Source organism: Pinus tabuliformis, chromosome 8 (genome assembly GCF_031772625.1).
Source record: "Pinus tabuliformis cultivar Carrire ecotype Pingquan chromosome 8, CPIR1, whole genome shotgun sequence".
NCBI lineage: Eukaryota > Viridiplantae > Streptophyta > Pinopsida > Pinales > Pinaceae > Pinus > Pinus tabuliformis.
Genome location: NC_142294.1, coordinates 708,480,348 through 708,552,436, shown reverse-complemented (window position 1 = coordinate 708,552,436; position 72,089 = coordinate 708,480,348). Strand labels below are relative to the sequence as shown.

At 39.9% G+C, this 72,089-nt stretch overlaps 3 pseudogenes; 2 read left to right on the top strand and 1 right to left on the bottom strand.

Moving 5' to 3' along the window:
• Nucleotides 1-33,180: 33,180 nt before the first annotated feature.
• On the bottom strand, nucleotides 33,181-34,389 carry LOC149237577 (uncharacterized; annotated as a pseudogene).
• Nucleotides 34,390-40,181: 5,792 nt separating this feature from the next.
• On the top strand, nucleotides 40,182-41,941 carry LOC149237576 (3-phosphoinositide-dependent protein kinase 2 pseudogene; annotated as a pseudogene).
• Nucleotides 41,942-45,961: 4,020 nt separating this feature from the next.
• Nucleotides 45,962-47,746, top strand: LOC149237575 (3-phosphoinositide-dependent protein kinase 2 pseudogene; annotated as a pseudogene).
• Nucleotides 47,747-72,089: the final 24,343 nt, after the last annotated feature.

Below are 72,089 nucleotides of genomic sequence, written 5' to 3'. Positions count from 1 at the left end.
TGAAGAACCTATGCAACAACAATGAAATTGTGTTGAGGACATCTAATTGAAGATATCTTGCATTGTTGAATATATATTTGTAGAAGCTAATCTTGAAGACCATGATGAATTAGCTATCATCAAGTAACTTGTAGAATTTTCTTAAATATGATGAAGAGTAGTGGTGACACCTTCTAAGAGATCAAGGTTTTCATTGATGATGTGGCATGGAGACTAAAGTGAAAACTAAATGAATATTTAAAGGACTCGTTGAAGAAGACATTGGGAGCCTTGAAGTATAACCAAATACATCTTGATGAAGTGAAGTTGGGGTTGAAACCCAAGAGGTTGGAGGCTTGAAAAGACAAGGTTGGTGCCTTGAAGGATAAGGTTGGAGCCCTAGAGGATCAAAGTCCTCAAGAAACCAAGTTGGAGCCTGAACCTGATATAGGGCTAGATCCCTTGAGGTTGGTGCCTCAAAATTGACCAGGTTGGAGCCTTGGAAGTCCAATTCAGTGCTTGGAAATTACAGGTTGGAACTTGGGAGATTGAAGATTGGTGTCTTCATCTAGGGTTGGATCCCTACACATATTATTGTACTTGATTTATTGTAAAGAAGAAATTAACAAAAGTATTCATTCTATCATTGGTCATTTTGTGTTCTAAATATAAGTGATCTAACTGGTAAAAATAACACCCCCCCTCAGTATTTCCAACAGTTCTTGCATCATCCTACCCATGTAGTTTGGGACACATGGGAAGTACCTCTCATCTAGCCAATGATTTGGAAAAGTGGATAGGGGCCATAGTATTACCGATGGACGCATTTTGTACGGTCGTACTCCCTATGTCTAGGATGCATGGTGTTGAACAACTTGATTTGTGATTAATTGAGGTTCTAACTTGAGACTGACTTTTGTCAATGGAGAGTGGTAAGTTCTTGTGACTCACTCTCAACCAATTATTCTTCATTATTTCATCATGGTTCAGCAGATCAGAACAGAGATGACAGAGAGGATACATGGTGACAGGATGGAATGATGATCGATTATTATAGATGGATTAGCAGGTGGAATTATCCCTAGTTGAGAGGGAGTGTTAAATTTGGCAACTAGGGCCAAATTCTACCTTGTGACAACTCATTTTATGGATATGATGATTGCATTAATGTCCACTTTTATAGAGGACCAAAATCGATATAAATATCATCTCATTTGGACAAGCGGAAGTGTGATTTTGAATTTTTGTTTTCTCACATGCAAATTATTAAGGTCGAGCTCTCCTATATGTCATCTCATCAAGCCCAATAGTCACATCTCTTGACCCCAACGAATAATATATATAGAGGTGATCCCACACATTATAACACACACTTCTCTCTCTAAAATCGTCGTAGAAAGAAATTTAGATCCAACGAAGAACAAGGCGATTGTTTGACATTTTGTTTGGGCTACATATTGAGTTGGGTTCCTCAGGCTAGAGGGTGAATCTACTAAAGGAATGTTTGGGCTTAAGTTGATTATTGTTATGGGCTCCTTTATCTCCTGTCATATATCGGATCCATCCTAGAGGATTACCACATGCATTAGGAGGGTTTTGTGGTGTGAAAACCCTCTCCTTTGTAGGTCGCATTCTCAAGGAGCCTACTTCATGCTAGCTACAAGCTTCTCAAAGGGGAAAAAGGATGATCATAAACCCAGGACTGCACCTACAGCGAGAAGAAGTGAAGTATTTTGAGATTATTCTAATGTGTTCACTGTTGTGAGTTAGGGCTAATATGTTCCCTAACCATGACTGTAATAATGCCTTGATTCCAATTGTTTTGGGTGTTCCATATTCAGCTCAGAATGTCACATTTATTGATCTAGGATCTGGTTCCATTTGAAGTCAATTTTGCAGCTGATTTGACCATCGTCGATATCTTATTAGGGCTGAAGAATGAAGTTCATACTTGTCTAGGTTATCTCCTTAGAATTTGAAAAGTGGTATTGGAAAGTCAATATTGACTCTTTATTGTACTCTCTCTCTCTCTTTTTGTTGAATATTTTATTATAATAATAATAATAATAAGAATTGATCACAAATCTCCTTAGAATTTGGACAGTTGTATTGGCAAGTCAATCTTGACTCTTTATTGTACTCTCTCTCTCTCTATTAAACATTTGATTATAATAATAATAAGAATTGATCAAGGGTTTTCCCTATCATGGGGATTTTCCCTGGCTTGAGCTGTATTCATGTGTCCTCTTGTATTGGCTTATCCTCTACATTATTTACTTATGTTCATTCCTCAGTTATTGTTAGCATAATTGATGTGATTGACACTAAAAGAAATGGATTGATAATTGAGCTATATGAAAATAGAAGTAAATTCCCTATGAAAAGAACATGTTAATCAAATTTTAACATAAACATAAGGCCATATTTTTGGCCAAGGGGTTCTCTCAGGTTGATGGAATTTACTATCATGAGACCTTTCCTCCAATGGCAAGGTACTTATCCATCACATCAATTCTAGAATTGTCAGAGCAGATGGTGTGGAAGATCCACAAGATGGATGTGAAGACAACATTCCTCAATGGAGTTATTGAGGAGGAGGTGTATATTGAGAATCTAAAGGGATTTTATACCTTTGATATAGAGTCGCATGTGTGTAGGCTCAACTGATCATTGTATGGACTCAATCAAGCACCTTGTGCTTGGTATACCAAGATCAATAATTATCTCATCGGTCTGGGATTCACCAAAAGTGAAGCAAATGAAAACCTTTATCATATTGTGGTAGAAGGTAAATTATTGATTATTGTTTTATATGTCGATGAATTCATCCTTACTATTGATGAGCATCTGATCATATCTTGCAAGGAGGACCTTGCAAGAGAGTTCAAGATGAAGTGCATGGGCCACATGCACTATTTCCTTAGTTTGGAAGTGTGGAAAGGAGATGGAGAATTGTTTTTCTCTCAGGGAAAGTATGCCAACAAGATACTTCGGAGGTTTTGCATGGACAAGTGAAAACCCATGGAAACTCCTCTAACAGGAAACTAGAGGAAAGAGGGTGCTACTTCAGGTGAAGTAGTGGAGACTACCATTTACAAGCAGCGTGTTCACTTATGTATTTTGTGAACACATGACCAGACATGTGTTATGCAGTTAACCATATTAGTCAAGTAATGGTTAAGCCAACCAAACTGTATTGGAAGGCAACAAAGCATGTGTTGATATACCTCAGAGGCACTACTCATTTTGGCCTTTGGTACAGATGGATAGAGGGAGTGAAGTTGAAAGGCTTCACAGATGCAGATTGGGCAAGAAGTCCATCAGACAGGAAGAGCACATCAAGCATCAATGTTGGGTCAACATCGGTTTCTTGGTATAGCAAGAAGCAAATATCTGTGGCAAGAAGCTTAGTAGAAGAAGAGAACATGGCTGCAAGTCAAGGATAATGTGAGGCTATCTAGATGAGAAAGATTCTTGTTAAGTTATTTAGTTAGAAGATGGATCCCACTGTGATTTTCCTTGACAACCAGAGTTTATCAAACTCTCTGATAATCCAGTATTTCATGATCAATCCAAGCATATCAAAACCCAGTATCATCATCTACGAGATTGTGTGTAGAGGCGGATTATGTTGTTGCAATACATTCTAACAGAGGAACAAGATGCAGATATTTTGGAAAATGCCTTGTCAAGAGGAAAATTTGAGTTCCATAGAAGCAGGATTGGGGTATCTGATAATCCCTTTCTTGCTGAGCGAGAGTGTTGAAAATGCAGCAAGAAAATCTAGTTTTGACTTTTCCCTTGTCAAGCTAGATTAAATTTTAATTTCTATTTCAGCAGAATACTTGGAGGTAGTTAATTGAGGTGACATGTCTCTTGTCACTCAGTTAACTCAATAAATTCGAGTTGGAGACTCTCGAGTTTAGTTCTACCTGATTGATTTCTAATTTGTAGCAATCTATTTCAGTTAATTTGATTTATTCAATTTAACTAGTTCTAACAGTTAGAATAACTAATGGAGATCAAGTTGTGGATGTGTAAATTCAACCACACTCAGTGATCAACCAGTTAATTGATCAATTAGCCCAAAATAATTGTTGCATGCAAATAATTTGAGTTACCCAGTTGAGATGGAGATTCCAAGGCAGTGTACTATCAGTTGTAGCATATTCCCATGTGTATAGGTGGTGCATGCAGTCAGAGATTGACCTAAGGCTATTGCACAATTCCTTGGTGTGAAATTCCTAAAAAATAGGGGCAATTTCCCAAGGGAACAGCGCAAGGAAATAGGAGCTTGGGAAGGCTTGAAATTGGCTAAGTGTTGGGCCAGGTTTAGTCAGTCAGGCAGAGGGATAGACTATACACTTGCAAGGTGTGCTCAGGCTTGAGCAAGCATTGTATTTCTTCTCTATTATCTGATTAATGAAATACAGATAGTAAGGGGTTTTGAGAAGTTTATTTCCCGTATATAAATCTATGTGCATGTGTAATGTTTCTTTTTTCATGTCAATGATTCTTGTTATAGACGATGAATTAACTTTCGGATATCAGTAGAGTAGTTTCAAGACTTGTGATTTAGAAAATTTCATGAGAATGATTGAATATACACATTAATTTCTACAAGGTCACCAACTTGAAAATTTTTATTACCAACTAAACCACTATTGAACCAATCTTTGAAAAAAATTGATGTTTAGCATAGGTCTGATTTGCTTTCTCCCTTTCTTCCTCTAGTTTAAATATTTGGGATAATCTATGTTGCATGGATGAACAAGGTTGTTCTTCAATTGACTATACTAAAGCTAGGGAAGGAAAAGAAAAATTTGTTGCAAGAATTGCCTCTTTCCCATAAACTAGGAAGTAAGGTGAGGTGCCTAATGATGCCTTATAAGTTATTTTATCAACCCAAAGAACAAAATTCAAGGTATTATTACAATTTCTTTTATTGTCATCAATGGTTTGTTGGATAATTTTTGGGCATGGAATCCCCCCACAGCATGTTTTGGGACTCAAAGCCCAAGTTTTGAGTGATATTATTGTAAAGCTCCACAAATTGCGGAAGCGAAGTGTATGTTAAAGTCATAGGGTTTTCCACCCTAATTGTTGAATGTAATGTCGACCTACCTGTTGAGTGCTAAAAGGTGTCTGACGGATGCATTTATAAAACTCAAATTGCAACCGTTAACGGAAATATTACATCTAAGCATCAAGACTTAATCCTCAACTGAAATCGTAATCAAATCTCAAACAAGCAATTCAATTCACAATAGCATCAACCGAGAGTGTAGTAGCATTAACCAATCTCTTCTAGTTGATTCTATCTAAATTGCACTCAATCTCAATTAAGCAATTCAAATGGAAATGATGTCAACCAAGAGTTCAGTAGCATTAACCAATCTCTTTCAGCTGATTCTATAATAACCACACTCTTATTGTAATAAAAAAAGATTCAATGCCTTAACTGATAATCAATTTAATCTACAGTAAGCATAAATGGAATCAAATGACAAAGCTGCGAAGTAGATAAGATCAAAATAAAGGAAAGTAAACTAACTACAATACAGGAAATCAGAAAATAGCAAACAAGATAAACTAGTAGAGAATGGAAAAACATCAAACCAATTAAACTTGTGTGAATTATAAAGATATAACACAAAGGATGGCAGTTTGATCCACCAAAGGTCGGGCCCTTAGCCACCAGCGAATACTGCTGAGCTACTTTAGAGAATACTAATGAACAGCAACATAAATTATGTATTAACCATTGAACTCAATCCTCATTACAATATGGTTGTGTTCCTCAAAAGCACGAGTTTGTAAATTAAGATTACAATTTGAAATAGATAGAGATCGATCCCCTTTCCTCCTATAGTTTTCACTTTTATAGTCAAAAAGATAAAAGATAAATGTGATCCCTCAAGATCGGGAGATCCTGAGGGATTCACAACTAAATGCTATCTTCTGACATTCTTCTTATTTAGCGTTGATCCTCCTGATTCGTCCTCCGGCCTGACCGCAACCAACGCGCCTCATTCCTCCTTTGTTGGTTTATGTTGTTCCATCTCTAGGGAACAACAACTATTCCTTTCATCATTTTTCTGCATAAAAAGGAATAAGATTTAGTTACGGTGGCTAAATCTTAATCGAGAGTAGTTCATTCATTTCTTATCATAATCCATCAATATGTTAGTGTATCAAGGTACGAAAGAGATAAGAAAAGAGGAAAAAGGCAATGTAATTGAGAGTAAATACATACCCATTGCATAACTCAACATACTCCCCTACTTACCCTATTTCATGGCCTCATGAAAAAGGAATAGTTCTTATGCAATGTAGTTAAAGAGTAGGCTGGAGAGAAGGCTTCAAAAATTGGCCTAAAGCCATGATGTTGAACCAAGAGCGCAAAGGCGGCCTTTTCTTTCCCTTCAGGCAACTCATAGTCAGCCTGATACCCTTCAGGAGGATACCAAATAATGGGACTCCGAAACCAGCATCCCAACCAATGAGGTCCTTCTCTCAAAATAAGATTGCTGTAGGTGATCATCCAGGCTGCAGCAACTTTAAAATTCCTATAATTAAATGGTTCCCTTTCTTTCACACTATTAGTGGAGATCGTCCATCTGAGCTTAGATGTAGTCAGGGATCTTTCTTGAATGGAGAGGAAATATGATATTCCTTTCTGCACAATCTCCCTATGTATGGGCCCTAAAGTTTTAATCACCCCCTCTCGTTTCATCAGCTTTTTATGGTTGGCAAACATTTGTAAAGGGTGTTTAGGTTCACTCCTCACCCAAAGATCCAATCCATGTTCCTGTTTTTGGAATGCATTATAAGCTTTAAACCATTTGAGTTGGTTAACCACAAAAGAGATAAAAACTTGGAATTGAATGTCTCCAGCAAAAGGATCAGGGCTCTTTTCCACCTCCTTTTCTAATATGAAATTGTGCAAATAGAACTCACAAAGAAGCCTCTAGACCTTTGCACCATGTTCCTTGCAAAAATTTATAAAATCTTCAATTGTCCCTAATTCAATTGGTTTACTAGCTCTTACGGCTTTGATTTTTAATAACAGGTACCATTCTAATAAGAACAAGGCATAATTGGTGGCGGGAGACCTACATGTCAGGACATCTGAATACAACAAGTAGATGGTGTTTGTCTGACTCATGACTCTATCTAGCTTGAGTTTCACCTTCTCCAGCTTTTCTTCCCCCTTTCTACACCTGTCAAAGGTCTCGTTCTCCGTTATAGTTAGTTCCCTAAGTTGTTTCTGCAGCTCTTGATATCTCTGCAGGGGAACTATCTCTTGTTCATATCGTTCTAAAGCAAGTCGGGCTTGTGTCAATTCCTCTTGAAGATTTAGTAAAATAGGGTCATGGTGCGTCAAGATGTCTTTGGCTTGTATGTCCGTCTGAGTGCCTATGCTACAAGAGGGGATATCCTCAATTTGAGTACCTATGCTACAAGAGGGGATATCCTCTGTATGCACTTCTTTATTGTGGGAGGTCCAATCCTCCATCTGAGCAGCTACATCTACTAAATCTGCATGCAATCCCACTTGAGTGGCGATTGTTCGAGTAGGTATGAGCTCAGTTTGAGTCCCTGTAGCCCTACCTTCACATAATTCTGTTTGCACGGCCACATTGGCTACCTCAAGGGTATTGTTTGGAGTTTTTCCCATTGTAATTTCCTTTATTTTTCGTCAGAGCCTCTTGACCATCTTACGAAGCTTTTGGTGTTCTTTTCTTAGCTTCCTCAATTTCGTTCTGGCTCTATGCCTCTTCTGAGGAGTAACTGATATGCTAATGGTCTCGTTAATAGCCTCTATCTCTAAAGAGCCTAGTTGTTCACCCTGGCTTTGCTCCAATAAGACCGTGTCTCTAGATTGATTATCGGACTCCCGAATAACCTCTGTGTCTGCTTCCTCTTCTTGGCCTGTGACCTCTGTGTCTAGACCTTCTTGCTGTTGATCATGACTGTTTTCCAATGGGAGCGTGTCACCAGATTGGTTCTCTGATTCCTGAATAGCCTCTATATCTGCTTCCTCTTCTTGGTTTATATCTTTTGGGGAAGGCAAAATTTTAGTATGGCCAAAATTCCCTAGAGATTGGGCTTCTCCTATGTTAGGATTAAGCAGTTCTTTAGGCTACATGTAGACATTCATATTGGCTAGGACCTAGGCCATCCCTGCCTCAAAATCCTACAAAAGATCGTCTTGAGAACTCATATTTGGTGTTGGAGGAGGCCCTACTTCATTTTCTTGTTCATCGTCGGAATGCCCTGCTCCTTCCTGCACTGAGTTGGGTCTGTCTCCTCCCTTAGGTTCTGATTCAGGATTATCTTGTCCCTCTGACTCTAGTTGCAAGTCCTGTACATTTACCAAGCTGGATGATTCTATTGGTTAACTAATGTTGCCTCGAGGATTTTCAGACGTTCCCTAGTCTGAATTCAACCTTGTAGATCGTCTACGCTTGTGAGGTATGCTTCATGAAGGGGCGATCCTTTTTCTTTTTGGAACAGGGTTAGGTGTTGGCAGGTTTTCACCTCTTTTGAGGGCCGATATGAGATCATCCCATATTAATTGTTGTTGGGAAAGGTTGTGACTAACTATTAACCTGATCAGACAATGGTGGCTAACTACTATCTCTAGGTGTTGAGCCCATCTCAGCCTCTTGGTCATTTCATGCAATAATGAATTCAACAGTGTAGGCAAATTAACAGAGATTTTTTGTTTTAATACTGCTAAAAGTTTGAGTTTCCGCGGCCTTACCACGTCTCGACACCCATCGCAAGTAATATAGTTCTGGACAATTCGTGCCAATTCTCCCCATGGCTCTCCAAGAGAATATGGCTAAATTCCTTTTCCCTTCTTGATTAGCTCTTGTCCTTCGTCCCTAAAAATCTCCATAGTGTCATGCAACTTTAGTCGCTTGTCAGCCCATACTGGTCCTTCTGCCAGCAACCCAGACACCTCTGCTATCACAGCATCTGATACGGTGATTTGTCTACCTCTCACCAAGTATTGTCCATTCTGTAGATTCTGTAGAAATTCAATAGTGATTTCCTCATTGGGGGGTTGAAATCTTGTAAAATATGCTATCCATCCTACACAAGCTAGAATTTCCCTGGCTCCATCATAGACAACCAGTATTAAAGGTTCTCAGCGTAATTTTTTACCTCCCATGATGCTTGAGTTCTTCCTACTCCTGCAAATGATTAGTGCAGTGGATAAAACACAGCAACGAGCAGTAGCCGAGAGATGGAACAACGAGCAGTTGTAACAGTGCTGTCAGGTGATGTTTTATGAAAATAAATATTTTTAAATCGAGAACTGTTATAATGCCACACGCTCTGTGATTATGGGATATCGTATTATCCTACAAAAACCAGTAAAATGATGACAGTGCATGCATGAATATACTGGAGGTCCCCGCCCCCTCTCGAAATTAAAGGTTGCCTACGACCGAATGGACGGAAAGATGACGTTCTGGCAGCGAAGTACAAGGGTGATGGATTGGGCAGTAAAGGCGACAGAGTACGTATATTAATGAAAGGATCGTAAAAGGATATTGGAGTAATGAAAACGAGGTGTGTAATGAGAATTATTAATAAGTGATAAGATGTCGTGAGGTGATGCAATAAGTAAAAAGGACAGCATACGTAAGAGATGATACCTTATCGTCGTTATTCCACTTGAAAATGATGTGATTGATTTAGAAAAGATTAACTCATGCATAAAGGTTCAAGGTAAGGTAAGTTAGGGAAATAATCTCTCCGTAGAAAAAATAGAAAAATAAGAAGAGGGCATTGTAATAATTATTGATGTAGGAAATAAAACTTCAATACCATAAGCAGAGCTTCTGCTGCCTGTAGGCGTCCATAGCCTCGACAGAGTTTCTTTCTAACCCTTAGGAGCCAGGATCCTCTATGTATAGTTGGGGAAGTGCATTATGATGTCCACAGTAGAGATCAATGTGTTGGCATGGTAACCAGATGAACACATTGCCATTCACTGGGAAGTAGCGAAAGTGGTCAGGTCGGCTCGTGATGAGACCTCCTGTTCCAAGGATTTTGTTTCTTGAGGCATCCATTGGATCATATCCCTGGTGTGGTGGCCATAGTGGGAATGCCACTTTGCCACATCCCTATGAACATGGTAGGTTGGCTCGTGATGAGACCCCCTATCCTCCATTTGTAGATCAAAAAAATAAAATTGTTAGTGAATTTTATTTTATATATATTTTACACTCCCCATTTTACATATAGAGGGTCGCTCATTACTCCTTAAGAGTAGGGATGGCGGAAGAAGTTTGAACATATCAATAGAAAAAAAGTATACCCATAGTCTTATTGATAATAAGCAAAGAGAATTATACTAGAGGGAGTAGAACCAGAATGGTCAAGATAATCAATCAGTGCCATTTATAGCAGAAATGAGGACAATAGAGTGAGATAGATAATTGTGTCCTTTCTTTTTCGATCATCACAAAGAAGTCTTGTTAAAGATAATAATGTTAATGATATTCACCTGCTTCAATAGACTCCATACTTTTTTTCCTCATATATGTATTGTACTTTATGCCATCAAGAGGATTAAAGAAAATGAGTTGGGATGGGCTAGGAATGATCATGCAGGGGGAAGAAAGGGTTGTTCTAAAAAATACTCCCAAAGTGTTGTTCCCTTGAGGGAACAGCAAAAGCACTCAAAAAAGTGTTGTTACATTTAGGGAACAGTAGTTGTTCCCTGTAGGGAACAACAAAAACACTCGAAAAAATGATGTTCCCTTTAGGGAACAGCAAAAAAAACACTCGGAAAAAGTGTTGTTCCCTTTAGGGAACAACAGTTGTTCTCTGGAGGGAACAACAAAATCATACTCAGAAAAATGTGTTGTTCCCTAGAGGGAACAACAGTTGTTCCCTGTAGAGAACAGCAAAGGAAAACATACAAAAACAACAAAAAATACTCACAGAAAGTGTTGTTCCTTGGAGGGAACAACAGTTGTTCCCTGTAGGGAACAACAGTTGTTCCCTGTAGGGAACAACAGTTGTTCCCTGTAGGGAACAACAGTTGTTCCCTGTAGGGAACAACAGTTGTTCCCTGTAGGGAACAACAGTTGTTCCCTGTAGGGAACATCAGTTGTTCCCTGTAGGGAACAACAGTTGTTCCCTGTAGGGAACAACAGTTGTTCCCTGTAGGGAACAACAGTTGTTCCCTGTAGGGAACAACAAAAACACACGGAAAAAGTGTTGTTCCCTTTAGGGAACAGTAGTTGTTCCCTGTAGGGAACAGCAAATCAACACACACGAAAAAGTGTTGTTCCCTTTAGGGAACAGTAGCTGTTCCCTGTAGGGAACAACAAATCAACACACACAAAAAAGTGTTGTTCCCTTTAGGGAACAACAACTGTTCCCTGTAGGGAACAACAAATCAACACACACGAAAAAGTGTTGTTCCCTTTAGGGAATAGCAGTTGTTCCCTGTAGGGAACAATAAATCAACACACGTGAAAAAATGTTGTTCCCTTTAGGGAACAGTAGCTGTTCCCTGTAGGGAACAACAAAAGAACAAGGAGAGAAAAAAAACACAGGCAAGCAATCATCCCTACTGCTCTAAACAATAGAATGCCAATCATACAAAAGAAAGAAAAACAATAGAAAAAGAAGAAAATTAAAAATATATATATAAATTAATTAATTAATTAAAATTAAAATTAAAAAATAAAATTAAAATTAAAAAAAAATAAAAATAAAATATAATAATAATAATAATAAATAAATAAATAAAATTGTATTTACAAGTCTTCAAAAATAACTTTTTACAGAATTGGTGCTGTCGAAGAGTTGCCTTTTACAGTAAGAATTTGTATCATAGAATCTTCACGTATCTGTTGGCAAAAGCATTCCCTTGTAAGAGGTTTGTGGTAAAGGTGTACCCAATGCCCATTTTCATTAAAGGAATAGCCAGACCCATCAATGGTGGCTAATGTAAGGGTGCCATTATTGATCCAGGTGGATCTTCAGATACAATGGCATGGAAAAGTTCCGAAATCAATGTGCTCATAATGAAGTCAACTCAGGATTAGAGCTTAGGTCTCGTCATCCTAATTCCAATGGCACGAACGGTACTTCAATCCGAGTCTGGATGATGAAGTTATCGCGAAGAGAAGGTTACATTGTTCCTCAAGGAAATGAGGCCTTTTTCCTTAAAAAATGGGTTTTTAGCCTTAAGAGGCAAAATTGCAATCGGAGGTCTTGGAAAGGAAGACTTAACAAGAGGCATTGGAACCCCCGATTACCGATCTCCGATAAAATCGGATCGACAATTAGAGGGCAGTCGGGTCGGTGAAATAGATATCGGTGATAAGGCACATCGGCGATCGAAGGGGTCATATATTTGTTTATCGGCAAGAAGGCATAGCGATCAGCGATAAACCGATCAGCAAGATTGTTAGCGGAACACCGATGTGATCGGTCGATGCCGATGTTGGCGATCGGCGATCAGCAGACGACACTTCCCTGGTATCGGGACAGTACACCCCCGATATGCTAATGGTGATAAATGGGCTGGACCCAATAACAAAATAAGCCCGATTTGATGTTTTTTGAAGTTCGATAAACGGTTTTGGATCGGATTTTCAGTGATTTTTTGGGTTTTTCTTGTATTATTGGTGCAACGATAAAAGGACCATTTTAAGAGGCAGTTACATTAGCCGATCCTTCCATGACACCAGCCTCTCTTATTAACCAGACAGGCCCGATTTGAATGGGATTTTGTCCAAAGAACCCATTATAAAACACAATCGATGGAAAAAGCACGAGGGAGGAGGCATCTAATGGTGGCAGTGCACTGTTTTTCAGGAGGCCGAGAGCACATATTGGTCTTTTTTTTTAACAGTTTACATACTCCAGCCCCTTTTATTACTATGGGAAGCTTTGGTGCTGCATACCTCTCCACCCCAGGCATTCATTTCATAGCCATCTTGCAGATTGGAGGTATAAGCCTCTTTGTGGACAGTTGATGATTGTAATTCTCTTTTCTTTCATGCCATTTAATAAGAAAGGCCTCCCCATTGTTGAGCTGGGCCTAGAGACGTAGTCCGAATTGGACAAACTCCGTTATCAAGCCTTGGTGTCTTCTTTTGTGCCTTTTATGTGTTTTCTTCTTCTTTTCATATGTGCACATTTATGTGTTAAGCTGCAATTTTACATGTGATTCTTTTATATACATCTATAAGCGAAAACATCCTAGATCAAGTGGTATCATAGCAGAATTTTTAGATGTGAATTGCGTGTTTGTATGCTAACAAGAGGCAAGCTTCAAAGAGGTGAAGTGAATTTAGAACCTTTCGATCCAAAGGCAAGACATGCACCTCGGAGAAGAAACATGGCTGAAGAGGAAACTCGTATTAAAGAGGAGCGCAATTTCAGAAATACTTTCTATTCAATGGAAAAGAATATCAGTCAGTTGGTTATAAGACTGGAAAAAGAAGAAGAGAGGGACCCAAAAGGACAAGGTTCATCACATAGGAATGATGGAGAAGAACTCCCTCCTTCTCCTTCTGGTGGTGAAGGTTCCTTTTCCCCTCACCACCATAATCAGAGAAATCCAAAGGATGCATCTAAGAAACCTTTTTTAAATTAGATGTTAAATTTTATCTTCCTGTGTTTAATGGTGAAAGTAACGCAGAAAAGCTTAGCAATTGGATCAAGCAGATTGAGGTTTACTGTAGGATTCAACAAATCATAGAGGATGAGGCGAAAATCTAGCTGGCCTCTCTACGGCTAGGTAGCACAGCTCTCGTTTGGTGGGAGAGTAAATTGCAGAGCAGTAAAAATGTGGGTAAGCTCTTTTCCTCATGGTCTGATTTTACTTCTGCGTTAAAGAACAGTTTTATCCCTTAGGATATAAGCAAAAAGCATTAATGAATTGGCAATACTTAAGGCAAGGCAAAGGGCAGGATATTCAGAGTTTTACAGAAGAATTTAGGAAGCAAGCACTGAATCTGGGTATTGCACTTGATACACTAGAAGTTGTAACAAAGTACATTGGCTCACTGCATAGATATATTAGACATTCATTGTTGTTGTTTGAACCAACCACTATTGATTCGGCCAGCGTAAAGGCAATCCATATTGAGAATAAGGGCAGCAATGAAAGAGATGACCACTCAAAGAGAACCGGGGCAGCCAAAAGAAGGGGAGCAAAGCCCTATTGCACACATTGTGAGAAAGAGGGCCATGACGAGGAGAATTGCTGGAGGCTGCACCCTAAGCTAAGACCTGAGAGGAATGACAGAAAGGGAAAGTAGAAGGTCATCGCCACCGTGCAGCAAAGCCAATATTCTGAGTCAGAGGAAGACGAGAAGGTCATAGCTACAGGATTTGCATGGAGTAGGTCCGTTGACTTGGGGTCTGATTCTGGCGATGAGACGAAGTTTGCAGCCCTTGGGATTGTGGCAGAGGGACCCATAGATTTGGGGTCTGATTCTGGCACTGAATCGCAAATTTCCACCAACATAATGAAAGGGGCACTCACCGCAGTAGGACTCCCAAGACTTAAGGAGATCAACCACCACCTCCAAGCAGAAAACACAGAGCTAAGGAGGCTTTTATAGGAGGCAAGGGAAGAGAAACAAATATTATTATGCAGGCCAAGGATGAGGCCTTGGGAAAGCCGCAACATAGCTATTTGGAGGTAAGAGGTGCTTCTCCAGATTCACATGATTTTCATGATGAAGATTTTGCTGCTTTTGAAAAGCATACTACAGGGATTGGCTCCAAGCTATTGAAGAAAATGGGGTATCAAGGAAAAGGCCTCAGCATCAAAGGCCAAGGCATCATAAACCCCATCAAAGTCAAGGAGTTGTCGTGCCATGCAGGGCTCAGATACACCACAAAGGAGCTGGGGGAAAGCTCCAATATAGTCAGTCACCAGCCAACAACTGACGATGAGGCTCCTCCATCACAGTCCAGCGATAGTGAAGGCTCCATGAATACCTATCGAAGGAACACCAAGAGAAAACGCCCCAAGGCAGTCCCAAAAGTCTGGAGGAGAAAGAACCATTGTAGTCATTGCAACCAGGAGGGGCACCAACAAACCTTGTGTCTGATACTCCACGCTCTGGAAACATCGCTAGAGGAGCCCACAGGTGAACATGTTCAACAGATCACTCCACCCCATTCACGGTGGTCTGCTCTATTAAGTTGGTTTTTTTAAGAGTAGTAGCTTGTTAGGGCCACCATTGTAAATCATACGTTGCAAGTAAATGTAAAAATGATGATGTGTTTTCCATCATTTTGAAGATGCAACGATGATATTTTGGCCTTTCCTTATTAGTATTTGAGGCATTAATTACTTTTTATGTAATCCTTGGCCAATGAGTGTGCTATGAACTCTTGGCAAGGAGGGGTTGTTGAGTCATGTGTGGTGTGCGAAGAATGTACTAGTTTCGTGTGCAGGTGATTGAAAGTGTGGATCGAGATAGCGTTTTAATGCTTTCAGAGTAATACGTCCATCTTATTGTAAAATTGACCACCGAGTATGAGTTATAAACTCATGGCAAGTATGGACCATTTGGGTCTTTAGTTTGGTCATTTTATTCAAAGCATGTGATTTGCAAACAATGTACTACAGGTTTCAGGGGAAGCAAGTGTCTGTTTTTTGCTTAAGGCTCCGAAGAACAAAGGTGAAGGAGATGGAAGTGAGACCTTTTCAGGACATTTGTAATGCACACAGGGTACAGAGAAAGATGCAGATTACTTTTTATGCTTTTGGAGGACCAAAATCTCCTCAGTGGGGAGGATTGATCTAGGTGGATCTTCAGATACAATGGCATGGAAAAGTTTAGAAATCAAAGTGCTCAGAATGAAGCCAACTTAGGATTAGAGCTTAGGTCTCGTCATCTTGATTCCAATGGTGTGAACGGTACTTCAATCCAAGTCTGGATGATGAAGTTATTGCGAAGAGAAGGTTGCATTGTTCCTTAAGGAAATGAGGCTTTTTCCCTTAAAAAATGGGTTTTTAGCCTTAAGAGGAAAAATCGCAATCGGAGGTCTTGGATAGGCGGACTTAAGAAGAGGCATTGGAACCCCCGATTACCGATCTCCATTAAAATCAAATCGACAATCAGAGGGCAGTCAGGTCAGCGAAATAGATATCGGCGATAAGGCACATCGGCGATCGGAGGGGTCATATATATGTTTATCGATGAGAAGGCATAGCGATCGGCGATAAACAGATCGATGGGATCGTTAGCAGAACACCAATGCGATCAGTTGACACCAATATCAGCGATCAGCAGTCAACACTTCCCTGGTATCGGGACAGTACACCCCCGATATGCTGATTGCGATAAATGGGTCGGACCTGATAACAAAATAAGCCCGATTTGATGTTTTTTGAAGTCTGATAAATGGTTTTGTATTGGATTTTCAGTGATGTTTCGGGGTTTTCTTATATTATTGGTGCAATGATAAAAGGACCATTTCAAGAGGTGGTTACACCAGCCGATCCTTCCACGACACCAACCTCTCTTATTGACCAGACAAGCCCAATTTGAATGGGATTCTGTCCAAAGAACCCATTATAAAACATAGTTGATGGAAAAAGCACGAGGGAGGAGGCATCTAATGGTGGCAGCATGCTGTTTTGTAGGAGGCTGAGAGCACATATTGGTCTCTTTTTTTTTTAACAGTTTACATACTCCAACCCCTTTTATTGCTACGGGAAGCTTAAGTGCTGCATACCTCTCCACCCAGGAATTCATTTCATAGCCATCTTGCATATTGGAGGTATAAGCCTCGTTGTGGATAGTTGATGATTGTAATTTTCTTTTCTTTCATTCCATTTAATAAGAAAGGCCTCCCCATTATTGTGATGGGCCCAAAGACGTAGTCCGAATTGGACGAACTCCGTTATCAAGCCTTGGTGTCTTCTTTTGTGCCTTTTATGTGTTTCCTTCTTCTTTTCATATGTGCAAATTTATGTGTTAAGCTGCAATTTTACATGTGATTCTTTTTTATTATAAGCAAAAATATCATCGATCAATTATCGTGCACTTCTTTTATCTCGTAGGGACCTAACCATCTAGTCTGGAGTTTGCCCGGGAAGTCCTGGAACCTGGAATCGTATAGAAGTGCCCAGTTGCCTTCATGGAATGTCTTTTTCTTGATGAGGGCGTCATGCCATTTTTCTCTTTGTTGTTGAATAAGTACATTATGCTAAAGAGCCAATAGCTGGATTTCATCTAATTCATTTATTTGTTGTAATCTATTGATTTGTGCTTCATTCAAATCTAACCCCACTTCTTGGGCTATCCTTAATGTCTATATTTCAAATTCTATGGGGAAGATAGGTTCCTTACCAAACACCAGTTGATATGGGAATATCCTGTTATATTCCTCCAAGTCGTGCGATATGCCCACAAGGCTTCCGGCAATAAGGTAGTCCAATCGCGTATGTGCGAGACGACCATCTTTGTTAAAATGGCATGGATTACCTTGTTGGTACTCTCTACCTAGCCATTTGCTTGCAGGTGGTACGGAGAGGTGATTTTGTGCAAAATGTGATGATTTTTTAGTGTAGCAACAATCTTATGGCCTACAAATTGTGGCCCTCCATCCGTAATTATTTCTCTGGGTAAACCATACCGCAAGAAAATTTCAAAGAGAAAATTGATTACTGTTTCCTCTATTGCTCTTGGTAACGCTACTACCTCCACCCATTTAGTCACGTATTCCATTGCAACCAGTATATATGATTTTTGATTAGATGATGGATTTATTGGGCCGACGAAATCTAATGCCCAGCGTTCAAAGGGTTCAATGACTAGCTGTGGGTGTAGGGGCATCTCGTCAGACTAGCCAAGGTGGCCCATTCTTTGGTAGCTATCGCATGCCTGGACAAATTTCTTGGCATCCTTAAAAATCATGGGCCAATAATAGCCCATCTATAAGATTTTATGTCCAATCCTGCGGTCTGCAAAGTGTCCACCACAAGGTCCATCGTGGCAAGCTTTTAGGATATCGTAAATTTTGTCTTCCCTGATACACCTACGGATATGCATATTGGCTCCTGTGTGAAAGAGGTATCCTCTGATCCAGGAGAACTGAGTGTTGCATTGCACTATTAATTTCCTTTCTCTGGGTGTCAGGTGTTTGGGTAGTTTTCCCACTACTAAGTAATTCGCCACATCTGTGTACCACGGTGTTTTCACGGTCACAGCAAATAGGTGCTCATCGGGAACTGGTCTTCTACTGCCACTGCGTCATCTGTTCTTGGCACTCGGGAGAGGAAGTCTGCCACCAGATTTTCCTTTCCTGGTCAATCCTTGATCGTTATGTCAAATTCTTGCAAAAGGATTAACCATCGTGTCACTCTTCCATTCGTAATAGGTTTATTAGCTAAATATTTGATAGCAGAGTGATCAGTATACAGGACCACAGGGTATCCTGTTATATAGTGTCTGAATTTATTAATAGCATAGATTACAGCTAGAAAATCCTTCTCTGTCACTATGTAATTCAACTCAGCAGGAGTTAAATTTTTGTTGATGTAGTATATTGCATAGGGTTTCTTGTCTTCTTCTTGGCCAAGAACTACTCCAATGGCTGTATCTAATGCATCTGATGAAATATAGAATGGTATATCCTAGTTTAGGCCTCGTAATATTGGTACTGTTGATAATAGCAGTTTTAATTCTGCAAAGGCAATGTCACATTTGTCAGTCCATATAAAATCAATATTTCCTGTCAAGGCATATAATGGTGCAGCAATCTGTGATTTTTTTTTTATAAATCTTCAATAATATCCAGCAAATCCCAGAAAACCACGTACCTCTGTTTGAGTGCAGGGGATAGCTACTAAGAGGATTACTTGTATTATTTTGCTAGAACTACCTGAATTCCAGCTGCTGAGATGTAATGGCCCAGGATGAGACCTTCTATCATCATCATATGGCATTTCTCGTGGCTCAAACAGAGCCTAGTAGCAATGCATCTTTCTAGGACTTTCTCCAATGTCTATAATGCATGTTCGAAGTCATCTCCATAGGGTGTGAAATCATCCATGTATACCTCTAATCCTTCATTTATCAAGTCTGCAAAAATACTAAGTATGGCTCTTTGGAATGTAGCAGGTGCGTTGCACAGTCCAAAAGGTAATACCTTGTAAGCAAACGTCCCCTAGGGGCAGGTGAAAGTAGTCTTATCTTGGTCTTCGAGGGAAATTTGGATTTGGTTGTAGCCACTGAAGCCATCCAGGAAAGAGAAGAATTTTTTACCTGCCAATGTGTCTAGAACTTGGTCAATAAACGGAAGGGGAAAATGGTCTTTTTGTGTTGCTTTGTTAAGTTCTCTGTAATCGACACATATACACCATTTCCCATTCTTTTTAGGAACCACAACTAATGGAGAGACCCATTTACTATCAGATATAGGATAGATAAAATTCACATCTAACAGTTTCTATAGTTTGTCTTTAACGATGTCCTTTAGGTGAGGATTTAATCGATGGTGAGGTTGTCATACGAGTCTTGCATCTTTCTCAATGTAAATGTGGTGCATACACAGTTGAGGGTCAATCCCATTCATATCTAGGTAATCCTAGGTGAAAGCATTTTTATATTTTCTAAGGTTTTGAATAAGCTTCTACTACTGGTCATCACTCAAGTTTTTGTTAATGTTAAGGATTTTCCCTGGCTCAATTTCAATAGGTTTGCTATTATAGATAGTTGTTGTTGGTATTGTTTGGTCATTGATATCTTTTAAAGGATCTTCTTCAATTTCATTATCAAGGATTGCTTCAATCATGTGACATTTTAGATTAGATACTGCAGCAGGGTGGTTAATGCAAGTGTTAATAATATCATCTTCTATTTGGTTTTTAAATTCAAGAGCATCTACTACAGTTAATGGTGATCGAATATTTTATGTTAAATATGTTACAGGCTACTTCCTAGTTTTTATTATGGTTAGGCTTGGCTGAGTTGGAGGGTATAAAGCTAGGTTCTTCACATCATTCCCTCTAGTTATAGTCATACTGCCTGTTTGGTAGCTTATATAAGCATCTGCAGTCGCTAGCCAAGGTCTTCCTAATATTAAAGGATGTCCATCTAGCCAGTTTCTAGGATTAATAATAAAAAAATCTGTCGGGTATTCCCAAGAGTCTACAGACACCATCACATCCTGTAATGTCCCTTCTGGTTTAATAATTGAATGGTCGGCAAGTTCCAGCAAGGTCGTAGTTGGATCTAAGGCTATGATGCCAAGCCTCTCGCAGGTTGTTGTTGTGAGAATATTAATGGCTGCCCCTAAATCAACTAACGCATTGGGAAAGGAGCATCCATTTATTTGTACTATGACAATAGGGTTTCTTGGATCTTCATATTTCACTAGTTTCTCTTTTCCTAATAATAGATCAGACAAAGTTCCGACTACATGGACAGTTGGTGTTACCTTTATTTTCCTCGTAGACTTTTTGGCACACAATTCCTTAATGGTTTTTGCATAGATTGGAATGTCTTGAATAGCCTGGAGGAGGGGTATTTTTATGCAAAGATTTTTTAATTCTCCCAGGAGATTGAAGTCAGGATATTCAATTGGGTGAGGTATAATCAATCTTTCTGGGAATGGCGAAGAAGAGGTAATGATTTGTTCATGACTTTTCTGCTTGACTGTATTTTCCCTTTGAGGTGTTTGTTCTACAGTCAATGGCTTATTTGGGTATGGTTCTTCAAGTTGCAGATTTTTATCATCCTCTGGTGCAATTATTCGTCCAAACCTCAATTTGAGTTCATTACATTCTCTCAACTCAGTTTCCAGATCCATACCTTCAATGATTTGTACTAACTGGACTGGTCTGTTGTTAGGATTTGGGTTGGGCTGGTCTGGGAGTTGCAGTCATAGATTGGATTGAAAATTTTGCTGCAACGTATAAGGTGTTGGTAGTGTGGGTTGAGGCAGGGGGACTATCCCTACTGGCTGGTTCATGGGTCTTTTCCAGCTTGATTGCCAGTTTTGGTTTTGTGAAGTGGAGGGGGACCATTGAGATGGATATGGGTTGTTCTGCCAGAATGATGGAAGGTAAGAGGGATTTGGCCAACTATTGTTCGGGTTTGACTAATTAGACCAAGGTGGCATGGAGAATGCTTGTGGTGGCCAATTAGGAAAAGGTGGTTGGTTCTGCCATGTAGCTCTTGTATATTGCTAGGATTTATATTGTGAAGGCTGAAAGAATGAAGATGGGTCAGTAAGCATACTTGTTTGCCGTGCTTGCCATTGGCGACGCTAGTTTAACAAGTATACTAGTTCTACTTCTTCCTCTATCTCCTTGAAGACAGCTTTTAATCCTGGGACTGATGGGCAATTTTCTGTGGCATGTTCCTTAGTGCATATGGCACAGGTCTATACCCTATCCAGTGGGCATTCTTTATGACTATGTTTCTTTCTGCATCGAGGGAAAAAAATAACCAAGTTTTGCTCTGCATCGACCGGATTCTGTTTGGCTTGCATAATGTCTAACTGTGTTGTTAAGGTTCCCAGGATATCCATTTTGAAATCTTCCAGCAAGTTTCCAATTTCAGCACGAGTAACGCTTCCTCCAGAGACTTTCCTGTCCCTAGTGATCGTATCGCGTTCACCTGGTTTCCATGCCAGCACATTGATCTCTACTGTGGACATCATAATGCATTTCCCCAACTATACATAGAGGATCCTGGCTCCTAAGGTTAGAAAGCAACTTTGTCAAGGCTATGGATGCCTGCAGGTAACAGAAGCTCTGCTTATGGTATTGAAGTTTTATTTCCTACATCAATAATTATTACAATGCCCTCTTCTTATTTTTCTATTTTTTCTACGGAGAGATTATTTCCATAAATTACCTTACCTTGAACCTTTATGCATGAGTTAATATTTTCTAAATCAATCACATCATTTTCAAGTGGAATAACGGCAGTAAGGTATCATCTCTTACGTATGTTGTCCTTTTTACTTATCGCATCACCTCACGGCATCTTATCACTTATTAATAATTCTTGTTACACGCCTCGTTTTCATTACTCCAATATCCTTTTATGCTTCTTTCATTAAAATACATACTCTGTCACCTTTACTACCCAATCCATCACCCCTGTACTTCGCCGCCAAAACGTCATCTTTCCATCCATTCATTGGTAGGAAACCTTTAATTTCGAGAGGGGGTAGGGACCTCCAATATACTCATGCATGCACTGTCATCGTTTTACTGGATTTTGTAGGATAATACGACATCCCATAGATAGAGCATGTGGCATTATAATAGTTCTCGATTAACAGTATTTATTTTCATAAAACATCACCTAACAATGTTGTTACAACTGCTCGTTGTTCCATCTCTCGGTTGTTGCTCGTTGCTGTGTTTTCTCCACTGCACTAATCATTTGTAGGAGTAGGAAGAACTCAAGCATCATGGGAGGTAAAACAGTGCACCGAGAACCTTTAATATTGGTTGTCTCTGATGGAGCCAGGGAAATTCTAGCTCGCGCAGGATGGACAACATATTTTACAATATTTCAACCCCCCAATGAGGAAATCGCCATTGAATATCTACAACATCTATAGAATGGATAATCCTTGGTGAGAGGTAGAAAAATCACCATATTAGATGTTGTGATAGCAGAGGTGTCTGGGCTGCCGGCAGAAGGACCAGTATGGGCTGACAAGCAACTAAAGCTACATGACGCTATGGATATTTTTAAGGACGAAGGACAAGAGCTAATCAAGAAGGGCAAAGGAATTCAGCCATCTTCTCTCCAAGAGCCATGGGAGAATTGGCACGAATTTTCTAGAACTATATTACCTGCTATGGGCGTCAAGACATGGTAAGGTCACGGCAACTCAAACTTTTAGCAGTCTTAAAATAAAAATGCTCTGTTAATTTTCCTGCACTGTTGAATTCATTATTGCATGACACGGCCAGAGGCTGAAACGGGCTTAACACTTAGAGACAGTAGTTAGCCACCATTGTCTAATCAGGTTAATAGTTATTCACAACCTTTCCCAACAACAATCAACATGGGATGATCTCATATCAGCCCTCGAAAGAGGTGAAAACCTGCTAGCACCTAACCCTATTCCAAAAAGAAAAAGGACTACCCCTTCAGGAAGCAGACCTCACAAGCGTAGACGATCTACAAGGTTAAATTCAGACCAGGGAACGTTTGAAAATCCTCAGGGAATCATTAGTCAACCAAGAATCATCTAGCCCATAAATGTATAGGACTTGCAACCAAAGTCAGAGGGACAAGATAATCCTAAATAAGAACCTGAGGGAGGAGATAGACCTGACTTAATGCAGGAAGGAGCAGGGCATTTCGACGATGAATGAGAAAACAAAGTAGGGCCTCCTCCAACACCAAATATGAGTTCTCAAGATGATCTTTTGCAGGATTTTGAGGCAGGGATGGCCCAGGTCCTCGCCAATATGAACGTCTACATGCAGCCTGAAGAACTGCTTAATCCTAACATAGGAGAAGCCCAATCTCCAGGGAATTCTGGCCATACGAGAATTTTTCCTTCCCCAAAAGATATAAACCAAGAACAGGAAGCAGATACAAAGGCTATTCAAGAATCAGAGAACCAATTTGGTGACACGCTCCCATTGTAATGCCCCTCGAGCACCTGATGCACAAATCAATAATATTAGCATAGTCTTCTTGATAAATATCACCTTTACCCATGATATTTAGTGTCTCTATCCACTGGTCTTTCATCCCTTTAATCATCGTGGTTTTTAGAACATTATTAGGCAGATTTGCATAAGGAGACCTTTGGAGGTTATATTGGAAACGCTCCACATATTCTTCCAAAGTTTCGCTAGGCTTTGCTACCATTTGGAATATCTCATATTTTAGTTCTCTAGATTTTCAATAATCTTGATATTTTTTAAGGAAGGCAGTTTTCATTTGGTCCCAATCATTGATGGTGCCTCCACCCAGTCCCATAAACCAACGCAAGGCTGCTCCCTTTAAAGTGGAGGGAAATAGCTTTAGTTTCTGGGGGTCAGTGGTGTAATCATAACCCCTACATAGGACATTGAATTCAAACAGGAATGCATCTGGATCTTCTGAAGTGAGTCCATGAAAGGTGGGAATGTTTTGTAATGGGATAGCTTTCATGGGGGCGTTGACAGTTGTGTCAACAATAGGATACTATAGTGTAGAGGTCTGGGGTGGTTGTGGATTATTGGCCATTTGGTCAAAGATATGCCAGTATCCTTCTGGGATCTCCAGAGCTAGAGAGTTGTTCCTAGGATGTCCAAAAGAGGCGGGAATGATTCTAACAGCACTCCCTTAATCTGGGACACTGGGTGTCCTCTGCTCAATTACTACCTCAGGAGATCTTGGTTCTGTTGATTTAACCTCAGATTTACCTGTTTCTCCTTCTCCTTCATGGAGGTTGCACGAATTCTCTTATTGTGAGGGAATTGATCGTGAATTTTCAATATCTTGAAAACTCTGTTTAGCATAGGCTACAGATGGTGATACCATGGCCTAAAGGGAGACAGTAGTGTATCTAGAAGGAAAAGTTCGGGGTCCTGCTGATGGCTGAGACTCAGCTTTCCTTATGATTTTGTCGATAAAATTTGATCGTCCAAGGGTCACCGGTCCCTTAGATTTTTCAGGTTTGGGATGTGGGATTATATCGTTTTCTAGTCTTTTCTTCTTAGTCATTCATGCAAAAATTCAAACATTTATTTCTACCTTAAATTCCTAGCAATTCTACTGGAAAGCGGGCGGGGGAGCAGGCATTTTACTTGCTCCTTATGCAGGTTCTTACCTCCCATTTTTAATACCCAGTTCTCCCTCAGTAGACAAACATCAAACACCTACTTCACTTCTATGCAATTGTGTTGAAAAGCGAGCGGAGGAGAAAGAACTTTACTTGCTCGTTACGTAGGTTATTACCTCCCGTTTTCAATACCCAATTCTTTCCCAGCAGTAATTATCAAATATACATCACTCTTTGTAAAATGGAAACACTCTCCCCGGAAATGGCGCCAAGACGTTGAGTGTTAAAAGGTGTCTATTACAACTCCTAATTTCCTCACATTAGTTATCAATCCGGGCAAGTCCTTTTATTCCAAGAGTGTACACAATATGTGCAAGCTATAAATCCAGAGAGTAATTCTTTTTAAAATGAAATATAAACCTTTGATACAAGAGTAAACAGATGCATTTATAAAACTCAAACTGCAACTGTTAACAGAAATATTACATCTAAGCATCAAGACTTAATCCTCAATTGAAATCGTAATCAAATATCAAACAAGCAATTCAATTGAAAATAGCATCAACCGAGAGTTTAGTAGCATTAACCAATATCTTCTAGCTGATTCTATCTAAATCGCACTCAATCTCAATTAAGCAATTCAAATGGAAATGATGTCAACTGAGAGTTCAGTAGCATTAACCAATGTCTTTCAGTTGATTCTATAATAACCACACTCTTATCGTAATCAACAAGATTCAATGCCTTAATTGATAATCAATTTAATCTAGAGTAAGCATAAATGGAATCAAATGACAAAGCTGCGAAGTACATAAGGTCAGAATAAAGGAAAGTAAACTAACTGCAATACAGGAAATCAGAAAATAGAAAACAAGATAAACTAGCAGAGAATGGAAAAACATCAAACCAATTAAACTTGCGTGAATTAGAAAGATATAACACAAAGGATAGCAATTTGATCCACCAAAGGTCAGGCCCTTAGCCACCAGCGAATACTGCTGAGCTACTTCAAAGAATACGAATGAACAACAACGTAAATTATGTATTAACCATTGAACTCAATCCTCATTACAATACGGTTGTGTTCCTCAAAAGCACGAGTCTATAAATTAAGATTACAATTTGAAATAAGCAAAGATTGATCCCCTTTCCTCCTACAGTTTTCACTTTTATAGTCAAAAAGATAAAAGATAAATGTGATCCCTCAAGATCGGGAGATCCTAAGGGATTCACAACTGAATGCTATCTTCTAACATTCTTCTTATTTAGCGTTGATCCCCCTTGATTCTTCCTCCAGCCTGACCGCAACCGACGCGCCTCATTCCTCCTTTGTTGGTTTACGTTGTTCCATCTCTAGGGAACAACAGTTGTTCCTTTCGTCGTTTTTCTGCATAAAAAGGAATAAGAGTTAGTTACAATGGCTAAATATTAATCGAGAGTAGTTCATTCATTTCTTATCATAATCCATCAATATGTTAGTATATCAAGGTACGAAAGAGATAAGAAAAGAGGAAAAAGGCAATGTAAAGGAGAGTAAATACATACCCATTGCATAAATCAACACTACCCATGGTCCGCGGACCATGGGATTGTATAAATAGAGTGAGGCTCTAAGTTGTAAAGGGAAGAGAATGATGGAATCTAATGAATAGAATGAGATAGTGAAGCATAGCAGAAGAGTCTAAGTGTGTCTTGGGTCGTAGTAGTAGGAAGAGGCTCTGCAGCTGAGTGCGCAGAGGCCTAGTAGAGTCTGTAGCTAAGTGCGCAGGGCAGAATAGAGTCTGTAACCGAAGGAAGAGAATAATAAAGAGAAGTTTTATCTGAATTATATGTATCTATCTTGGGTTATTATCTATTGGATATGAATTGCAATTATACTATTTATTTACTACGCGCACTTGTATGAATTATGAATATTGTTAAGTATAACTGAAAGCATACAAATAAGCTAAGTTAATCAACTTAGATAGGATTACTAGTAAGGACTTGGGTAATAACACTGTTCGGCCTCCGAGTAGGGATGCATGCTGTTAGCGCTTGAATTTGCCTCAGGCTGAGGAAGGCAGAATCCAAGGCAACATCAAACCACTTAGCCTCGTAGCTAGCCCTACGAGGACAGGAGAGGGCTCTCTCCATTCAAGTAAATCTGAGAATGATGCCAGTTGAGAATGCTTCCACCAGGACACAGATGTAATTGCAGGCAACCCTTCATGCACGTAATGAGCCTGGTCACGTAGAATACAACCTGATCTATCAATCAAACTGAAAAACATTTCCATGTATGTTGCCACTGGATCGCGGAAGCCAGACTCTGTTGGCTACCCCAACTCTGCAATGCATATTTCCAGCTGCACACTGTCAATATAAACATCTGTAGACAATTCTATGATTTCTTGTTGCGAAGGAGGAAGGATTTCCAAGAACTTTTTAGGGTCTTGGAAATCATAGGACTGGATCTGCTCATCTAAACGTTGAATCTCCTTTTCGATTCTTTCAACAATTAACTCACAAAATCTAGTTTTGAAACAAGGGAACTTTGGAGATTTCAACCAATGAAGCAAGGCACTGACAAAATCTTCATCAATTTCAGAATCTGCTAACTCATTTCTTATTTCTTCTACAGCTTCACACAGGGCAGGGTTTGCCACATACCCCACCATTGCATGAGTGAATCAACAAGCACTGGAATGTCTGGATCGAATTGGAGTCGCCAGGTGAATGGTTCAGCCTGCATATGTGTCTGACTGCTGTCCACCATCAGCATCAGATCTGCAATTTGATTTCATGTACTGGGACAAGACAATCAACAAGTCGAATGTTCTCCCCAGTATGGTCGCCAATATGTTAGCGCTTGAATTTGCCTCAGGCTGAGGAAGGCAGAATCCAAGGCAACATCAAACCACTTAGCCTCGTAGCTAGCCCTACGAGGACAGGAGAGGGCTCTCTCCAGTCTATCTCAGCAAAAAAGTTTTCTAAAAGGGGCTGAGATGACTTTAAAAGAAACTGATTTTAGGCTAGTAAACTGATAAAAAGGGGTTTTTAATAAAATGATGGGGTTTTTCTGGGCTGCATGGGGCAAAGAAACAGCTTGAACAGAGAAATATAATCAAAAACACAGATTATCTCCTGAGGCAAGGTAGGCAAGAAAGTTTAACATCAAATTGAGATTAAATGGAATGGAAAGACTGCTGAGGAGCTGACAAGGGCATAGAAGATGAATCCTTGTCAAACAGAAGAAAACATTAAATATGAACAAACTTAAAGGCAGAGCATATAAATTATGAATTCTACCTTAACACTTCATTTGTTCAAATGGAAACGATCATGAAATGACATGAACACATAACAGGCTACATATGAAACAAAAGAGGACACAAATGTTAAATTTCATACCACAGGAATCTCAGGGGTCAGAGCTGCATTTTTTAATTAAAATCTCTGTCAAAATCTGTACAATGAAAGCTCTGTTCTCTCTCCTCCACCAGCGCTCAGAACTCTCTCTCTCTCCCCCTCTTACAAATGATTTTTTAATACATTAAATAAACGCTGCTAGGGAAAAAACAAATCGACCCCAAAACAGGGGCGTTGTTTCACCTGCAGTTACAAAAATAGAAAAGAGCGTTTTCATCTATTCTAAAATAGAACAGCGTCCCCCTAAAAATCCTCTGATGGTCGACAAACTGGAGCGCAGATCCTGTTGAATCATTAACTGAAGTCCTTAGTAGGAGATCGGTTCCTATTTTTCTGTTGTGGTCGATGTCTTCGTGGCGTTCGGTCCTTTACTTTTCACCTTTGTTTTCTGTTTGAAATCTTTAACAATTTCACAATTGTGCATATTATGCCAGTTGTATTCGTTGAATGCTCTTATCTGCCTGAAAATATTCATAGAATCTCTCAATCTAATGATTCTTCATAAAACTTGGAAATGTCATGTAGTCATAGCCTACAAATGAGTCAACTGTCCTATTCTCCATATCTGCCTTCCTAATTGCATGATTCTCAGAGTCTGCAAAATATAGGCAATCTTGATCAGCACTAAAAAAAAAAGAAGCGGGGCAGCATATCTCCGCTGTCTCAAATGGCCCATCCTCAAACCCTGGAGAGGAACCAATACAATCTAAAACGCTTCCATTTCCATTTTCCACGATGATTCGATGATGATTAGTGTCAGAAACAAATATGCGTTGGCTATCTTCATCTGCAGAAACAAAACCTGGAAATGATAGCAGCAACTCTTTCCATATATCACAAACAAGACGCTCTTTCACAGGCTTAGAAGGGTTCTCCGCCAAACCCAACTCTACACAAGAATCTACCATTGATTGCTGTGCTCCATTTTCGCAAAAGTATTTTCTTTCATATGCATCAATGGCTAGAAGCATTGTGCCAATCTTCGAATCATTTCTACCATAGGCAATTGGATCCTCAAAACCTTCGAATAACAAGTAGAATGCTCCACTTATATCCTTGCTGAAATCCTTAGAAGACAGAAGAACAGGAAATGTGATAAATTCTTTCAAAATAGTCATATTTACTTTAGCAGCGTTTTGAGGAGAAGTGGATGAAAGAGAATGCTGAATACCAAAAACCTTAAGATTTGGAAATTCCCTTTTTATTGTTCCCTAGGTTCAACCATCGGTGAGAAGGACCTTCGACAGTGTCTAATGTGGACTTCAAGTATGTTAAAACATCTAATACATGACATATCATGTTTGGTTTATCTGTCATTGTGGAGCACCTGTAATTGAAAACTTTCTTCCATTTCTGAGTACCATTTGCTCTTCTACCATCAGAATATGTCCACAAAATAGATCCAGGGAATAATTTAGATTGTGATCCTTGAATTGAGGGCCCTGCGTGTGTGAGATTCCCATAGCTGAAACCACGAAAATGGATTGAAAGGCGAACGAATTGATATGTTCAGCTCGATTGTGGCAGGCGATTTGAGAAGAACCAACATGACATCACAGACATCGCATCTTCTTACTTTCTTCCTCGCTGCTAGAGCCCTGTTAACGCATCTTTCCTTCCATTTATCGTAGGCAAAGTTTAAAATGATAGAATATACTGCAGAGCTCCCTGTAGCTAGTTTGAAAGTTAAGAATTTGAGTCTACTTCCTTTGCCTAATTCAATAAATCCACCATAACCCCCTTTATTGGCCATACCCTATTCTTGGACTTTGAAGAAACTCTGGCATACTTTGAAAAAACAATCAATGTAGCCAACTTAAATAAATCTCCCGACAATTGTCGATGAGCACATTTGCAAGTTGAAATCTTTGAGCTGCGATAGTAAATCACTCCGCTGCCTTACTGGAAATGGTCTCCTCTTGATCTGGTAGTGTTCTTAATATTTCTTGCACTTATTCTTTATTGTCCACTACTGAAGAATCTCCTGAAGCTCGCCCTCTGAAAATAATGATAGCTATTATTGTGTCTGATGGCATAGACTTCTTATGTCAAAACTAATTAGAAAAGCGCACATATGTGCAGCAAATCCCACATGGGCTATAGAAATATAGGAATATGGCCCTGCGCCCACGAATCACCAATTTCAAATACCCGGGTAGCACCCATGAAACCATTTCCAAAGTCGGCGCTGATAGCCAAGCCCACTTTCAAGTTCAATTGCTTGTAATGTTCTGTTCTCCCCCATTTTACGCAATGCCTCAATGGAAGGACAAGCATCAATTAAACCGGTGTAGTTCCATTTCTATATCCTATATAGAAATTGTAGATCTGTACAGTGTATCCTCTTATTAATCATAAGAATGATAGTACTATGCCCTTGTTGAAGCATGGTAGACACGTCATGTGCTGTAAGCTGCATTTGGAGATGAAACTGAGCTGTAACCTGCGTAAGGATGACCATATCTGGAGATAAAACTGGCTAATTTCTGAACAAAAAAGATAATTCCAAGGAATTAAATAGTTCAAAATCTCATACAAGCCTCTCTTACTATGGGTAACTCCGGTCTCAACATTTCTGCATCCTTGATAGCATCAAGGATATAAATATCTTCCAATTCATCCTCTGAGAAGGGTATAGAAGCCTGAGGCCAATGTTGCCAGTCGAAGTGAGGATCCTCCAGAATTTCTGGGAGGCAAAGACCCCGATACATGTGTATTATCAATGGATTTTCCTCCAACTCAGGGATATCTTCTTATCCTTCATAAGAAGATTCTGCATGTCTGTCAGTATTAAGTATCCTATTATCTCATATTTCAATCCTATGTACAGCAACCACTCGAAAACTATTCCAATCCTTCATGTATTAAACAGACTTGGTGATTTCTTCTTCAAAATAGGGTTTTGAAGAAGAATCAATCTCTCATTGACTGACAAGACGGAGTCTAACATCGGCTCCACTTGGGATGGCAGCTGCCGCTTCTTGGAGGTGCCAAGAACCGCAGAACTTTGGGAGAGCAGACAGTGCCTCCATCCATTGGGTAATGGAGTCATCATTCCAACAAATCGACACAACTGAAGACTCAACTTATTAACTGGAAACTGACTGAATTGATTGAAAGACTGACTCGGCAAACTTCAAACTAAACTGTAATGAAACTGGAACAAAATGTTGCTTTTTGGCTGCTTATTTATTTACAAAATCTACCCTACTTTGCTGTAAAAACAGTAGATCAGGTAATACTAAAATGCCAGATTAACCATTCAAGTAAATCTAAGAATGATGTCGGTTGAGAATGCTTCCACCAGGACACAAATGTAATTGTTGGCAGCCCTTCATGCACGTAATGAGCCTGGTCACGTAGAATACAGCCTGATCTATCAATCAAACTGAAAAACATTTCCATGTATGTTGCCATTGGATCGCGGAAGCCAGACTCTGTTGGCTGCCCCAACTCTGCAATGCATATTTCCAGCTGCACACTGTCAATATAAACATCTGTAGACAATTATATGATTTCTTGTTGCGAAGGAGGAAGGATTTCCAATAAATTTTTAGGGTCTTGGAAATCATAGGACTGGATCTGCTCATCTAAACGTTGAATCTCCTTTTCGATTCTTTCAACAATTAACTCACAAAATCTAGTTTTGAAACAAGGGAACTTTGGATATTTCAACCAATGAAGCAAGGCACTGACAAAATCTTCATCAATTTCAGAATCTGCTAACTCATTTCTTATTTCTTCTACCGCTTCACACAAGGCAGGGTTTGCCACATACCCCACCATTGCATGAGTGAATCAACAAGCACTGGAATGTCTGGATCGAATTGGAGTCGCCAGGTGAATGGTTCAGCCTACATATGTGTCTGACTGATGTCCACCATCAGCATCAGATCTGCAATTTGATTTCATGTACTGGGACAAGACAATCATCAAGTCGAATGTTCTTCGCAGTATGGTCGCCAATATGTTAGAGATTGAATTTTCCTCAGGCTGAGGAAGGCAGAATCCAAGGCAACATCAAACCACTTAGCCTCATAGCTAGCCCTACGAGGACAGGAGAGGGCTCTCTCCAGTCTATCTCAACAAAAACGTTTTCTAAAAGGGGCCGAGATGACTTTAAAAGAAACTGATTTTAGGCTAGTAAACTGATAAAAAGGGGTTTTTAACAAAATGATGGGGTTTTTATGGGCTGCATGGGGAAAAGAAATAGCTTGAACAGAGAAATATAATAAAAAACACAGATTATCTCCTGAGGCAAGGTAGGCAAGAAAGTTTAACATCAAATTGAGTTTAAATGGAATGGCAAGACTGCTGAGGAGCTGACAAGGGCATAGAAGATGAATCTTTGTCAAACAGAAGAAAACATTAAATATGAACAAACTTAAAGGCAGAGCATATAAATTATGAATTCTACCTTAACACTTCATTTGTTCAAATGGAAACGATCATGAAATGACATGAACACATAACAGGCTACATATGAAACAAAAGAGGACACAAATGTTAACTCTTATACCACAGGAATCTCAGGGGTCAGAGCTGCATTTTTTAATTAAAATCTCTGTCAAAATCTGTACAATGAAAGCTCTGTTCTCTCTCCTCCACCAGCGCTCAGAACTCTCTCTCTCTCCCCCTCTTACAAATGATTTTTTAATACTTTAAATAAACACTGCTAGGGAAAAAACAAATCGACCCCAAAACAGGGGCGTTGTTTCACCTGCAGTTACAAAAATAGAAAAGAGTGTTTTCATCTATTCTAAAATAGAACAGCGTCCCCCTAAAAATCCTCTGATGGTTGACAAACTGGAGCGCAGATCCTGTTGAATCATTAACTGAAGTCCTTAGTAGGAGATCGGTTCCTATTTTTCTGTTGTGGTCGATGTCTTCGTGGCATTCGGTCCTTTACTTTTCACCTTTGTTTTCTGTTTGAAATCTTTAACAATTTCACAATTGTGCATATTATGCCAGTTGTATTTGTTGAATGCTCTTATCTGCCTGAAAATATTCATAGAATCTCTCAATCTAATGATTCTTCATAAAACTTGGAAATGTCATGTAGTCGTAGCCTACAAATGAGTCAATTGTCCTATTCTCCATATCTGCCTTCCTAATTGCATGATTCTCAGAGTCTGCAAAATATAGGCAATCTTGATCAGCACTAAAAAAAAAATGAAGCGGGGCAGCATATCTTCGCTGTCTCAAATGGCCCATCCTCAAACCCTGGAGAGGAACCAATACAATCTAAAACGCTTCCATTTCCATTTGCCACGATGATTCGATGATGATTAGTGTCAGAAACAAATATGCGTTGCCTATCTTCATCTGCAGAAACAGAACCTGGAAATGATAGCAGCAACTCTTTCCATATATCACAAACAAGAGGCTCTTTCACAGGCTTAGAAGGGTTCTCCGCCAAACCCAACTCTACACTAGAATCTACCATTGATTGTTGTGCTCCATTTTCGCAAAAGTATTTTCTTTCATATGCATCAATGGCTGGAAGCATTGTGCCAATCTTCGAATCATTTCTACCATAGGCAATTGGATCCTCAAAACCTTCGAATAACAAGTAGAATGCTCCACTTATATCCTTGCTGAAATCCTTAGAAGACAGAAGAACAGGAAATGTGATAAATTCTTTCAAAATAGTCATATTTACTTTAGCAGCGTTTTGAGGAGAAGTGGATGAAAGAGAATGCTGAATACCAAAAACCTTAAGATTTGGAAATCTTTGCTGAACAAATTTTAATTTTTGAATCAAAAGAGAGCACTCATTCTTATGTACAATGTCATTCTGAACAAAAACATTTACAGCTACCATAAAGATACTATCCTTGTCCCAAGTTCCCTTTTTATTGTTCCCTAGGTTCAACCATCGGTGAGAAGGACCTTCGACAGTGTCTAATGTGGACTTCAAGTATGTTAAAACATCTAATACAGGACATATCATGTTTGGTTTATCTGTCATTGTGGAGCATCTGTAATTGAAAACTTTCTTCCATTTCTGAGTACCATTTGCTCTTCTACCATCAGAATATGTCCACAAAATAGATCCAGGGAATAATTTAGATTGTGATCCTTGAATTGAGGGCCCTGCGTGTGTGAGATTCCCATAGCTGAAACCACGAAAATGGATTGAAAGGCGAACGAATTGATATGTTCTTCTCGATTGTGGCAGGCGATTTGAGAAGAACCAACATGACATCACAGACATCGCATCTTCTTACTTTCTTCCTCGCTACTAGAGCCCTGTTAACACATCTTTCCTTCCATTTATCGTAGGCAAAGTTTAAAATGATAGAATATACTGCAGAGCTCCCTGTAGCCAGTTTGAAAGTTAAGAATTTGAGTCTGCTTCCTTTGCCTAATTCAATAAATACACCATAACCCCCTTTATTGGCCATACCCTGTTCTTGGACTTTGAAGAAACTCTGGCATACTTTGAAAAAACAATCAATGTAGCCAACTTAAACAAATCTCCCGACAATTGTCGGTGAGCACATTTGCAAGTTGAAATCTTTGAGCTGCGATAGTAAATCACTATGCTGCCTTACTGGTAATGGTCTCCTCTTGATCTGGTAGTGTTCTTAATATTTCCTGCACTTATTCTTTATTGTCCACTACTGAAGAATCTCCTGAAGCTCGCCCTCTGAAAATAATGATAGCTATTATTGTGTCTGATGGCATAGACTTCTTATGTCAAAACTAATTAGAAAAGCGCACATATGTGCAACAAATCCCACATAGGCTATAGAAATATAGGAATATGGCCCTGCGCCCATGAATCACCAATTTCAAATACCCAGGTAGCACCCATGAAACCATTTCCAAAGTCGACGCTGATAGCCAAGCCCACTTTCAAGTTCAATTGCTTGTAATGTTCTGTTCTTCCCCATTTTACGCAATGCCTCAATGGAAGGACAAGCATCAATTAAACCGGTGTAGCTCTTATTAATCAGAAGAATGATAGTATTATGCCCTTGTTGAAGCATGGTAGACACATCATGTGCTGTGAGCTGCATTTGGAGATAAAACTGAGCTGTAACCTGCGTAAGGATGACTATATCTGGAGATAAAACTGGCTAATTTCTGAACAAAAATGATAATTCCAAGGAATTAAATAGTTCAAAATCTCATACAAGCCTCTCGTACTATGGGTAACTCCGGTCTCAACATTTCTGCATCCTTGATAGCATCAAGGATATAAATATCTTCCAATTCATCCTCTGAGAAGGGTATAGAAGCCTGAGGCCAATGTTGCCAGTCGAAGTGAGGATCCTCCAGAATTTCTGGGAGGCAAAGACCCCGATACATGTGTATTATCAATGGATTTTCCTCCAACTCAGGGATATCTTCTTATTCTTCACAAGAAGATTCTGCATGTCTATCAGTATTAAGTATCCTATTATCTCCTATTTCAATCCTATGTACAGCAACCACTCGGAAACTATTCCAATCCTTCATGTATTAAACAGACTTGATGATTTCTTCTTCAAAACAGGGTTTTGAAGAAGAATCAATCTCTCATTGACTGACAAGATGGAGTCTAACACATGCAAGCAGCATCTCAGGCTACGAGGTACGGGTAAGTGCGCGTAGTGATTTGCAGCAGGGTCAGACCACTTGAAAACATCAGACATCTCCAGGGTGCAAAAACCTAGTTCTAGCACCCTCCCATACTACTTCGGGTGAGACCTTAGTCCACGCTCCATGGACTGTTGCCGAAAGGGCTAGTAGTAGCAGGATTTGTTTGGCTAAATCACCTCCAAACCTGGGTCAGGCCCCAACAAGCCAACAAATGGTTCCGTTACTGGGACCGAGATCTGCATAAGGGATGTCTGATGTCGTGTCACTAGAATCCAACAAAGAAAGAAATTGAAGGGTGGTTGGACAAAAAGATTCACGAGTTCGCAGTGCAGGAAAACAAGAATCCACGAGTATCAAAGGAACAGTGGTTAGAGCGCTACTTATATACGGAAATCCATGAAATTTTCTTTGCATCCTTCCCCTCTGAGTTGTATGAGTGGATCGTGAAGTTAGCAGACAGTCAGGGAAGGTGTAGGCTCGACAAACCGATTGTGTGGACTCCAGAATTGGTGCACATAATAGAAGTATCAAAAGATAAGATCACGTGCACTATAGACCATTGACTCGATCGAATTATAGGAGGGTTTATAACCGAGTTCACGATAGATACAACCTTCAGCTACAGCTAGGTGAAACAACGCTTCTTCAAGGGACCACGAGATAAGTACATTAAATCGTTGAACACTTGGATTAAAATGCTATTGTGTGAAAAGCGGGTTATGCGAATAAATTGATGTTTGGTACTATGCGAAGTGGGAGGATCTATAGAAATGAAGGTAGTTCATAGATAGAAAATAGCCCCTTGATTTTGCCTTAGTAGGAAAGTGAGGAAGAGCTCGCGAAAGTTTCTCCAAGAAGCGTGATCAGTCTGATAAGGCAGCGAATTCCGCGCATACCACCTCCACCTACATCACCACCAATCTCACCATATTCACCTCCATCTCCACCCACACCACCACCACAGTTCAATATGGCGAGCGCGATTAAATTTCCGTTATTCAGAGGAGTAGGGAACAAAGATTCGAACCACTTTTGGTTCATGGTAAAGGCTATATGGGAAGCACAAGGAGTTGTGGATGAAAATATTAAGAAGGCAACACTGGTAAGAATATTGCAGGATCACGCACTAATATGGTACATTAAGCATTATAATGACCATCCAAACATGGGGATTGCAGATATCCAGGCTGCGCTGAACAAAGAATTTAGCAGGCCAAAGTCGGAGACACAATTGATTATCTGATTTAAAGAAATTGCGATGCTTCTAGGCGAGACCCCGTGGGATCTAGATTAGAGACTGAAGAGTATGATTCGCGAAGCCAACATGACCTTGATGGATGGATAGCACTGTGCATGGTTTGTAGCGTCACTAATGCCGCATTTGAGGATGGCATTGTCGCAGTAAAAGTTATTCACCCAGGCCGAGGCTTTGGAGATTGCAATGAGGTTGCACGAGACCCCAATACAAGATCTTAGCCTGGGAGTCCAACAAATCCACGCGCAACTACAAAATTTGTGTCTAGAAATGCAGAGTTTGAAACAGTACAGGACAACTCACCCAAAAGCGCGCGAGGAAGTATGGTGCATAAAATGTGAAGGCCAGGGGCATGAAAAGGACCATTGTCTAGTCTTCACGAACTACTTGGAGGGAGGAGTGCCAATGCCATTAAGACCAGAGGCAAAATTAGGACCGAGCGTGGCGCCTGCATTATGGTGCGCGATTTGTCAAATAGGAGGAAAACACACTACAAATAACTGTCACCTATTACATAATTATATGTAGACGTCCCAGCCATTATTCTGTAATTTCTACAGCAGAAGTTATAAGAAGATGATGGATTGAACTCCTGCCTATAGAGTACAAACCGAAACATGAGCCCTCGATCCAAATCCAGGGATGGCATGTGCTGGATTTCAAGGGCGTAGACAAGGTCGAGGAGGAATGGGACCAGGAAGGGGTCACGGGCAGCTGATTTGTTATGATTGCGAAGGGCCAGGGCATTATGCCCGTGATTATACAAATCTGACGAGAGCATCATGTTTATATTGTACTTAGTTTGATCATGAGAGGGAGGACTACCCTACACTGATAGCATGGCTGCGTGATAAAGGGACGCTCCAGCCTCCCCCGACCCAGAATTTGAAAATGATGAGGTCTGAGCTGTGCAAAGAGGACCCGAATGTAAACATAGTGCTTCAAAGTGGTATCATGACAAGACATGACAAAGGTAAGCAACCTAAAGAAAGTGCGTGGGTTCACAAGGCTCCTACAAAGGAACCTGAATTTGATTTGGAGTACGCAAAGAAGACATTCATGGAAGCTAAGAAGAGCTTCACAGAGGCCTCCACTTCAGGTAGTAAGGATCAACTAGAACCAGGGATGGATCCTTTAATGCTCACTACCTTTCTGGAGACATGTATGAAGTTTTTGCATGACAGCAAAGCGGTGAAGGGACCATAGGAACCTATCACTAGGTGCACTGGGTCAGGAGAACCATGTGTAGTCCGAAAACTTGGAAAGCATGCATTATGAATAGGAAGGGAAATGAGATTGACTGAGAAAATTGGAGAGTATGAGATGGATCAAGTAATTATGGATCTAGGATCGAAAATGAATGTGCTACCAAAGCAGACATGGGAGTGTATGGGTAGGCCCATGTTGCAGGGGTCTCCTATTCAATTACGAATGGCGAACCAGCAGAAGATCCCACTGATGGGAAGATTACAGGGAATAACGGTAGACATCAAAGGTGCAAGCGCGCTTGTAGATTTCGAGGTGATAGAGATTGTCGATGATAGCAATCCCTATCTCATGCTACTGGGACTAGATTGGACCACTGATATGAATGGAGTCATAAATATGAAGATGCACAAAATGATTTTTGAGAAAAAGTCACTACGTGTAGTGGTACCTTTAGACCCTGTTAAAGGATCGCACTACATAGAGCCAATGTGTGACGATGAAAGCGATGACGAGCTAGATTGTATCTACAAGATAACCACTCGGGAACAGGATTTGGTGAATCCAACAGCAGATGGCAGAATTTCATGGGAGCGCGCAAGCTCCTGCACTTCGGATTTGGATGAAGAAATAGAATGATAGTAGAACTGGTTACACGAGGTAACCATGCTCAATTGTAACATGATGGTAAGATCACTACACTGCGTGACAACCGAGGTAAGAAATCTGCCTATGTATGATGGGTTAATAGCGATGGATGAATTCCTAGACAAATTTGAAAGATAAGTGTCAAAACAACAGTGTTTTGATGGTCTGAAATGGGCACTGCACGCTATGCTCATAAGGTGGTGGGGTAAGCATCAAAGAAGCTTTGAGGATTGGCGTGGATGCAGAAGGATGATGCACCTACAATTTGGGAAATTGCAAATGTGGCTAGCAGACAAGTATGATAGACGGTGTTATCACTGAAAATGCTATTGTCAAAATTTTTTTAGTCTAGCTTAAAGACCGGGTGTTTTCGCAGCGCCTGGATTCTGTTTAGCAGTTTCGTAGCGCTACCTGTTTGCGTGGTTTCGTAGCGTGCTACGAAATTGGGAATTGGTTCAAGTTTTCAGCGAAGGTCTAAATCCTAGCATGCCTATTGTATAGAGTTTTGCTTCCCTCCAGGGATGTTGATGAGGGCAGTGACAGTGTGTCCAAGGAGGCACCCTATGATGATGCAGCTATTGTGGGTTTGGCATCAAGTACATTAAGGGAGTTATCTTTGAAGTCTGGTTCATGGGTGATTGTGAAAGATGTACATACTAATGTGGGAGACTTGCAGGAGATTTTGTGTTGAATCCTCCAGACAAAGAATCTATTAAATTCCATAAAACATAGAGTGTTTGATATTTGGGATTGTCTTTTCACAATCTGTAACTTCTTTCACAAAACAGGGCGCCACAATGGATTGAAAGATTTGAGAAATATTTATGATAAAGTTCATATTCACACCTTGTTCAAGGATAAAGATAAGGATACTTCGGCTTTTCAATCTGAGGATGATTGATTTTTCGGTCATAAGTGACCTCTAAGGAAGATTGTCTAAAGCAGAGGTTTGACCGTTTTGTCGTTGCATTGGAAGATGTTTCCAAAGATGCGCTACTTTTCTTAAAAGACAAAGCCTTGGAACTCTTGAATTCCTTGTTTCTGTTTCACTGCAAAATATGGTACCCAAGGTTAAATGTTTTTCCTATATATTGTGCTCGGTCTTTTTCCAATGGATACCTTACACTTTGTAAAGTCACTGCTGCACAGAAAAAGATATATGGGAACTGAAAGATCTAGGACATCAAACAGCTCAGAGGATTGTTCTGGTTTCTGGTCCATTGCATTCTGTGCGAGAAATAAACCAAAATTTTCCAAATTTGGTTTCGTTTTGTCTCGGATGAAGCTTAATCAGTTAATCAAAGATGAAATTATTACCAGTTAGCGCATGGTGCCTTCAGGAAAATCCCTGATAGAAATAAATGGAGATTTAGTAAACGTCGAGAGCATTGATCTTTTCTCGTTGATGGGATTGGTTCGTGGTGAATTGTCATTGGCAGACCAAGTAGCAAGGTTAAAAGTTCTTCGAAAGGTAATGAAGATGTTACTATATACACCTGCGCCATCCGAACAGGGTTCTTTTCGTTCAAGACTTCCGTTCTATCCTCGTAAACTATCTGAGCAATCTTAGGATAAAAGTTAAATGTAATTTAATGTGGACATCATGCACTTTTAAACAAGAACGAAATTTTAGGTCATTGGTTTGGCACCGACGTGAATCATAATACAGATGGCACTGAAGGAGTTAGGTTTAGCCTTTTGGCTGATCTATATACGTCCACGTCCTCGGTATCATGCTAAATCGAATCCTCATGACCGTGAATGATGTTAAGGGGCGCATAAGAACGGGCCTACAGAATCGAGACAATTGGATGGCGGAGAATTCAAGTAGCAGACAACAAAACCAGTGAATCTCCATCTGGCGGTTCGTTTGCAACTCGTGCCTAACCTCATGATATCTTCCAAGCAGTAAATACTTTATCTGATGTGTTTTCTCAGAAAGGGAGTTCATTTGTTCATAATATATTACAGAGAAGATCTAGGTTGCTTCCAGAAGAAACAGATGGATCCTCGGCTTTACTTAATTCACCGGTTCATATCACAGCTCTGAAATTTGAGAATTAAATTAACCAAGTTCTTCATGGCCTAAAAAAACAGAGTCTCAAGAAGCAGAATATAAGTTTGCCCATGAAGAACTATATTTCCTCTGTTACTTACAATACCTTGTTGCTGGGAGAATTCATACATCCAGCAGTTGAATGCCATGGTGCTGCACGAATAGTCAGAGGCTGTGCAATTTATATCAGAGAAACTGGAGCACTTTGCCAAATAGTGGTGACCGGAATATACTCTTTAAATGTTTTCCTTTCTGCGCCAGTTATGATTCTTTTTATTTAAATTCATATTACAGTTTCAGGTGAAGATGATTTTTAGAGTTGGAAAGGGCTATTTTGTATACAGTAAGTCGAAGGCCTTAGCTGCGCTAAATGGTATGAGGATGGAAAACTCAAACAAACTGGAAACGATCTATGGGCACTGGGTTGCACTTTGTATCAGATGCTGTCTGACATATCACCTTTTAAAGATGGCAGTGAGTGGCTCACATTCCAAAGGATCATGGATAAAGGTTTCAAATTTCCTGAATATTTTTCTTATGAAGCACGGCACCTTATTGATTGTTTGCTGGATATGGACCCATCTAAAAGATTGGCTTCTGGCCCTGAAGGGTATGCTTCTCTCAAGAGTCATCCTTTCTTCAAGAGAGTTGACTGGGATAATGTTAGGGGTATGCTGGCTCCAAAGTTAGCCCCACCATTAACTGTTGACAAGGAAGATGAAGCTGAAGATGCTGGGTGGTTTCTTTCACATGCTGGATATGGTTCTACTAATGATGAAGCACCTCCCAAAGAGAAAGAGTTGGCCTCATCATCAGTGGCAGTAGAGAATAAGGAGCACAAGGCTAAATTTTATACTATCGATGCTTTTGACTCTAAATGGGAGAAATTTCTAGATCCAGGGGAGTTCATTGTGATGGTTTCATTGGTTAAGAAAATTCGGAAACTTTACAACAAAAAGATGCAGCTGATTCTGACAGACAAGCCGAAGTTGATATATGTAGACCCAGTCAAATTGCAAAGGGTGAGATAGTTTGGTTTGATAATCCTAAGGAGCTTAATGTCCAAGTGTTGAATTCTTCTAACTTTAAGATCTGTACTTCGAAAAAGACCACCTCATTTGGAGATTTGAAGACAGCAAGGAATACTCCAGTGACTTTATGTTCCAGTTGGGATTTATGAAGCTTTTTATTGGTTTGATGCTAATCAAGTTGGCTGTGATATGTAATGATAGAAGCAAGCTTCATCTTCTTAAAACTATTTAGGTTCCTAATAGCTGTACAAATGTCTGAAGAGATCATGAATTTAAGCAGAAAACGCTTCAAAGATATATAGGTTCTGTTTTGACATCTACAGCAGTTTCGTAGCGCGCTACGAAACTGCTGTAGAATGCTGTTTTGTGGAAAAACAATGAATTTTGATGATGAGGTCAGTTAATGGTAAAAGAAGGTCTCAAACTCAGGCAGGGAGATCATACATGGGTTTCATAACAACTCAAACAGTGACAGGTGTAGGTCTTGAAGGGAAAATAAAATATTTTGTTTATTTTCATAAAGTTTTCTCAAAGGCAATTTATGACCGAGCTACTAGGGTATTGGTGGAGTTACCAGAATGTTCGGTTGATACACCTGTTGGTCCTTAAAGTATCCAGATCATATAGCATATGGTGGTTATGCATTGTTAATTGAAGGTTCAAAGAACTCGGAGTGTGGTCTTTAAATGATGAAGAGGAATGGAAGACAGGGGACCGTGGATATAGGGTGATTAATTTTATCAATTAATAAGTTGTCTTACAGCTAGCATCCGAGACCAGCTTGCTCGGTGAATGCTCCCTTAACATATCTTAGCCATAATGAAAATCATACAGCTGTCCAGCATCCAAGAAAGCATCAAGTCTGCGAGGAGAATGAAATTCGTATTTTAGTTGGATTAGGATTGTGTGTAATTTTAGTTCAGCATGTTTGTAATTAATGCAGTAGTTAAAAGCATGTAGGAGTAGTTAATAGCCACCTTCGAGGCTCCCCTCATGCTGGAGGAGGAAGCTCGAGGTGTTTTAGTTTGCTTGCCTATATAGGGATCAGATTAGAATGTAAAAAGGGTTGGACTGTTAATACAAAAACAGAGTTTTTTAGAGCTTATGTAAAGACTGTTACAGTAATGGCAAACAGGGTTTTTTCTTCCCAAGATTCTCAATGCATCTTTTTGTTCAAATGTGATGGTGGTTTAGTTTCTTAATGTTCTTTTTACAGCCTTGTTATGGCACAATCCCTCAGAATTCATATTATATGCTCTGACTTCCTGTGTGCTTGACAAGCTGTGGGTTTTGGTGAAGCATGTTTGAACATCACTCAGAATTCATTTTTTAATGCTCTGACTTCCTGTATGTTCAGCAGGCTTTGATTTAGGTAAATTATGTTTGAACCTCTGATGATGCAAAGAGCCTTGGCTTCTATGAGATGACTGTGATTTGGTTTATTAACTGTGAGAGACTCCATAGCCCAATGAAGACCAATTTGATGTATGTCCAACCAGCTATATTTTTATAAATGTGTGAAGAGTTAGCCCTCTAGTGTTTGAAGGATTTTGTCAAGAGTCATGAGAGAGCCCTCTCTGATTAGGAAGGCTAATTCCTAATCTAAAGTATGGTCTGAAACAGTTACATGAGACCTTGCTTGGTTGCAGTCCCTAGTACTGGTTTTGTGATAACATTTTGGTGCGTCTGCCGGGAGCTTAAGATTGAATTTCTGAAGGTAGCAGGAGTTCAAAATGATTTTCATGGCTGCAAAACTACCTTGGCGACTCCATTGTTGAAGAATTCAAAGTTTATACATTTATGGTGATTCCACTGGAGTTATGAAAGACCCAGAAGCTGCCCTTCTTTGTTCAAGGTATGCATGCATAGATTTCTCAGGAATTCATGGTTTCCCAAACCATTTTCCCAAGGATGTTTATTTTCTAAAGAATGGTCCAAAATTTAACGGTGAAGACTTGAGTTTAACGTTGGAGCATATCTCAGATTTTTGTCATTTTGCACAGCTTCTTAGAATTAAACATGAGGATGTTTGCATAAGGTTATTTTATGATTCTTTCCAAGGGAAATGCAAACAGTGGGTTGAATGCTTGCCTGCCAAGTCCATTAAGTCATTGCCAGACTTTTGGCTTTTGTTCTTGGAGGAATGGATAGATAGGCCAGAGGTGGAAGTAAAATCTCCTTCAGTTGAAGGTTTTAAACAGTGGAATGATGATCATAATAAAGAAGAAACAAATGAATCTTTTTCTTTGTCCCTGTCCTCATATCTGGAATCTTTTGACTGCAAGTCAGAGGATAAGATGAAATTTTTTGATGAATTTTCCAAAGACATTGAGAAAGAAATTGAAGGTTTAGAAGGACAAATTCAGGAATATAATTTTCATGATCATGATCATTATTCTCAGAAATATTTTATGGCTGAGCGCAAGGAGACTATGCTGGTTCCCCTCTCTTTTACGTTTGAGGAACTGAACACTGTGGTTGAAGATCAGTTTGCACAGCTGGAAAGTGTCGAGGAAGGACAAGCTGATCATGTGTTTTGGGATCCTATAGCTGATTACATGGAAGAGTTTTATTCTCCAGTGTTTCAGCTTACCTATGAAGATCAGAGACAGTTTCAGTGGCAGCGGTCATTACATTATCACATTGGCTCTGAAATCCGATGCAGTCAAAGACATTTTCAGTGGCAGCTGTCATCTCACTATCACATTGGTGCTGAACTTCGGGACAGGCAAAGAAGTCAAATGTCAGATAAAGCAAATGACTGGCTGCATTGGAAGTTTCATATTGATTGAGCTGAGGAAAGTTTAAATGGTTAGGGTAGGTAGGTAGGTAAATTGCAAATAAGCTCAAGGTTGGCTGAGCATTTATTTTTCAGTAGCATTAGTTTCTTTCTCCTACAGTCAGGCTTGTCAAGCAAATTTCTGTTTGTTACAAATGGGTAAGGCACTGGAGCTGCGTGTTCTTAGCGCACCACAAGGGCACACTATCCCTAGTGGAGCCACTGTTATCACTGAAAATGCTATTGTCAAAAATTTTTTAGTCTAGCTTAAAGACCGGGTGTTTTCGCAGCGCCTGGATTCTGTTTAGCAGTTTCGTAGCGCTACCTGTTTGCGTGGTTTCGTAGCGTGCTACGAAATTGGGAATTGGTTCAAGTTTTCAGCGAAGGTCTAAATCCTAGCATGCCTATTGTATAGAGTTTTGCTTCCCTCCAGGGATGTTGATGAGGGCAGTGACAGTGTGTCCAAGGAGGCACCCTATGATGATGCAGCTATTGTGGGTTTGGCATCAAGTACATTAAGGGAGTTATCTTTGAAGTCTGGTTCATGGGTGATTGTGAAAGATGTACATACTAATGTGGGAGACTTGCAGGAGATTTTGTGTTGAATCCTCCAGACAAAGAATCTATTAAATTCCATAAAACATAGAGTGTTTGATATTTGGGATTGTCTTTTCACAATCTGTAACTTCTTTCACAAAACAGGGCGCCACAATGGATTGAAAGATTTGAGAAATATTTATGATAAAGTTCATATTCACACCTTGTTCAAGGATAAAGATAAGGATACTTCGGCTTTTCAATCTGAGGATGATTGATTTTTCGGTCATAAGTGACCTCTAAGGAAGATTGTCTAAAGCAGAGGTTTGACCGTTTTGTCGTTGCATTGGAAGATGTTTCCAAAGATGCGCTACTTTTCTTAAAAGACAAAGCCTTGGAACTCTTGAATCCCTTGTTTCTGTTTCACTGCAAAATATGGTACCCAAGGTTAAATGTTTTTCCTATATATTGTGCTCGGTCTTTTTCCAATGGATACCTTACACTTTGTAAAGTCACTGCTGCACAGAAAAAGATATATGGGAACTGAAAGATCTAGGACATCAAACAGCTCAGAGGATTGTTCTGGTTTCTGGTCCATTGCATTCTGTGCGAGAAATAAACCAAAATTTTCCAAATTTGGTTTCGTTTTGTCTCGGATGAAGCTTAATCAGTTAATCAAAGATGAAATTATTACCAGTTAGCGCATGGTGCCTTCAGGAAAATCCCTGATAGAAATAAATGGAGATTTAGTAAACGTCGAGAGCATTGATCTTTTCTCATTGATGGGATTGGTTCGTGGTGAATTGTCATTGGCAGACCAAGTAGCAAGGTTAAAAGTTCTTCGAAAGGTAATGAAGATGTTACTATATACACCTGCGCCATCCGAACAGGGTTCTTTTCGTTCAAGACTTCCGTTCTATCCTCGTAAACTATCTGAGCAATCTTAGGATAAAAGTTAAATGTAATTTAATGTGGACATCATGCACTTTTAAACAAGAACGAAATTTTAGGTCATTGGTTTGGCACCGACGTGAATCATAATACAGATGGCGCTGAAGGAGTTAGGTTTAGCCTTTTGGCTGATCTATATACGTCCACGTCCTCGATATCATGCTAAATCGAATCCTCATGACCGTGAATGATGTTAAGGGGCGCATAAGAACGGGCCTACAATTTATTTCTCCGGAGCCTACAGAATCGAGACAATTGGATGGCGGAGAATTCAAGTAGCAGACAACAAAATCAGTGAATCTCCATCTGGCGGTTCATTTGCAACTCGTGCCTAACCTCATGATATCTTCCAAGCAGTAAATACTTTATCTGATGTGTTTTCTCAGAAAGGGAGTTCATTTGTTCATAATATATTACAGAGAAGATCTAGGTTGCTTCCAGAAGAAACAGATGGATCCTCGGCTTTACTTAATTCACCGGTTCATATCACAGCTCTGAAATTTGAGAATTAAATTAACCAAGTTCTTCATGGCCTAAAAAAAAAACAGAGTCTCAAGAAGCAGAATATAAGTTTGCCCATGAAGAACTATATTTCCTCTGTTACTTACAATACCTTGTTGCTGGGAGAATTCATACATCCAGCAGTTGAATGCCATGGTGCTGCACGAATAGTCAGAGGCTGTGCAATTTATATCAGAGAAACTGGAGCACTTTGCCAAATAGTGGTGACCGGAATATACTCTTTAAATGTTTTCCTTTCTGCGCCAGTTATGATTCTTTTTATTTAAATTCATATTACAGTTTCAGGTGAAGATGATTTTTAGAGTTGGAAAGGGCTATTTTGTATACAGTAAGTCGAAGGCCTTAGCTGCGCTAAATGGTATGAGGATGGAAAACTCAAACAAACTGGAAACGATCTATGGGCACTGAGTTGCACTTTGTGTCAGATGCTGTCTGACATATCACCTTTTAAAGATGGCAGTGAGTGGCTCACATTCCAAAGGATCATGGATAAAGGTTTCAAATTTCCTGAATATTTTTCTTATGAAGCACGGCACCTTATTGATTGTTTGCTGGATATGGACCCATCTAAAAGATTGGCTTCTGGCCCTGAAGGGTATGCTTCTCTCAAGAGTCATCCTTTCTTCAAGAGAGTTGACTGGGATAATGTTAGGGGTATGCTGGCTCCAAAGTTAGCCCCACCATTAACTGTTGACAAGGAAGATGAAGCTGAAGATGCTGGGTGGTTTCTTTCACATGCTGGATATGGTTCTACTAATGATGAAGCACCTCCCAAAGAGAAAGAGTTGGCCTCATCATCAGTGGCAGTAGAGAATAAGGAGCACAAGGCTAAATTTTATACTATCGATGCTTTTGACTCTAAATGGGAGAAATTTCTAGATCCAAGGGAGTTCATTGTGATGGTTTCATTGGTTAAGAAAATTCGGAAACTTTACAACAAAAAGATGCAGCTGATTCTGACAGACAAGCCGAAGTTGATATATGTAGACCCAGTCAAATTGCAAAGGGTGAGATAGTTTGGTTTGATAATCCTAAGGAGCTTAATGTCCAAGTGTTGAATTCTTCTAACTTTAAGATCTGTACTTCGAAAAAGACCACCTCATTTGGAGATTTGAAGACAGCAAGGAATACTCCAGTGACTTTATGTTCCAGTTGGGATTTATGAAGCTTTTTATTGGTTTGATGCTAATCAAGTTGGCTGTGATATGTAATGATAGAAGCAAGCTTCATCTTCTTAAAACTATTTAGGTTCCTAATAGCTGTACAAATGTCTGAAGAGATCATGAATTTAAGCAGAAAACGCTTCAAAGATATATAGGTTCTGTTTTGACATCTACAGCAGTTTCGTAGCGCGCTACGAAACTGCTGTAGAATGCTGTTTTGTGGAAAAACAATGAATTTTGATGATGAGGTCAGTTAATGGTAAAAGAAGGTCTCAAACTCAGGCAGGGAGATCATACATGGGTTTCATAACAACTCAAACAGTGACAGGTGTAGGTCTTGAAGGGAAAATAAAATATTTTGTTTATTTTCATAAAGTTTTCTCAAAGGCAATTTATGACCGAGCTACTAGGGTATTGGTGGAGTTACCAGAATGTTCGGTTGATACACCTGTTGGTCCTTAAAGTATCCAGATCATATAGCATATGGTAGTTATGCGTTGTTAATTGAAGGTTCAAAGAACTCGGAGTGTGGTCTTTAAATGATGAAGAGGAATGGAAGACAGGGGACCGTGGATATAGGGTGATTAATTTTATCAATTAATAAGTTGTCTTACAGCTAGCATCCGAGACCAGCTTGCTCGGTGAATGCTCCCTTAACATATCTTAGCCATAATGAAAATCATACAGCTGTCCAGCATCCAAGAAAGCATCAAGTCTGCGAGGAGAATGAAATTCGTATTTTAGTTGGATTAGGATTGTGTGTAATTTTAGTTCAGCATGTTTGTAATTAATGCAGTAGTTAAAAGCATGTAGGAGTAGTTAATAGCCACCTTCGAGGCTCCCCTCATGCTGGAGGAGGAAGCTCGAGGTGTTTTAGTTTGCTTGCCTATATAGGGATCAGATTAGAATGTAAAAAGGGTTGGACTGTTAATACAAAAACAGAGTTTTTTAGAGCTTATGTAAAGACTGTTACAGTAATGGCAAACAGGGTTTTTTCTTCCCAAGATTCTCAATGCATCTTTTTGTTCAAATGTGATGGTGGTTTAGTTTCTTAATGTTCTTTTTACAGCCTTGTTATGGCACAATCCCTCAGAATTCATATTATATGCTCTGACTTCCTGTGTGCTTGACAAGCTGTGGGTTTTGGTGAAGCATGTTTGAACATCACTCAGAATTCATTTTTTAATGCTCTGACTTCCTGTATGTTCAGCAGGCTTTGATTTAGGTAAATTATGTTTGAACCTCTGATGATGCAAAGAGCCTTGGCTTCTATGAGATGACTGTGATTTGGTTTATTAACTGTGAGAGACTCCATAGCCCAATGAAGACCAATTTGATGTATGTCCAACCAGCTATATTTTTATAAATGTGTGAAGAGTTAGCCCTCTAGTGTTTGAAGGATTTTGTCAAGAGTCATGAGAGAGCCCTCTCTGATTAGGAAGGCTAATTCCTAATCTAAAGTATGGTCTGAAACAGTTACATGAGACCTTGCTTGGTTGCAGTCCCTAGTACTGGTTTTGTGATAACAGACGGGATGATCCATGTACACACCTCGCAAAATGGACCAAGGTCTATGGGGAAGAGCCACAACCAGAATGGGTGCATTTGTTCTATCATACTATGGATGCCATACCCATGAATTGGTATACTGAGACAGAGCTCTATCATGGCACGAGAAAATGGGATATCTTGCGTGAAATATTTCTGCTAACCTTCACATTTGAAGATCATTGGTTGGATACTGTTGACGAAGCGCTACAAGTAGTAAAAGCAGCTATCTTCAAAATACCCCAGGAGCCAATAGAAGTACTTCAGACAGAATGGGTGACACAACTGAGCTGCGCGTTGGAGTGTTTCAATGTAAATGTTGAGGAGGAGGATGAGGACCCACGAAATATTAACATTCCTGAAATGGAAAGCTGTCACGAGGTTCAAGGACCATTGATTGAGGATCCCAACATCACCGTGCCGATGGAAAAACTATTGAAAAAGGATGTTACATTTTGCTGGAATGATGATTGCATGAAAATTTTGGATGTTCTGAAGGGAAAATTGGCCTCCGCTCCAATCACGGCCTTCCCAAAATGGGATGTGGAGTTTCATGTCCATGTTGATGCATCATGTATCGTGCTAGGAGCAGTGCTTACACAAGAGGGCGAGGAAGGCTTGGATCACCCTATCACGCTTGCAAGCCGGAGGTTGTCCAAAGCAGAGGAGAACTATTCCACCACTGAGTGCAAGGGGTTGGTGATGGTGTACGCGCTCCAAAAATATCAACACTATTTGCTCGAAGGACATTTCAAGATGTATACCGACCATTTCACGCTGAAATACCTAGTCAATAAGCCTGTGTTGGGGGGGCACATATGTAGGTGGCTCTTATTGTTCTAGGAATATGATTTTGAATTCATACTAAAGCCAGGACGCCTAAACGCAAGACCAGATCATTTATCGTGCATTGAGACGGGCAAGGAACCCACTAATCTGGAGGAAAGATTACCTTATGCACAGCTCTTTGCGGTGCACGTCGTGGACGGGAACTTCGAAGATATAATCCATTTTCTAACAACAGGGGCTGTGCTGAAGGAATACTCCGTCCAATAGAAGAAGGAATTGGTGGTGCACGTGGAGCATTTTTCTGTCATCGCGGGGCACCTATATGAAATGGGAAATGATGAGATATTACGAAGATACGTACCTGAATTTGAACGAAGTCAAATCCTCACGGAAGCACATGGGGGTGTTGTAGGATGACACTATGTAGGACGTGCGACCGCATAAAAGATTCTTCGCGCAGGGTTATGGTGGTCAACCCTGCACCAGGATTTGAAAGCGCATTGTAAGGCCTACGACATATGTCAAAGGACTGGAAAACCATCGCAGAGGTACAAGATGCCATTAAATCCACAAATGACACTGCAACCATTCAAAAAATGGGCAATTGACTTTGTGGGACCGATCAAACGTCAAGGAAAGACGGGGCACATGCTACATCATCACTGCAATAGAGTACCTGACACAATGGGCGGAAGCATAGCTGGTCAAAGACTGCATGACCGCTACAGCTGCGAAGTTTTTGTTCGAAAACGTGTTGACCCAATTTGGCTATCTGAAAATATTAATGAGTGATCACGGAACACATTTCCTAAATGAAACCATCAACACGCTCACAGAAGAATTCTAGGTATATCATCAGAAAAGTACATCGTATCACCCACAAGCCAATGGGAATGTAGAAGCTTTCAACAAAATACTGGAGACTGTGTTGACCAAAGTGTTCAACGTGCAACGAATGATTGGGACCTGCGTGTACCTGTCGTGCTATGGGCTTACAGGACAACGTGCAAGAAACTGATGGGACAGACACCTTTCTGGTTAGTTTATGGTGTGGAAGCTATCATGTCGATGGAATACATCATACCTAGTCTATGAATAGCAGCACTCACAGGGATGACGGACCACAAAGCTCTAGAGGAAAGGCTCGCGCAATTGGAAGAACTTGAGGAAGAACAGTTTTTGGCTGGGTTTCATCAGCAGGTACAAAAGCAGTGTGAAAAATCCTGGCACAACCACCATATCAAGTTGCACACCTTCAAGGTAAATGACTTAGTGCTGTTGTATGACAGTAAGTTTGAAAATTTTTGGGAAAACTCAGAATGCACTGGCTGGGACCATACGTGGTTAAGGAGGTCACAAATAGAGGCGCAGTCTAGCTAGTCAAACTAAATGGATAGCCCTTCCCAGGCAAAGTAAATGGCAGCTATTTGAAGCCCTACATGGGTGGGTTATCTATCTGACTAGCCGGTCGAAGCACAATCTTCATGCTCCAAGGAGTCGGACAGAGGCGCAGGACTATAAACATATGCAACAGATGCTGGTACAGATGTAAGGGAACAATTAAGACACAAAGGGCTCAGAAGAACAGATGCAGCAGGTTCAGCAAGCAGCAGCTCAGTGCGTTGCGGATATCAGGACTGTTTGAGACCAGTTGGAGGGACTCTGTGCCAAGATCGCCGCGCCGACCGAGTGACTCGAGGGTGAGTCACGATGTTTGTGTTGGGGGTCTGTTGGGAATGGAATCCCCCCACAGCATGTTTTGGGACTCAAAGCCCAAGTTTTGAGTGATATTATTGTAAAGCTCCGCGAATTACGAGCGTGAAGTGTATGTTAGAGTCATAGGGTTATCCGCCCTAAGCGTTGAATGTAATGTTGGCCTACCCATGGTCCACGGAACATGGGATTGTATAAATAGATCGAGACTCTAAGTTGTAAAGGGAAGAGAATGATGGAATCCAATGAATAGAATGAGATAGTGAAGCATAGCAGAAGAGTCTAAGTGTGTCTTGGGTCATAGTAGTAGGAAGAGGCTCTGTAGCTGAGTGCGCAGAGACCTAGTAGAGTCCGCAGTTGAGTGCGCAGACCCCTACAGCTGAGTGCGCAGGGCAGAATAGAGTCTGTAACCAAAGGAAGAGAATAATAAAGAGAAGTTTTATCTGAATTACATGTATCTGTCTTGGGTTATTATCTGTTGGATATGAATTGCATTTATATTGTTTATTCACTGTGCACACTTGTATGAATTATGAATATTGTTAAGTATAACTAAAGCATACAAATAAGCTAAGTTAATCACCTCAGATAGGATTACTAGTAAGGACTTGGGAATAACATTGTTCAGCCTTTGAGTAGGGCTGCAGGCAGGCATCATCTCAGGCTGCAAGGTACAGGTAAGTGCGCATAGCGACGTGTGCGCAGGGTCGAACCGCGGACCACTTGAAAACATCAGACAGTAGGGTCGTGGATGTTTCTCCCCTATCTATTGCCCATGGGGTTGGATATTTTTCTCCCCTATCTTGGTCTTTGCATAGTATAGCCCAGTTGGAATCATACCCATAACCAAGGCTTGTTGGGAATACCACTCCCTATCTAACCAACGGGTTGAGAGTGCACTGAGGGGTGTACATCCCAAGTTGATTATGATGCAGGTGTTCTACCACATGACTCTTGAGGTTCATTGTTTTGAATATTGGTAGGCAATAAGATGGGTTGATATGTTCTCACCTATATCACCTATTTCTCGACATGGGGTTGGACATGTTTTTCTACCCATGAGATTCTGGGTTGAGGCTGAGCTCCCTGATGTGGTTTTAGGTTGATCTATGCTCCCTAATGTTGTTTTGTATTGATATAGTATATACTTTTTTGATGCAAGTTGTCTATTTTACTCCCCACTGGCATTGACTCTAGGTGGTAGTAATGGCTCCCTAATGAATAAAGGATGGTAGCTTAGGCTCCCCTCCGATGTCAAATTCCTCTTCTTTTAGATTTGAGAATGTTCAGCATATGAGTAGAGAAAATCAAGAGATAAGTATATATGATCAATGATGACATTTTATGATTAGATACTTGATATTGGATATGATTTTATGACAGGATACACATGACATGATGTAGGTGGAATTATCTCTATTTGAGAGGGAGTGTTAAAATTGGAAACTAGGGAAAAGTTTCAATTTTGAAAGAATATTTGATGGATATGATGATTGTATTGAATTCCTCTTTTCGAGAGGACCAAAATCGACCTAAAGATCATCAAATTTGGAGAAGGGGAAGTGTCTTTTTGAATTATAATCCCACGTGCATATTTGGTCAGGTTAGCCTTGTTACCACTCAACCTAGTAGGGGTCCTAGGAGGGGATCATATAGAGAAACTACTATGTCAAGGGAAACAATGGATCGATAGCCCACTGTCACCTCAGTTAAACCTCCCTACTCTTTACGAACTTTCACCGATGGGAGGAGACCTAGTATAAAGGGGAATCACTAGATGAATGGAACAATGAGAGGGAAAGGAGTGATTCCTACGGCCTATTCGCAAGAGAAACTTAATTGTATGGATTTATTTCTCAATAATAAAGGTGATATGCTCTCTAGGAAGGGCTAAGATGATTCTCAAGACTAGGTTTTGGGAATATATCTTGCAAAGATGATTCCTAGGCCTGGAAATCCTTATGGAGAATTGCTCTTTGTGTGATCTTTATGGAATTGACGTCAATAGGTTTTCAGACCACATGAGACCAATCAGACCCAAAATTAGGTCAAGGGTATGGAGTTGATCACCCAATGAGGGGCTTAACCTAATTAGGGAGTAGAAGAGGATCAAAGGATAAATTTTCTTTGAGTTTTGAATTCAATTATCCTAATGAGGACACTAGCTAAGGGAAAACTAGGGCAAGAAATGGTCCTTGATCTAGGGATTTCTATATCTTGAGATCACACTTTCGGATTTACTTCAAATTTGGAGGGCCTCTAAAGAAAACTTTAGTGCAATTGTGGACCAAAAATCGAAGTGGTTGGATGGCTAGATTGTAAGATAATTGATGCCCTAGGTGACCTATGTAGGCTAGGCCTAGAAAAAGCGGGAGGTGAAAAAAAATAAGCATTGAAAATGATCACCAATGGAGGATTAGTGCCTTGTCCTTTGGGAGAGATGGAGTCAAGGAGAATTTATGGTTTGGGAAGAATCCACCCAATCAAGGAGGCCTTCAACAACTTCGCATGCCATTTTAGAGCATGAGAACAGTTGTTGCAAGGACTTTATACTTTGGTTTGCAATAAATGATGACCTATCGAGATGTATTTAACATAAATTATCTCTAGGAATATTCACACATTCATATATGTCCCATGAAATGATTCAACTCTATAAAGAAAAAAAACTCCCACAATTTCATATAGAGCAGTAGTAAATTTCAGACTTGTATAACGAAAATCCCAGCAACATTCATATGACAAAAGTAAATGACAAGAATAAGAATTTAAAGAGTACTTACATGTATAAAAAAGTATATCCAATCATCAAAGTATGCCAATAATGAGGCTCCAAGACAAGAGAGAGATATCCAAACATCAAAATTTATCCATAACATCCAAACACGTCCTCCAAAAGGGATAGCAAAAAGTTCACAAGATAAAATAACCCAATCTAAGTGATGATTATCAAAATGAATCATCTCACTTCTATTTATACACTCTCTATTAATTTGATTTACATAAATTGGCCTAATTGATCCCCTAAAATAAAATAATGTGCATAATAACAATACTCTTGGTGACAAGCCCACCAAATAGCTCATTAATAGGAATAATTAGCCTCTCTAGAGGGCAGAATGATAAATATCGTGAATTGTTGGGCCTCTGAGAAGGTGTAATGAAGTCCAAGGGGTGCCATGATGTGAAAATGCACTCCAAACATAATGGACGAGGGGTTGGTCCCTTGTTTTCCAGGCAAAAATATATAGTGCTACCAAGTGGGAATGGGGGAATAAAAGGACATCCTCATGGGTCTCCAAATGGATCAAAGATTATTTTAAACCATCTGTAAGGCCTAGAATGATGACATAAGCCCTCCCTATGCAACAGGAGAGATCTTCCAGATCCTAGAACATCTGCCAAGTGTTTGGTGCAAGTGTGGATCCGATTAGGCATGGTGAACCAGTTGCATCATCCTCGTCCAAAAGGTGGCATATGAGCAATCCATGAGCATTTGTAGGGATCCATGAGGTAATATCTTCTATGTTTAAGGTCTAGGGCTCTCAACGCTCACCCTATAAGTGCCAACATGGCCCTCTAGACGGTTAGGACCCTATATAGAGACACCAAGCCCCAAATGGAGATCCACCTACAATTATGCACAAGTCCAATGCATCCCCTTTACCCTCCAATACAAAAATTAATTAGAATAATCAAGTAATAAAGCTTACAAGTCATGGGATCAATGGGGCACTTGATGGTGGCATGCCCTTCCATAGTGGGCTTTGGCATGTAAAAGTGTCTCCAGGTTCAATAGGGTGGTTAACCAAGGACCCTATTATGTGGTTTCAACCTCTAAATGGGGTGACATCTCCATGGTACATCCCTCAAATGGTAGGTGGCAATGATATAATAATGGAGCAGAGTGGGGATCATGGGAAATCATCCAAACCACATGTCATGGTTCATGGGTAGCTACAATAAGGGGAATCCCACACCTGGGTATATGAGTGTAGGAGAGGAGAAAATCATGGTACATGAGTTACCCAGACCTTTGTTTTTCCACCCTTATTCATATTCCTTTTTTCTTTGATTGATTTTCCTTCATAATTGCTAGGGGGTCTAGGGGATGGAGAACATTATGTGTAATATGTAGTAGTGGATACCCCCTTGAGGTGGGGTAGTCCATCACCCACCATGGGTTGGGACAATCATGGGTTCCTTAATGATGGGTAGGGCTCATCTAGGGCCCATAGGAACCAGGGTGATGGCCATGGATAAGGGGTAGAGCTCATGTTTCAATTTTTCCCATGCGCTAAATTTGTGTGTCCTGATCATATTTTTATTTTTGTGGTACATTTCCTGTTGAGAGTGACCAAATTATGCTTTTTATTTTCTTTTAGCTACATCAACCTTTGTGGCATCTTTCCAAGCCCGACCCAAGGTGTGGAAAAGAGAAGGGGAAGGCTAACCCTATGTGGACCCAAATGGGAAAACATATGAATGGGAATAAAATGAGTGGAAGGGGAGTGATGTGGGTGGTATTGGAAATTAGGACCGTGCTACAAAATCGAGATTTCTCATGTAGTTCCAACCCTAAATCTAATGGCCAGTAAAGAATATCCTATGAGACTAGATATAAGGGTAACCACGTAAGTGGGTAGTGGAGACAAGAATACAAACATAACCCACTCTTTTCTCTAAATCCCCCCACCAATATATGCCCAAAAGTTTCCATGAAAAGCAAGGAAAATTACTCAATTATACCAATGAAAAACCATACCTTTAGGGTCGAAAGGCCCACCTTAAAATATACATTCATGACAATTGGTTGAGGGACCACATGGTTGGCTTAAGTGGTGGAGACGGTGGCACATTAAGCTATGTGGTGGCTACAAGGGGCTACTTGTTGTCAGCTGAGGACCATCTAGGAGAAAAAAAAATCTTGTATATACACTACCCACATGTGGTACGTAACATCTAGTTCCAACTGGTACATGGGCTCTCAAGAAAGTGCATGAAGCTACTCGAACGGGAGGTCGTGAGAACACCAGCAATCTCTTGGTATTGCGGACCTATTACCTATACATATCAAAGACCAAGCACAAGGGGTAGCATGATTTTGTGGTGTATTATGATCACCCATACCTAGTATTAGGTCCTAAAAATCAACAAGAAAGTAAAAATATGCAAATTTAATATAATTGTAGCTAATCTACCATGAGAAATTTCATATGATGTTAGTCCTAATGAGAAAATAAGCATGCAGTTCATCCTACCCTAACATGCATATAGTACAATGTTAATACTAAGTGAAATCATAAATCCAGTGCAACCAGCATATCATCATATCAATATACATATGTCTGCCAATATAATTACTCATGTAGAAAATCCAGAAGTGAATGTTGACACAATCACAGAGAGGATGAAATGGGTGAGAGGTGGGAAAATATGATCTCCATTTGAGGTAACATGAAGCCCTATGAAAATAAGTTGATCTCAAAGTGCGAGGCTTTCCCTCTAAGTACACAATAGTGGAATGAAAGATCACTCTCAAGAACTCCCTATCGCAATCATTGCTCATAATATTATGATGTGTGGATGCCACAGGGTCATGATGGGAGGGTGATCCAAAAGGGATCCTACAAACCCTCTAAGTCCTCAAAGATCAAAAACTATCACGAAGAAAAAACCTTCATAAGAGGCAGATTATACTATCGAGAGAGGAAAAACATGAAAAAATGGCCAAAAACAGAGTCTATCGGAGGCTTGAACAACTTTGCACAGGAGCCGTCGGATCTGGTCGATCAACGTTCCAGATCTAATCATCATATCGCAATCGAAGGTGGCAAGCGAAGGCTATCAGAGGCTACCATGTGAAAGTTGCGACAGTGATTAGCGCGAGTCAACAAGGACCGTCGATCAAGCGCGCAGATCGACAACCCAGGTTAACTCGCAATATCGCATCGGCAAAATACAAGGGAGTGCTACCAAAGGCCTGGGGACTCTATAGATATGCTATTGTGATATATCGCATCAGAGCGATACAGAGGAGTGGGGCCGATACAAATGCGACTTGCGATAATCCAGACACGACGAGGTTATAGATGATAATTGATATATTTTGAGTTCCGGTAAATGGGTTTTTCTATGTATTTCGCATTTTTGTTAAATAAAAAAAATACGAAGGAAATGCGCCCGATGCAACATTGTCGAACCAGAAAGGGTTTATAAACACAACTGTGTATTATTTGAATTCCGTCATAAATCCATTTGTCGATATTTTCAGTGTTTTAATGTATTTTGCAAATACAAAGGAAACCACGACACAAGGGCACTTGCGACTTGCAACAGTGATCAAAGGAGGACCCGACGGATTTTAGGGCAGAGTTAATAATATTTCAAGTCCAAAAAAAGGCGTTTTGGTGGATTTTTACAGTGTTGCTATGTATTTCTCTGTGTAAATAGAGAATGATTATTTTGGGATTTCTAATGTGCCAATGGTCCCTTCCGTTACAAAATAGGTGGCCACCATCCCTGAATATGTTCAACAATGATTGTTTAACGCTCAAAGAGGATTTGAGTGGACAAAGGCCGGGAGCCAGAGAGCCCGAAGGGGAAAACGAACAGACCAATGCCGATTGGCTTAAAAGCCACTAAATGGCAGAGACAAGGGGAGGCAATGCTGAGACAGAGAGAAGACAGAGACAGAAATCGAGAGGGAGAGCATGGGTACTTAGAGAGACTTGAGGGATTCAAGTAAACTCCTGCTTTTTTGTGTCTATTGTGTTGAGACTCAAATTGAGCTCACTTTTGTAAAACTTTTCTCTTGAAGACATAATAGAGAGGTCACCACTGAAGGCTGGAACAGGAGACGTAGCCCAAGAGTTTTGGGTGAACTCCTTGATTATTGTGTTGTGTTATGTGTTATGTCTATTATGTTTCTCTAACTGCTCATTTTATATTTTATTCGCAATCTTAACAATCCATTACACTAAGTGATATAGGAAAATCCATGCACATGAGTCTGTAATACCTTACAAGTAATCTAAGATCTTCATTATCAGATCAAGTGGTATCAGAGCTTTAGGTTTGCTAAGGTTAGACAAGCTTGTGCTAGATTTTGAATGCTAACTAGGTGAAAGCTCAAACTAGGAGAAGGAGAACTTGTTGAGGCTAATCCAGAGATTGGGAGAGTCTATTCTTAGAGGAGAATGGCAGAAGAAACTCCACAGGAATCAGAAGCCAAATTCATGTAAAGTTTTATCGCTATGCGAGCCATGGTGGAAGAGATGTATCGAGAGTTTAAGAAAGGTCAAGGTGAAAGCAATTCAGCACCTCAACCAAATAAAGGAGCAGAGAAACCTCTTCTAGTTGCCCATCCAGAAGGAAAAGGAAAAGAAGAGAGGTCTTCTCCACCATGTACTCCATCATCACCATCCTCATCATCTTCTTCACATAAAGCTAGCCCTGAAAAGAAAAAGAAGAAAACTTCTTTGATTAAATTAGATGTAAAGTTTGATTTGCCAATTTATGATGGAGAATTAAATGCAGAAAAGCTAGATAACTAGATTAGAGAGATTGATGTATATTGCAGGGTGCAAAACATTGATTCAGAAAGGAGAAAGATTCAGCTAGCTAGCATTTGCGATGGAGGAACTACACTAGTGTGGTGGGAAGGCAAGACACAAGCTGATCAGAAGAAACATAGTAAAATTATTTCTACCTGGAATGAATTTGTTTCTACCATCAAAAAACAATTCTATCCTCTAGCTTATATGCGGCAAGCAATGATGAGTTGGCAAACACTTCGACAATTAAAGGGCCAAAGTGTACAAAGTTATACCCAGGAATTTAGGAAAAGAGCTTTAACTTTAGGCATTTCTCTAGACTCACCTGAAACTTTGTTGAAGTATATAGGTGGTCTGCATAGCTATTGGAAGCACACCATTCTCATGTTTAATCTCACTAGCCTAGATGATGTATCAATTTAGACTACACATCTAGAAGCTAGAGGCAAGAAAGTGAACCCAGAGATTGGGGGATCATCAAAACCTTCTGCAAGCAAGAACAAGGAAAATAAGAAGCTGAAATGGAAGGAGAGGAAGACAAACGTTGTATAGAAAGACACACCTATAGGTTTTAACCCCGTATAGAAATTACCTGCATATGAATTCTAAAACATAGAAAAATAAACAATGTGAGAGCATAACACATAAAACACCTATACACAGAGATTTTCCTATTGGATCCCAAAACTGGGACTACCAACTTGATTTTACATTATATTCCTTTCAATGTTATAATACATATTCATACATGTCGAAGCATCCAATACCATGGACCGAAAACCATCGCGTCCAAAAACATGTGCAAAAATCATGCACAAAACCATAGGTGGATCCACCCAACCTAACATAGGGTCCAAAATCAAAATTTTCTGGGGCGCTACCCTGGACCCCATAAAGTGGGGTTACGAGTACACCTCAAACCCCATGTGACCTCCCCCCCTCTAACCCCCAGTTAACTATGTGGGCTAGTCATGGAGAGAATATAACACAACCCAACATTCTCCCACTTGTTGTTTTCTTTTCACAGGGGGCCACACGAGAGCTTAGTCATTTATCTGACCCTGCAACGCCCATTGTTTCTCTACACCAAGAGAAATTCTCAGATCTCACATATTTTTTCAATGCATCTCCAGTATTCTTCAAAGTGTCCACCTTTACCAGCAACGCCTTTTTGTCTTCTATCATATCCCTCACAAAGTGATACTGAACATCAATGTGCTTTGTCTTTGAATGATGTGCAGGGTTCTTTGCCAAGAAAATTGAACTTTGGCTGTCACAGTCTATCCTTATAGCTTCCTCTACTAACCCCATACTTGAATACAATCTCTGCAACCAAACTACTTCCTTGCTTGCATGAGCGGCTACTATGTATTCTGCCTCTGTAGTTGATAGTGCCACTACAGATTGTTTATTACTCATCCAACTGATTGCACCTCCAAATAGGTTAAACATATACCCACTTGTAGATCTTCTCTGATCCAGATCTCCAGCCCAGTCTACATCAAAAAAGCCTCGAATATCCAACACTCTATCCAATCCTGGTCTTCCTTGGTAGCACAAACCATAATCACTAGTGCCACGCAAATACCTGAAAACTTGCTTCACTGCTATCCAATGCTACTTTCCTTGTTTTGACATAAACATGCTCAATACTGCCACTGCATGTGCAATGTTTGGTCTAGTACAGACCATTGCATACATCAGGCTACCGACTACACTTGCATATGGAACATGGGACATGTCTTCTTCCTCTTCTTGTGTCTTGGGACACTATTCAGCAGATAACCTCACACCTACAGGAATAGGAACCTTCACCAGTTTACTATCCTGCATATTAAACCTCTGCAATATTGTCTCAACAAATTCCTCTAGTTTAACCAGAGATTCCTCTTTTCCCGATCTCTTTTAATTTCCATGCCCAAAATATAGTTTGCAGCACCAAGATCTTTCATGTCGAATTTTGAGGACAATTGGGTCTTCAAATCCTAGATAATTTCTTTGTCATTTCCAACCAGCAACATATCATCCACATACAAGACCAGATAAATAACACGGTCACCAATTAATTTAAAATACACACAGTGATCTGCTTTGCTTCTAGTGAAGCCAAGTCCCCGTATCAATGTATCAAATTTTTTATACCACATCCTTGGTGGCTGTTTTAACCCATACAAAGACTTCTTTAACTTGCATACCAGTTCTTTCTTACCCTTCACGATATTTCCTCTTCTAGATCCCCGTGAATAAATGTTGTCTTCACATCCATCTATTCTACCTCAAATTCAAAAGCATCAGCAACAGATAAAAGTAATCTAATAGAAGTTACCTTGGAAACAGGAGAAAAATATCACCAAAATCAATTCCCAGCACCTGGGAATAACCTTTTGCTATCAACCGAGCTTTGTATTTCTCCACCTTTCCTTCTACATTTGTCTTCTTCTTGAACACCCATTTTCTACCAATGGGTTTCCTTCCAGCCTACAACTCCACTAGATCCCAAGCCTTATTTTTGTGCAAAGATGCCATTTCATCAACCATGGCCTCTTTCCAGAGTTTGCCATCCTCTGAATCTATTGCTTCCTTCACAGTTTTGGGATCATCATCAGTAATAGATAAAGCAAAATTTGAACAAAAAGCAGATGGACTGTACCTTTCTGGCTACCTTCTTTCTCGAACTGATCTTCTCACACCAGGAGTTTGTGGCTCTTCATCTTCCAATTCCTCCTCTGCTGTAGAGTTTGGTTCTTCCTCCTTTAGCTCAAACTCTATCTTCTTAGGTTCCTTTGGTTGGACTTCATGTTTAATAATATCTTTCACCTCTCTGAACACCAGATCTTGGTTGTACACAACCTTCCTTGTTACTAGGTTCCAAAGCTTATAACCCTTTAAACCATCCTTATACCCAATAAAGATGCACTTTTTAGATTTAATATCCAACTTGGTTCTTTTCTCCTTTGGAACATGTACATATGCATCACATCCAAATACCCTTAGATGTGAAAGAGAGGGTTTCTTACTAGTCCATACCTCTTGTGGAGTCTTATCCTCCAACGCTGATGAAGGTGACCTGTTGACCAGGTAACATGCAGTATCCACCGCCTCTGCCTAGAATTCCTATCCTAACCTGGCACCATTGAGCATGCTTCTTACCCTTTCCATCAACGTCTTATTCATTCTTTTTGCAACTCCATTTTGCTGAGGTGTATATGGAGAAGTCTTCTGCCATGATATACCACACTTCTTACAAAATTCTTCAAATTCCTTGCTACAAAACTCTCCACCATTATCTGTCCTTAGCACCTTTATCTTCTTCTCTGTCTAGTTTTCCACCAGAACCTTAAATTATTTAAACATGTCAAAGACTTTAGATTTATTCTTAAGGAAATATATCCATGTATTCCTTAAGAAGTCATCTATAAATGATACATAGTACATAGACTTACTCAGTGATGAAACCTTCACAGGTCCAAACACATCACTGTGCACAAGCTCTAATATCTGTTTCACCCTCTTACCACCAGAAGGGAAACTCACCCGATTTTGCTTCCCGTATACACAATTTTCACAGAAATCAAAATCCAGAGAGCTATTACTCATACCTTCTACCATACCTTTACCATGAAGTATTCGAAGGCCCTTCTCTCCAATATGTCCAAGCCTTTGATGCCACAGCATGGTCTTCTCTCCAGAGACCACTAGATTTTCTGCTCCAATTTCAGGAACCACAGAACTATTGCACCCATCAATAGCAGTGCTACCTTGCAACTTGTACAGAGTTCTAATCCGAACTCCCCGCATCAGTGCTAGTTCTCCCCGAACCATTTTGCAGGTATCCTTCTCGAACACTGTTTTTACACCTGCATCATCCATCTTGTTTACAGAAATCAAATTTCTGGCTAATGCAGGAATATGTAGAACACCTGGAAGCTTTCTAACCCTTCCACCTTGCAACTTCAACTTTACTTTTCCGCGACCAATGATTCTAGCCTTCCTGTCATCCCCTAAGAAGCAATCACCACCATCATATTTCTCATACTTGCAAAACCACTCTCTATGGGGAGTGAAGTGAAAGGATGCACCTGAGTCAATCAACCATGCCTCATGATCTACATGTGTACTTGAAGAAGCCAAGTACACATCCCCACCTTCATCTGAGGTGGTTTTTGCCTCTGCAAAAGGAGCCTCATCATATCCTTTCCTTTGTCAAGAGCTTTAGATTTACAGTCCCTTTTGAAGTGGCCTTCCTTTCCACATTTCCAGCACACCACCTTTACAAGTTTTCCTAGAGATTTAGATCTCCCTCTAGATTTAGATCTTCCACTCGATGACTTATTTTTGTTTCTATTCTGGGACTGTCCTCGTACAGACAAGGCATCACCATTTTGGCTCTCCATATTTTTCCGTCTCATCTCCTCCGTCAGCAAGGCTGAGACTATTTCATCAAACTGCAAGGCAGTTGCATTGCTACCTATTGCAATAACCAGACTATCCCACGAATCTGGTAGAGAACACAACAAACTAATGCACTTATCTTCATCTGAAATTTTAATATCAACAAATGCTAACTGACTTACCATAGTATTAAATGCATTTAGATGCTCTGTCACCGAGTCTCCATCTTTCATCCTCAAGTTATACAGCTTTTTCCACAAGAAAAGTTTATTAAACAGAGACTTATATTGGTACAAAGTCCCTAACTTGTCCCACAAAGCCTTCGCCGTAGCTTCCCTTGATACATTCAGCAATACTGAATCTGAGACACACAATCATATTGTGCTCTTTGCCTTCCGATCCAACTTCTTCCATTCTTCATTGAACACTCATGTTGGTTTAGTATCCAGATCTACCGTGATCCACTGATCTTTATCCACCAACAGATCCTCCATCTTGAGTTTTCACAACTCAAAACTCTGACCATTAAATTTCTCGATCTCTATCTTTCCACTGCTCGCCATCTTCTTTCACCACCAGAATCGATCTTGTAGATCTCCCACTGAATAGGGTCTACCACAGGCCCGAGCGAAACCCCTCAGCAACAAAGGCGTCCCCTTGAAGCCAAAACAGCTCCAATACCAAATGTAGGTTTTAACCTCGTACAAAAATTACCTGCATATGCATTCTAAAACACAGAAAAATAAACAATGCGAGAGCATAACACATAAAACACATATACACAGTGATTTTCCCACTAGATCCCAAAACTAGGACTACCAACTTCATTTTTTATTATATTCCTTTCAATGTTATAATACATATTTATACATGCCAAAGCATCCAATACCATGGACCGAAAACCATCGCGTTCAAAAACATGTGCGAAAATCATGCACAAAACCATAGGTGGGTCCGCCCAACCTAACATAAGGTCCAAAACCAAAAATTTTCGAGGCGCTGCCCCAAACCCCATAAAATGGGGTTATGGGTACACCTCAGACCCCCTGTGACCTCCCCCCCTCTAACCCCCGGTTAACTACGTGAGCTAGTCGTGGAAAGAATATAACACAACCCAAAAAAACCTTCATGCACTCACTGCAAGAAGGATGGGCACGATGACGAACACTACTGGTCTTTGCATCCGGAGCTGAAACCTAAGAAGTTCGTTGGTAAGAAGAAGAATAATGTTGCTGCAATTCAGAAAGACTTGGGGTCAGACTCAAGTGATGAAACAACAGTCACAGCCACAGGTATAAAAGGTAAAAATTTTGAAGCATCTACAAGTAATTCTGCACAATCTATTGATAATGAAGATAATGAGAGGAAAAGGCATGAGCTTTTTCATATTAGAGTTATTTCCAAGCACCAAAAGATTGATACTTTATTTGATAGTGGATCACAAGTAAACTTGATTTCTGAAACAATTGTAAAGAAGTTGGGCTTACTAACAACACCTCACAAGAATCCATATCCATTAGGTTGGGTATGTGATAAAGCAAAGCTACAAGTGACAAGGTAATGTAAACTTAGGTTTGTTATTGGGTCAACATTTGTAGATGAGGTTGAGTTAGATATAGTTCCCTTGGATATATGTGGTATTGTTTTAGGAAGTCCTTACTTGTATGATAGAAAATCCATTTTCTATAGAGCTGAAAATAAGTATCAACTCACTAAAGATGGAATAGAATATATTGTAAGAGCTCATAAACTCAAAAATAACTATTCTCTCATAAACTCAAGGTGGATGAAAAGAATTGTAAATTCATGCAAGCAATTTTTATTAATGGTTGTAAAGGAAAAGAACCCTGATAAAACCAATGTATTTGAAGGTTGTGATGCTAAACAGAAAGCTGACTTAGATAAAGTTGTTTCAAAATATGATATCCTATTTCAAGAACCTAAAGGTATACCACCCAAAAGGGAAATAGTACATGATATTCATTTGCAGCAAGATGCTCCATTGCCTAACATTGGAATGTACAGGTTATCCGCTTTAGAGAATGCAGAGATCAAAAAGCAGGTATAGGAGCTGCTCGATAAATGGTTCATAAGACCAAGCACACCACCATGTGGATCTCCAATCGTATTGGTGAGAAAGAAAGATGGTTCTTGGAGGATGTGCATTGATTATAGAGCACTAAATAAAATAACGATCAAGAATCGTTATCCTCTTCCTCGCATTGATGCTCTATTAGATCAGTTGAAAGAATCAATTTACTTTTCCAAGTTAGACTTGTGTAGTGGCTATCATCAGGCCAGAGTTGCAGAACGAGATGCATGGAAGACTGCTTTCAAGGCAAAGCAAGGGTTGTATGAATGGTTGGTTATGCCTTTTGGCTTAACTAATGCTCCTGCCACTTTCATGAGAGTTATGAATGATGTACTCAGACCTTTTATTCATGATTTTGTAATTGTATACTCAGATGACATTCTTGTTTTCAGTAAAACATGGGAAGAACATTTGAAGCATGTAAAGCATACTTTAGATTTTTTGAAAAGAGAAAATCTCTATGTGAAGCTATCAAAATTTGAATTTGGAAAAACATTTTTAAATTATTTGGGTCACATTGTAGGGGGTGGTGAATTGAAGATAGATCCCTCTAAGGTTGAAGTCATTGTGAACTGGCCTAAACCCAAATCTGCTACAGAAGTTAGGAGTTTCCTAAGAGCAGAAAAATATTGGAGAAAGTTTATTTCTAACTTTTCCTCGATTGCAGTTCCCTTACATGCTTTAACAGGATTGAACAAGGTGTTTCAGTAGGTAGGCAAACAACAAAAAGCATTCAACACCTTAAAAGAAAACATTAGTACAAAACCAGTACTAGCACTGCCAGATCTTCAATGACCATTTGAGATTGAAACAAATGCTAGTGACTATGCCATGGGAGCAATGTTGATGCAACACGGTAAACCCATATGTTGTCATTCTGAGACATTTAATTCTATAGTAGTTAATTATCCCACATATGATAAAGAATTATATGCATTAGTGTAAAGTGTGAAAAAGTGGAAACATTACCTAATGGGCAAAGAAACAATCATACATACAGATCATCAACCACTTCAATATTTGCACTCACAAACTAAACTGCAACAATCAAGACATTATAGGTGGATGGGTTTCCTACAGCAATTTCATCTTGTCATCAGGTATAAAAAGGGCATACACAACAAGGTTGCAGATATGCTATCAAGACCAATCATAAATGCATCTACTATACTTAAGCATAACTCAATAATGCATGAAAGCTACATTGAACAATATGCTCAAGATGTAGATTTTAAAGATGTATATGCAACTTTAAGTCATGGAAAACAAGTAGAAGAATTGGATTATTATGTTAAGGACCAACTCTTGTATCATTTGGGAAAGTTATGTATTCCACAAACTAAAAGAGTTAACATAATCCGAGAAGCACATACTTCTCTTATATCAAGTCATTTTGGTATAAGTAAAACAGTTGCACAGCTGCAAAGGTTCTGTTATTGGCCAAGAATGCATGAAACGGTTTCTAGATATATTAAAGGGTGTAATATGTGTGCTAAAAGCAAGCCTAGTAATAGAAAAATAGGCTTGTACACTCCACTTCCAGTTCCTTCTCGTCCTCGGGAAAGTGTTTCCATGGACTTTGTTGGGGGATTGCCAAAATCTAGAAAAGGTCATGATTATTTATATGTTATTGTGAACAGGTTCAGCAAAATGTGTATTTTGATACCTTGTAACAAGTAGGTTACAACTGAACAAATAGCAAAGTTGTTCTTTCAGCGTATATGGGTTCATTTTGGGTTACCCACTTCTATTGTATCTTATTGGGATTCCCAATTTGTTGGGAAGTTTTGGTCAAGTCTATGGGAGTTGATGGACACCAAATTGAAGAAAATAATAGCATTTCATCCACAAACAGATGGTCAAATAGAGGTGGTCAACAGGACAGTGATCCAGTTGCTCAAAGGCTATTGCAGCAAGCATCCCAAGCTTTGGGATGAACATTTGTGTTATGTGCAACATTCTTACAATCGTGCCAAGCACTCTTCTACTTAGATATCTCCCTCTAAGACTTTTTTTGGTTTTATACCAAAGTCTCCCCTGGATTTTGTCTTTAGTAAAGACATAGCAGTTGATGGACACAGTGATGTGGACAAAGCAACCAAGTTCATTGAACAAATCCAAGAAATTCACCAAGCAGTGCAGGAACAACTGGAAAGAAGCCAGGCCAAGTACAAGGCAAGGCATGACAAGCATCGAATTGAGCATAGCTTCCAAGTTGGTGATCAAGTCTAGTTGTACATTAGCAAAGACAAGAATGCAGGGTGAAGGTAAGAAGTTGAAGCCAATAAGGTATAGGCCTTTCAAGATACTTGAGAAAATTGGTGAAAACACTTTTCACCTTGATTTGCCATCTTACATGCATATCTATTCAGTCATTAATGCAGAAAACTTGAGACTGTTTGAACCTTCATTGATTGAAGATCCCGAAGAGCAAAGTCAGTTGCCTTCTATTGATGATATGTTGCTTGAATATCTCAATGAGTTGCAAGAAGACATAGTTCTGGACAGGAAGGTGAGAACTACGTGCAGAGGGGATGTTGAGTACCTCAAAATCGGACTTAAAGGTTCAAAACCAAGTAGTGCACGATGGATAGAAATTGGACAAGTGAGCAAGTTGTATCCTCACTTGATCGATGCTTAAAAACCAACTTTTGGTGGTACAAAAGTTTTTCAGTGGGAAGGCGTGATCCAAAAGGGATCCTAAAAACCCTCTAAGTCTTCAAAGATCAAAAACTATCGCGAAGGAAAAACCTTCATAAGAGGCGGATTATACTATCGGGAGAGGAAAAACATGAAAAAATGGCCAAAAACAGAGTCTATCGGAGGCTTGAACAACTTTGCATAGGAGCCATCGGATTTGGCCAATCAACAGTCCAGATCTGGTCGGCATATCGCAATCGAAGGTGGAAAGTGGAGCCTATCAGAGGCTACCATGTGAAAGTTGCGACAGCGATCAGCGCGAGTCAATGAGGATCGTTGATCAAGCACGCAGATTGATGGCCGAGGTTAACTCGCAATATCACATCGGAAAAATACAAGGGAGCGCTACCAAAGGCCCGGGGACTCTGTGATATGCGATTGCGATATATCGCATCGAAACGATACAGAGGAGCAGGGCCGATACAAATGCGACTTGAGATAAGCTGGACCTGATGGGGTTAAAGATGATAAATTGATATATTTTGAGTTCCAGTAAATGGGTTTTTCTATGTATTTCCCATTCTTGTTAAATAAACAAAATACAAAGGAAATGTGCCCAATGTGATATTACCGAATGCAAAAGGGTTTATAAATGTAGTTGTGTATTATTTAAAGTCCACCATAAAGATATTCGTCGGGATTTTTAGTGTTTTAATGTATTTTGTAAATACAAAGGAAACCATGACACAAGGGCACTTGTGACTTGCGATAACGATCAAAAGAGGACCCAATGGATTTTAGGGAAGAGTTAATAATATTTCAAGTCCAGAAAAAGGTGTTTTGGCATATTTTTACAGTGTTGCTATGTATTTCTCTGTGTAAACAGAGAACAACTGTTTTGGGATTTCTAATGCGTCGATGGTCCCTTCCATTATAAAACAGGTGGCCACCATCCCTGAATACGTTCAACAATGATTGTTTAATGCTCAGAGGGGATTTGAGCGGACAGAGGTCGAGAGCCAGAGAGCCCGAAGGGGAAAATGAATAGACCAATGCCAATTGGCTTAAAAGCCACTGAATGACAAAGATAGGGGGAGGTAGTACTGAGATAGAGAGAAGACAGAGACAAAAAGCGAGAGGGAGAATCTATGTACTCAAAGAGACTTGAGGGATTCAAGTAAACTCCTATTGTTTTGTATCTGTTGTGTTGAGACTCAAATTGAGCTCACTTTTGTAAAACTCTACTCTTGAAGACATAATAGAGAGGTCACCACTAAAGGTTGGACCAGGAGACGTAGCCCAGGAGTTTTGGGTGAACTCCTTGATTATTTTTCTATGTTATGTGTTATGTATATTATGTTTCTCTAACTGCTCATTGTCTTAATTATTCACAATCTTATCGATCTGTTGCACTAAGTGATATAGGAAAATCCATGCACATGAGTCTGTAATACCTTAAAAGTAATCTAATATCTTCATTATCAGATCAGAGGGGTACAAAGGGTGAGGGAAGGAAGGAGTGCAACAAATAGTTGCTCAAGGTGATGGTCACATTAGACAGGGGAGGCCATCGAGTTATCATAATCTTGAGGGTGTGTCTAAAGAGATAAAGTATATTCAATGAGGGGATCTTCCTTGACACTATAGTCAGAAGGGGGAAAGGGTTCATGGTCACTTGAGATCATATGAAAAGGGGTGAGGGAATCACTAATGGAAGACTCAAAATGATTAACAAGAATGAAAGGAGATAGGGAAGGTGAGGTATCAATAGGGCTCCTTTCCTGACAATCATATTCTAAAGGCTCAAGTGATTTTGGTATACTCACAAAATCTCAAGGAAGCTAGGAAAGAGAAAGGACCTCATCATTAGTATGAAAGATAGGGTTTTCCAAAAAAGGAGAATTAATTATTTCCAACTGCCCCCTTTCATGCAAGGGAAAATAATGATCCTCCTTCCCAAGGGTATCAATGGATATGTCATCATAGCTAAAGGGAAGACCAATCTCAACCTCATCCTCCTTGTCATTATCATAAATGGGAGCACAATTAAATTAAGGACCAACAATTTCCTATTTCACCTTTTAAATGTGAAAGTAATCTCAAATATTAACTTCCAATGAGCTAATGGGATTACCTTCCCCAAGGTTCTCAAAAGAAGAGTCAGCGGGAGTAATGTCCTTGAGACAGGTAAGGTTAGCCTCAACTTGAATTTCCATAGACTCATCCTCCCCAACACATGTGTTCTCAAAATCATCCTTTTCATCATGTGGGCCCAAGGAGGACTTGTCTTCCCCCTCATCACTTAGATTCTCAAGGTTTTGATGATTCTTAATGAAGGCTTCCTCTTGAATGCTTAATGCAGTGCATACTTGAAAATGTTTAAGAAATCCATCAACGAACTCCTAAATAGATGAGATGCTCCTAGGTTTGTGATTATGCAACCATGAGTTATGACCATGGAGAGAGATCATGAACAATATTATAAGGACATCCTGGTGGACCGCTTTCACCTTTGAAGCATGCGCAATAAATATTTCCACATGATCAATTACGAAGAGTGGATCGCCGTCAAATGTGGGCACCCCACATACCATCCTTCCTATGACATAATTAGGGTGCCCAAGAATGCTAGTGATGTCAAAAATGGGAAAATCATCAAAGAAAGACATCCTATTGAGATATACATGTAAATTATGTAGGTTTCACTAGGGTGAATTTAAGGATGCTTAGAAAAATGCTTGATTCACGCTACAAGCATCGACCTTAAAGTACAATGAATAAATAGGGCTTTGTTCTTCCAATGGAGTCACCAAGAATGATATATCAATAATTTCATAAAGGAAACAAGACACGTGTCTTGTGTCCCCTACAACGGTGCCAAAAATATTACCACTCAAACTTGCAGGGATCCTAGTAGAGGATCCTATAGAGCAACTACTATGTCAATGGAAATAATGGAGCGATAGCCCACTGTCACCTCAACTAAAGCTCCACGCTCTTTATGAACTTTCACCATGGGAGGAGACCCAATATAAATGGGAATCACTAGATGAATGGAACAATGAGAGTGCAAGAAGTGATTCCTAAGGCCTATTCACAAGACAAACTCAATTATATGGCTTTCTTACTCGGGAAGAAAGGTGATATACTCTCTAGGAAGGGATAAGAGGGTTATCAAGGCTAGGTTTAGGAATATACCTTGAAAATATGATTCCTATGCCTGGAAATCCTTATGGAGAATCAGTCTTTGTGTGATTGTTATGGAATTGGCATCAATAGGTTGCGGGCCCACACGGGACCAAGTGGACCCAAAATTAGGTCAAGGGTATGAAGTTTATCACCAAGTGAGGGTCTTTACCTAATTAGGGAGGAGAAGAGGATCAAAGGAAAAATTTTCTTTGATATTTGAATTCAATGGTCTTAATGAGGACACTAGCCAAGGGAAAACTATGGAAATAAATGGTCC